Raw genomic sequence first — 72089 nt, 5'->3', positions numbered from 1 at the left:
CTAATTTTATTACTTTTTGTTAATAAATAATTTTAATTTTGTTTTTACAATAAATCGATATTTTTGATGACGATAATCAGTACATTGATATTTGTCCTCCGATAACATAATATTTAGTCTATTAGTTGTGTATTTTTAGACTATGAAACCACAAACACATTATATCTTTGACTTATCGCATTTTTATCTACGAGCCATATCCAAATAGTATTTCATAATAAATTGAAAAAGTGATTAATAGAACATAATATTAAATTGCCATTATCCGTCAAACTGTCGGTTTGTTTAGACGTCCAGTGTTCACAATTGTGTCATAAGTTAGTGCGACTTTTCTACACAAAGTGTTATACGTTTCTTTTTTTTCTTTTTTACGTTTGATTTAAAAATGCCTCATCAGTATATTTTCCTTTTAGGTAATATGGTTAATCAAATTACTGGAAATAAATTACCATCCAATGGAGACTGCCTTCGGGTATTATTTCATAACATGCGTGTTGTAAATTTAAATTTAAATGATAGTTCGGGCCTTGTTGCTGATGAATGCTTATTGTTTTGGAAAAAGGCAAGAATACCTACTCAACATCATTGTGATGTAGTTCGAAAAATAAAAAATGTATATGAAAGTTGGCGAAGCTTAGATAAAAATAAAACAAGAAAGTCTGCAACACAACAGTACAATGAAAAAAAATTTCAAAACTCATTAAATAATTTGTTTGATATTGCCCACAAAGATGCTTTCAATATAATTAAAATTGAAGAAGACAGGCAGTTTCTAACTTTACAAAGACAAGAAGGTCGTGTTGGGTATATGATAGGTGTGGACAAAAAATTATGTGCAGTTGAAGAACGAAGATCTGAGCGAGAGCAAAGGAGAGAATTGTTCAAGCAAACAAACATCGATTATGGAACCGGGTAAATTAATTTTGTCATTAAAAAAAAAAAAAAAATTATCTAATGATTTTTAACAATAATTTACCTAATATACAATATAAAATTGACTATATCTATTATTTTTTTTTTCAGCCCAACTAACAGTGTTGATGTTGTGGAGAGTATATCAAGCGATGATGAACGTGATGTGCTTAACTCTAAAGATTCCGAAATTTGTGAAAGTATTACAATGCCAGTGAAAAATAAACGAGGTAGGAAAGAAATTATGAATAGTCGTTTAGCATCAGTTTTAGACAAATGTAAGGTTAGTGACAGGGATGCAGTTCACTTATTAATAGCATGTGCCGAGGTATTTAATGTAGATGTAAAAGACTATGCGATAAGTCGCTCTTCAATTAAGAGAGCTCGTGAAAGTTTTCGTTACCAAATATCTTCCGAAATTAAAACAGCGTTCCATCAATTAAACTTAAATTCTGTAGTTGTTCACTGGGACTCAAAAATACTTCCTAATTTGATTGGAACAGAAAATGTAGATAGATTACCAGTTATTATAACAGCACCAAACGTAGAACAACTTCTTGGAGTACCACATTTGTCATCTGGTACCGGAAAGGAAATTTCTTCTGCAGTGTATGACACATTAAAGGATTGAGATATGTTGGAAAAAGAGCAAGCGTTTGCATCACATATTTGAAATTATTTTGCAATCAATTTTCTCATACTCAAAACTTACAATAATGTCCGGTCCCGATATTCCAATTTTTAAACGTTTTAAAAATAACTGGAATCAAATAGATACAACTAAATTTAGTACTTGGGTAAGTGATATTGGGGTCAAAAAAATATTGCATAAAGTAGTCAATGATGTTATAATATTTTGTAAAGATACCTTAAGCCAAAATCTACCAAGGGATGATTACAAAGAATTTTTGGAATTGGTAATAATTTTTTTGGGTGGGGTACCACCTAAAGGTATTCATTTTAGACGTCCAGGAGCTTATCGTCTAGCTAGATGGATGTGCAAGGGAATATATTGTTTGAAAATATACATTTTTCAAGAACAATTTAAAATTACGAAAGCAGAAATTTCTTCGTTAACAACTATTTGTTGTTTTATTGTAAAATGCTATATCGAGTTTTGGTTTAGGTCTCCTAATGCTATTGAAGCCCCTTATAACGATGTACTTTTTTTAAAAAAACTTGAAGACTATAAATCTGATGATAAGCAAGTGGCTGAGATCGCTATGAAAAAATTTATTAATCACTTATGGTATTTTGGAGAAGAAACCGCTTGTTTTTCGTTATTTGATGACAGGATTGATAATCAAATAAAAAAACAAATGGCTAAAAAACTACTAGAAAATGACGAGCTTGAGGACGATGAATTTACCACAGATATACAAAAAAAAATATGTATTAAAAATTGGCGATGTATCACAATTTCTAAAACAGGACTTACCACTTGAATTGTTGACGCATAAATCGAAAAATATATTCCAAAGTTTCAAATTAAGCATGGATTTCTTGCAACAAAATCCGGAAAATTGGCCAAATATTGATAGTTATAAAAAGGCCAAGAATATTTTACACCATTTGAGCGTCATAAATGATGCAGCCGAACGTGGAGTCAAATTGATGGAAGATTTTAATACCAAATTTACGAAAAATGAAAATCAAAAGCAGTATGTATTGAAGGTAAGTTATATGTTAATAATTTACTAAAATAACTAGTGTCACTTAAGATTTATTTTTTTAGGTAGTACAAGAATACCGTAAAAAATATCCAAGCCATAGTAAAAATATGTTGACCAAAGATGCAATAAAATAGTAAAGTTACTATATTTCTATCCTTTTTTTCTTCTTTTTTTAATGTAAAATGTTAAAAATTAAATAATAATAGTATAAAAATGTTATTTTTCTATTTTATATAAAAAATGATTATGTTTCAAAAATCGTCAAGAAACCTTATTAATATAGCATAGTACGTTCTATAACAAAATGTATGAACGATTTTTGAATAACTTTAAAATTTAAGAGATAAGAGAAAAAAATAAAAATTATGAAATTTCCTAAGACATTAACTTTGACCAGTTTTTTTTTTAAATTAACGGATAACCATCAACTTCACAACATATTTATGAGAAACTTTTATTTAGTAAATACATATAGTTACAATAATAGTACTTATAATTTTTTGCGTAACATCAATATTTAAGAAAGTAAATGCAAAAAATGGTAATTCATCCCCAATTAATAAAAATTCAACCCCTTTGAGGCACGGGAAGGGGTAAACATATCACGCCCAAACTTTGTCACAATTATTGTTTTAATACATAGAACAAAATTTGGGGTACTCGTCATCAATTTTCAAAAAAAAAAAATTGACCTCTATAGTTAAGGACCACCCTAGTATCCATTGATGAAACAATCAACAAATTTGCCAAAATGAAAAAATGGAAATTTGAAATTTGTTATTTGACTACTTACCAACCTTATGTTTTCTACTTGGATATTTGTTAAATTAAGTTACCTATCTTAATTGTTTTTAAAATTTTTAAAAAATAATTAAAAGGTACTATTACTAATATAATTTTTTGTTGTTTTTTTTGTACAGGATTCAGACTGAAAGTATAATTTTAATACCTATAAGAACTATTTGTGTTGTTATTATTAATACTATTTTCATATGCAGTAGGTTTTAAATATATTTATTAAACAAATATTTAATTCAATTTGGCACTTGTATTTTTATTTATTTACTCAAATGAAAAACAGGAACATGAGCTGTAGGTAATGAACCAGGAGCGTACCCAGGAATTTTTCATGGGGGAGGGTCCCAAATTTTTATTTTATCTGTTCTCTAATTATAATTATAGTTTAATTCAATAGCAACAAATTATTGTTAATAATTATAGTAATAGTCACAAAAGTTATACACACATCACACATATTTTTCACAAAGGTTTACTTTAATTTGAAATCAATTATTATTTGGTAGTAAAATGTTTTAAAAGAATACATTATTTAATTAACAATAATAAATAATATTTAAAAAGCAGTATAAATTAAACACGGTTTATACATTATAGATTTATTATATAATCTATAAACTTTTTATATTGAAGATAATGGAAAATTAAAATACACTATGAACTATTTACTATTAAACCATTGAGTATGTAGAAATTTCAATAGGGAAGTCCGGACTCGAAACCCTCTCTCCCCTTGGATACGCCCCTGTAGTGAACTGTGAATTATTTTTAATTTTGTATTGAAGAAAAATTTTGCGGTAAAATTTTCATGTTTTATTTTCCTTCTTAAAACCGCTATATCATTTACGCATGTTATGTTTTATTAGAATATTTTATTTCGATTTTATAATACGTAAAGCGGAAAACCATTTGTAGTCTTAAATTTAATAACGGTACAACAAAAATAAACAAACAATTAATTAATTACAACGTGGCGGTGGAAGAACGTTAGGATTAATTTATGGACGTGGTAAGTGTATTTTGCGGTCCGGCCAGAAAGTTTATATATTTTTCAAACAAACTTACTTAATCGTATTTTGAATTAATCAATGAGACACAAACTTTTAAACCCATCACACAGTAATATTATTTTAATAATAATACGTTAACCGTGCTGCGACGAAATGAACATATTCACCGGAAATGTGCACAATTGAAATAAAAATGTTCGACGTTAGATCAATTAAAACATGAACCTATTATCTCACGGACGCCGCTTTCCTCATCCCCAGTCCATAGAACCAAATAAGATATTGAATACGAGAGACAAACATATGGTCGAACATATCATGGGTAAAAAAAAAACAATAACACTGTTAATTACTCCATGTACTTGAAATTTCCCATCATAAGAATCACGGTCCTAGAAGTCTTACCTTCCAAGACTGTGTTTAGAATCATAAACCTATTATTTATTATCTATTATCCATAACAGTTCTATGAACGCAATGCGAGTTTTTTTTTCGTTGATAATATTATATCCTCGAGTGTCGGTCTAACTCTCTCACTCAACGTTGAATTGAGTTTATTTATCTTTCTCGTCCATGAGATAATATGTCTATGAATTAAAATATCCTTATCTCGACCATAAATAACAAATTATTAATAGTGATTTATTTCACTCTTCGATTTTCCTCTCGCCTGCGGAGCAACAACGAAGGTGCACAAATTATAAAATCATGCACGAGTCGGAAGCGACAATAGCGTTGCATTGTTTTCACCAGATCATTTACGCGAAAACTTGCGTTTTCGATCGGTCAAAATCGGTTTTTACTTTACAACACGTGTTTATAAGACTGCAAGCATTGATGTGTGTACGTTATGTTTGCTCATCGACCGTTCCGTACGAAGTGATTTTCATACTGTCATAGACCACGGTAGACCTTATATCGAAACACTATTTTTCAATATAATTTACCCTGAAGCCCAATGGTCAAATTTTTCGAGAGGACGGAGGAGAGAAGATGTTGGACGAGTAACAACTATTCTTTTGAACTTTTTACTGATTGCAGATTTGTCGACCAATTAACCGCCGTCGTACAATGCAATCTGAACGATTTTAATTACCTTTCCGTGGAACGTTAGACAGTTAATTATTCTCATTAATATTCGTTGATCGTGTCTACAAAAAAAAAAAAAATAATATTTACATATCGCCTTACGTGCTGTTATGATTTTATTTTCCAACGGTAATATTTACTAGCTTAAATTTTCGAGCAGAATTATATATATACAATATCTCCCAATATATATACAATATATAATTTTCAAAATCACCTGAGTAAGTACCCGTATAATCTTATAATCTTATAATCATTGAAATGTGAAAATAATAATTTAACGGTAATATATTGAAAAGGATAAAACTTCAATTATTTTCTTTCTCAATTTTACAGGCTTAGGACTGCCAAGGCATATTTAAAAATGTATGTTAGTGTGTGTTAAAAAAAATATGATAAAATACCTACAATTTTAAATCGTTGATTTGAAAGTCAACTTTTCATCACTTTAAATACAAATAATAAAACATAATAAATACAATTTAAAACAATTGATTTGTAAATTTGAAGCTAATTTTCTTTAAATATTCAATTCTTGTAATATTTTTATTAATATAGTTATTCATACAATAATTGTATGAAAATTATTTTACAAACATTTGTTACTTCTTTCATGTTTGCTAATAAGTTTCCTTCGAAATTTAATATAATTTAATGTCCGAATGCTGTTTAAAGTTTCAATCAATGTATTAATATCGATAATTTGCTAGTCTCTAGTAATCTATAGTGTATTATATTTCTATACTTTATCTTATCGATATAATAATTGTGTTTATATGTCATACATATAGATTTTAAAATTTTGTTTTTTCTCTCTATGCACTGGCCAGCTGGATTTTGATATTTAATAGTGTAGATAAATTGTGTTAAAAATTTAAATTGTCACTATTTTACCTATACACAAACGAGAATTAATTCGGCTATACCTAATAAAATACCTTTTTCAAACGGGAACCAATTCGAATACTCCCAAAACTCCTAGGTTAGGTAAAACTCCGTGGTAAAAGTACTATAACCTTACAAAATGTCCTTTTAAAAACCTCCCGTGATTACAGCAATACTTATGGTTGAAATCGTGTACACAGTGAATGAAAATAAAAAATCTGATACGTTCAACTAAAAATGTAAAATATATGATAAAAATACGTCTATTGGTCCTATTGGTTGTTGTGTTCACGTTGCTCGTCCTCGCGTAGAAGATCCTTAATAGACTGGTGCTTATAAAACGAACAAATGAGCCGAACATTTGATCTAATACAAACTAATAGAAAACTAATAGTGTCCTATCTGGTGTCTTATTACATAACGTCTGTACATCGTGTTACGATTGAAATACCGAATTTGTGTGGAATGACTTCAAACAGTAAACGTTTCTCGTACGTGATGGAATTAACGTTTTTATTGGTTGCTTTGTATAATACCATGCATTACAAATGTGAACTCAAAACACTGAATCTTATTCAACAGTTCTGTAAAAATAATATAAAAATATTTCTGTTCAGGTTCTTTGCAAATAATGACGTTATTGAAGTATATTATACGTAGTATTTATTCAGTGCGATTACCATATTTCAATTATACTCATAATTATATATATACAGTCCTTCTTAAAAGTTTTTTCTTTTGAAATAAAATAAAATTGTTTTCTTAACTTTTACAACTCTATTAGTAAATGAATCTTTAGATGGTAATAAAAATAGCAACATACATGGATTTTGTAGTCGATAAATTTGTATTCTTACGCGATCAAATCTTAACACATAACCGTGCGTATATTTTAAATAATTTCCTTACTTATATAATATTACAATACGAAGTGTATGATAACGGAATTACATTAAATGTAAATTATTTACAAATTTAATGATCCAACGAACTATTAATTTATCATTCTGAAAAGTGACAAAAAGAGTAAGTACAAAGAACATCGATTTTAATTGGAAATGAAGTTTTGTTAAATTAGAATGTGTAATTAACGTGAATAATTTTGCGTAAAGGGAGTGGAAGTTAAATGGACTTTAAAATGTTGTATTAACCCTAAAATATCTCATGCTTTATAGCAATAATATAGTATTGTAATGGGTTAGGGTTTGAGAATATATTTAAATAATTAAACAGTAGATTTTCATGTAGGAAACTACATATTATGATAAACAATATACTTATAACTAAAATTAAAAATTACTAAAACAGACGCTTTGAATCAAATAATACTTTTAGAAGAATCACTTACGAAAAGCGTTCAATAATTTCAAAATGGTTTAAATTAATTTAATTTAAAAATGTTTAAAAAAAAAAATGCTTTTGAAGATACCTAACTAGTTATTCGGTCAGTTGAGTATTAATATAATTGAATTCTTACAGTAAATATTTGTACGTAATTACAATTGTTGTTACTGCTAAAATAATATTTATAGAAAGTTAAATTAATTGAAGAAACTTTCAATCAATTTGTTTTTTTCACTTAAGGTACTTACTTCTATTTTTTTAATAGTCATACTTTATAGTACCTAATTTGTGCACACAAAAATTATATGATTGTAACACAGATGAAATTGGGATTTCTTTTTCTATATTTTTATAATTTTTAAAACCATAATTATAAATTAATTAAAAAATATATATTTATGGTATTAAAAATGTTTTATTTTTTGTTTTATGCTTGTTGTGTTTAGAAATAATTTTTATATATATAATTATTTATAATATCTTAAAGAAAAAAGTAATAGACTATACATTTTAAAATCATGTAAACTAAAGTATAGCTTTTTTTTTATGGTTTTTTCGTTTAAATACGGTTCTAAATTATAAATTATAAGCCACAAACAGGACAGGGGTGCGAGAGGTTCGTGTGCATCGGGTCCCACAACCATTGAGGCACCTAAAGTTTTTTCAAAAAGTAATATTACTGCAATTTAACCATATTATTTAACACGTTCAAAGCCATGGTTTCGACGCGAAGCCAACACCATTACCCTATTTAGTCCAAATAATATTAGGAACGAATTAACACTTATTGCCTCCAAAACATTAGAACAATTAATTGGATTAATTAATATTTTATAAACAAATGAAACATCAATAGACATTCTTCTAGAAGTCAGGGTATATGTAAATCTAATTTGAGCTAGTTCGTCAGTTGTACAGCTAGTCACAAGTTGATCTTAATCGTTATCGGCGTCAATCTATGCAAATCATCGATGGACCACCAATAGCAACACACGTGATTCGGCCGATTCTGCACACGATTTCGTCCTCGTTGTGTACGCGATCCGCGGTGCGGACTCCGAGCGGATCGAGTTCTGAAACCCGTTCGTTCAAGTGTCGCATGTGTTCGTAACCTCGAGGGCGGCGGTTTTCGGTTTTATTGCAGCGAGATGACCGATCGAACCCATAGAGTCGGAGCACCACCATGGCGGGGATAGAGTTGGTCGTTCGAACGTTTACGGCGCCATAGGTATAGTTATCGCGGTGATATATGCAAGTGCACACCACTGATGATTTCAATAATTAATATTAAAATAGTAATATTATCGCTCGAAACGGACCGAGAACCGCGTGCAAGTGTCTATCGGAGAAACGGTTGGCGCGGACAGACCTAACGTTAACGATAACATTTTAATCGATCCGATTTGGGTTGGTTCCTGAGTTAGCTAACAGTTCAACGTTGGTTAAATTACTATGACGTGCCGTATTTAGCGGGGATCGAAAAAGCCTCTAAAATTGAGAATTGTTTATTTTGTTATTTTTTTTTTACTTTTTCGGAATATTTTTTGATTTTATGCTGTTGCTTTTGAATCAAACTACACTCTCGGGAAAGAACTTTTCCTATTTTTAAACAAATCGTTCATGCATTGTTTACTTTAAACGCTTCTTTAAATTAATTGTGAATTATTTTAAAACAATTAAAATTCTATTGTATCAATTATATTTTCTTTAATTATATTAAAAAATATTAAAATGTTAAATAATAAATCGAATTATATTTTGTCCGTAAAAATCAATAATATTAATTATTAAAATATAGTAAAGTTGATTGCATTGACTAAATACTTGTATTAAAAAAATAGATTGAATTTACATTGTTCTAATTAAATTTAATGTAACAGGCATACATGTGTATGTATTATTGAGAACATTTGGTTTAAGAGACATCCAATTGGTATTTGCACCCCGTCCTCCTGACATATAGATTCGGTCCTGATAACGTTTCCGGTACTAGACGACTGTTTTTCACCGGTCCCTTCGGTGTTCGTAACAGACGGAAACGTTACGGTACGGGATGCGCTTAAAGTAGTGATACCCATAAGTCGAGGAACGAACCGGTACACAGTGGTCCGAAAATGAAAATAATTGGCCAAAAATGATTTTTTTGAATTTCAAAAAACTAAAATTTTTCTTTTGTATATCATTTCTACAGAACTTAAGGTATACAACGGTACAATAATAATGGCATAATGTTTATATTCATGGAAAAATAAAACATTTAAGTAGAGAAAATAAATTATTTTAACAAATACTGTGATTTTTGGTTCGGTAATCATTTCTTAATTAAATTGTCCTCGCCAAATAAAATAAAACTCAACCAATATGTTTTCATTTGATATATATAATATATGAATTACTGATATTATTTAATGACCCAATTATTATATAGGTAACGATTATTATCGATCCGTAATAGTAGTAAAAATGTATATGTTTCTAAATATTACAAAGATAAATCCATACGTATTTAAAATCTATAAAATTAATAATATTTTTCACCAAGCTTCACAGACATATTGGTATTATCTAATAAGCCATTATCTACAGGGGCGGATAGGGCCACCGGGACACCTGGATTTTCCCGGTGGGCCGCTGTTTATATTGTCGAAAATGGGCCGATGAAAAATATTACTATTAACGCTATTAAACAGGTACATTATACATACATACAAATAAAAGTATATAAATTCTATAATACTGATATTTTTATTTAAATCTAGCATAAGTATAATTATTATTGTATGACTGAACAGTGGGGAAGTCCACTTAATTCTCACATCATCGCGCTAACCACCGCCAAATGGTGTTTATCTTGGAATTCGGGTTTCGGGTATTATTGTTGTGCGTATTGACCCGCTGCTGCAGCTGTCATCAACTAATATAAATAATAATTATTATTATTTAACAAAGGACGTTACAGTAAGATATTTACAACTAGGCAATAGACTACTAGACACTAGTTTCTATACGTCATTCAGTTTTTGGCTTTCTGTTGTCACTAGTAAATTGTACACTAGTAAAAATATATAACAATAACGTACCAATCTATTTGGATTCTGGAGTTTAGACAAGTAGGCACATTTTGGTATTATAATTTACACTATAAACACTATAAACTGATACACATCATAATCATAATTATTTATGTAAATTATGTGATATTTTGACTATACGCAAGACGCAACGCGTTTATTGACCAACGCCATGTTACGCATATTAACACGGCTGCCGCATATATAATAATATATGATAAGCAGGGCTCGGGACTTAAAGCATTTGCTTATTTTTATAGATTGACTTAAAATGTAGCAGAGTGCTATAGAAGTGTATGTCATGTTACAACACATTCAATTATGAAATTTGAAAGTGTTTTTTTTTGCTTTTTTCAGTGATTTTTCAAAAAAAAATGCTAATTTCAAGTTTGTCTGATAATTATTGCTTTTTTGACCAGTTTTTATACTTTTTATGATTTTCTATTGTAGTTGTTTTTGACAGAAATAAAATTAAAATTAATTCTTATCTTATCTACGTTGTCGCGTAGTCCGTCGCCGTCCGCGGCATCGCGTCGTTGCAAATATTCCAATGCTTAAAATAGAATTGGATTTCGGGGAAACAAATTAATATACCTCAATTATCTGTATATCACTAATTTCTTGGTAAATAATATTATTTGACCGTGGTTTTATAGGTGTGATAAAAACAAAATAAATAATGTTTTGATTTAAAAGTTTAGTAGTCGATTGTCGTTCGCGTTCGTCGTGTTGCTTTCGTTTCCGTATTTATTTCATCATCGTATGTGTGCGAATCTTCAACATTCATCGTATTGTTTGTTTTTTTCGTCATCGTTTGTATCCGAGTATTTAAATTAATTTGGAATGGGAAAAGAAAAATCATCCACATGTGCTACTTTAAAAAGATACGTTTCTGAATTTGGATCTGACATTTTTTCCACAGACGGGCATGTTTTATATTGTAAAATGTGTGAAATAAAAATTAATTTTGAAAAAAAAATATAATATATCCCAACATATGAAAACCGATAAACATCAAAAGAGTGTCAAACGTCAGAATGATCAAGGACAGAGAAAATTACAACAACTACTAACCAATCAAAGTTCAGCAAAATCCGATTTCAACAAGGATTTATGTCAAGCAATGGTATCTGCTAACATTCCGTTAAATAAGCTTTCTAACAATACATTTCGAGAATTTTTAAAGAAATATACTGGTAAAAATATTCCTACGGAAGCAACATTACGGAAGGGTTATATTGATGATATTTTTAATACTACTATGGATAAAATGAAAATGGAAATAAGGCAAAATAAAATTTGGTTGTCGATTGACGAGACATGTGACGTAGAAGGACGGTTTATTGCCAATGTTATAGTTGGAATTCTAAAACCCGATTGTCCAGGACGCATGTTTTTACTTCATTCAGAAGAACTAGACAAAGCAAATCATTCAACTATCTGCAAGCTGTTTGAAAAAGCTATGGGAATAATATGGCCTGGTGATATACAGTATAATAATGTCTTGTTATTTTTATCTGACACCGCTCCCTATATGGTGAAGGCAAGTACTGTTCTGAAAAATATTTATACAAAAATGATACACGTAACTTGTTGTGCTCATGGACTTCATAGAATCGCTGAAGAAATCCGTGGACAATTTGGAACAGTAGACGAACTAATATCTAATATTAAAAAAATATTTCGAAAATCACCTTATCGTGTTGAAATCTTTAAATCTGAAGCTCCTGGTATAAAACTACCCCCTGAACCAGTTATTACCTGTTGGGGCTCTTGGATAGAGGCTGCAATTTACTATTGCGAGCATTTTAGAACAATTCGTCACGTAGTACGTTGTCTAGATGAAAACGACGCAGACAGCATTAAAAAAGCAAAACTGTGTATTGTAAAATCGGGTTTAGAAGCCGATTTGGCATATATAAAAAGTAATTTTGAAGTTCTTACTAAATCCATTATAGAACTGCAAACAAAAAATGTTTCATTGTCTGGTTTACTTGCTGTGGTTGAAAATGTGAAACAGAAATTTTCTTTGTTAAAAAGCAATCGTGGAAAACTAGTTCCAACAAAACTGTAAAAAATTTTTGAAAAAAATAATGGCTTAAGGATTTTAGAAAAAATATCAAAAATACTTGACGGTGAAAATGATAGTAATTTAGATGACTTCAGTGAATTTCCAGATGACTACTCCAGCGATGATATAGTATACTTTAAATATGCGCCTATTACATTAGTAGATGTCGAACGGTCATTTTCGGCATATAAAACCATATTATCTAACAACAGGAAGTCATTTGTATTTGAAAACCTCAGAAAACATTTGATCATTCAATGAAATAATGACGGTAAGATTTAATTAATTTTTTTTTCAACTATTTGTGAATATTGTTTACATTTTATTTTTCAGAAAATCCCTTGGAAAATCCATAAAATCCTCAGTCTTGAAAATGAAGTCTATTTTTTTTTATAATATAAAGATACAGTTTTATTTTTTATTTTATTGCTTTTTTTAATAAATTTTTTTGCTTAAATTTAAGTTTTTTAAATGCTTATTTGAGAGCTTATAATGATGTTTTTAAGTGCTTATTTAAGCGCTTATTTTAATGATTTTAAGTGCTTTAAGTCCCGAGCCCTGATGATAAGTGTTTGAAAATTGTATGAAATATTTTAGAATTTTAATAAAATTTGATTTATTTTTTAAGAGGTTCTAAAGCGATTAGATTTTTCATACATTTAGATTTTAAACTAATAAGGCTGGCGAAAAATAAACTTCTATTAGTCCAATTTTAATTTTGAAAAATAGTTTTAACTCGTCAGCTTATTTTCTATGTTTTGTAGGAAAAACTTTTTCATTGTTTGTCTTGTTGGCACTTTAAAGTGCATGTGAATTTTGAGAAATTAAGTAAAGTGATTGGGAACCGTATTACATACATTATCCAATATGTCCAAAATCTGTTTCCAACCAAACATAGAATAAAGGTATAGCTAAGGCCAATATATAGGTCAGAGTTCCATGTTTTTGTGAAATATTTCAAACATTAAACGCTATATATGATTATATATATTCTAGATAACTATGCTTCAAAACAAATTAAAAAGAAAAGGAGGAGCAGAAAAGAACAGAGATAAAAAACGAAAAGAGTTATTAGAAGAGAGCGAAGCATGTTTAAGATTGGATAGTATGTTTAAGAACGTCGAAAAAAAGGATAATGTAGTTCTAGTAAATCAATCTTCGGTTACTGAAATTAAAAGTTATAAATCTCGACCTGAATTACTAATTAACACTATCCCCAATAACTGCATAATTAACTATGAAGAAAATTATTTGGCTAAAGGAAATAAGAAACAAGATAATATTTTAGATGAAGACGAAATAAGAAAAGATAATTTTGACATTGATTTTAAACATACTATAAATAAACCTGATGCCTTTGATTATTTTAAAAAGCCAAAGTATCAAAATATTGAGGACTTCTTCGAATTTCATCCTTGTCAACCAAAATACAATATTCCCTTCAATCCCCAAAAAGCTTATTATTCAGCAAATAATTAACGTATATGGTTATCTTATTCTACAGAATTAAAAAAAATATTTTGCACGATTTGCATTGTTTATGGGAAAAAAGGAGAGCAAAATACTTTTGTTGAAGGTTCTTCTGATTGGCAACATATTTATTTGAGAATCGGAGAGCACGAAAACTCCGCTCACCATAGTGATTGTGTCAATAGTCATTTTATGACTAAAGAAGGTAAAGATATTAGGAAAATGATTATTTACGATTGCACAGATGTCAAAGGGCAACAAATAAAAAGACGTAGAAGTATTATTGAAAGAATTGTTGATGTTGTAAAACTCATTGGAAAATGTGGTTTGGCATATAGAGGAAAAAGAAACGAGGCTGCATACACATTAAATAATCCAAACATCGATCATGGTAACTTTTTAGAGATAATTTTGTTTTTAAGTAAGTATGACTTCCTTTTAAAATCATATCTTCATGAAATAATAGTTAAGAGTGAAAAGATCAAAGACAAAGGCAGTAAACAAGGTGGTGGATTAATAACATTTTTATCCAAAAATACTTTTAACAACATCTTAAAAGTATGTTCCGATCTTATAACTGAAACAATTGTGTCAGAAATAAAAAAATCAAGAATGTATTCTATACAAATAGACACGGCGCAGGATATCAGTGTGTCAGACCAGTGTTCTATAATCATAAGATACATAAATGATAAAATTTATAAACGTATTATAAGATTTAAAAAATGTACAACAACAACTGGTCAAGCATTTGAAGATTTAGTGGTTCAAACATTGCAATCAAAAGGTATTTCACTAAATAATTGTATTGGGAATTCAACCGATGGGGCCAGTAATATGCAGAGACAATACTCAGGATTCGCTAAAAAGATGGAAGATTTAGCTCCTAATCAAGTGCACGTATAGTGTGTGGGACACATTCTAAATTTAGTATTGCAAGATATCACTAGTAACGAAATTCATGCTGCAAACTTATTTGAACTACTCAAGCTAGTTTCATTCGACAATCACATGTACGTATGGATCGTTGGAATGATATAGTTACTAAAATGAAACTCAATTTAATTAGAGAAACGAGATGGTGGGCGAAGGAAGTAGCACTCAAAAAAATTTTTGGACTATTCGACACTAAAAATTTTAATGGCATACTATTTAAAAACTTAATCCAAGTAATGAAAACAATTAAAGATTCCGTACAAAATGACTCGGAATCTAGAACTAAAGCGTCAGGATTCATAGAAAACTTCATAATTTTAACAACAATGGTGTTCCTCAAAATATTTAGTATTACAGGACCTTTATCTAAATATCTCCAGGGTAATAATTGTGACATATTACAAGCATACAATATGATTAAAAAATCTAAAGTTCAATTACAGCAAGTAGAATTTTCTGAAATTCATGAAAAAACCAATATATTTATAGAACATATGAATGATGAACTTGATGAAATTGATATTGTTATTGAAAGTGAATTTCCAAATAAAAGACGTCGAGTTCCCAAAAAAATGTTTAACTATGAGGCTGATGATTCTTTCAAAAACATTTCAGCGATTGATGAATATAGAATAGGCACATTTCAAATTACCATGGACACAATTATCAATAAAATAAAAGTAAGTTATGGAAGTTTATCCCGAGAAATTTGTGTAGATATTTCTTGTTTAGTTCCAAAAAACTTTGAAGATATAAAAAATGAGGGACTTCCAGAAAATGCAATGAAAAAAATAAGTGAAAAATTGAATTTTATAAATCCAAATGTAACTCAAGCTTCACTAAAAGAGGAGTTTCTTGACTTTATACACAAATTTGACTCTTTAAAACAAAATATAAGTTTTAGTTATGTAAACGAGGATGAAGATATAGATGACTTAGATGACTATAATTTAGACGAAAAAGAATATCCAATTAGTGAAAATGCCTGTAACAAGTGTTCAAATTGTATTCATTGCTGTTATATTATTTTGTTGAGATATTCTTTGTATTGTTCAGCCTATCCTTCATTATTCTTGGCTTATAAGTATATACTAACTTTGTCTATATCACAAGTTTCTTGCGAACGATCATTTTCTAAGCTCGAATACATCAAAAACAGGTTGCGTAGTACACTATCATCTTCACACATGGAACAACTTATGATTATATGCACAGAAAAAGATATATTAAACCAACTTGAAAATAAAAGAATTATTGACAAATTTGCATCTTAAAATAAATTACTCATGACACTGTTAATCTTATAATGTATTATATTTATCTTATAAATACAAAATAAATATTAATATTATATTACATACTTGTTTATTTATATTATTCATTAAAAGTTTTAAAATATTATACATCCCTACTGGTATTTATTGATAAATGTATACATGTTTAAAGAGTTAGTTACTTTTTTTTTTCACCAGCACAACCAGAATAATATAAGTGAATTTGTCAAGTTACCTTGTACAGCTATACATTTATAATTATTGCATTAAGAATTACTATAAAATAATCTAATATAATATAGTATAAAAGTGGTATGGTAAAAAAATATAATATTACCACATTAATACAGTGATGTAGTAAAGAAACAAAAATTTAGTTGTAACTTTTAATAGTGTAATATTAAATTCATGTTATTCCTACCAAAAAAAATGGGGGGGGGGGGGGGGGGGGTCCCTCAAAGTTGAGTAAATTATTTTTTTAGATCTTGGATATGATCATATGGGCCGCTAAATTCTATTTTCCCCGGGCCGGTCAGATCATGCCTATCCGCCCCTGATTATCTACAGAACAAAAGTATGTTATATTTAGCTGCGCATATTTGTGCAACTCATTGTAGTAAGCAGTTGAATGTTGGTAAATCAATCATTTTATTGTGAAAAATTGTTATTTACAAAATAAAAAAAATTTAAAAATATGGCTTTAATTTCTAAAATTACACGAATGATAGTGATGATAAATATTCAGAATAATATAATTTACACAAAATAACTATTTTTAAATATATTGTTATAACAAATATTTAAAAAGGAATAATATTATGTTATTTTATGATTATCATTAAAAATATTTTGTTCCCCATAAAACAGAATTATATTGTATACTTTTTATTACTTCATAATTAAAAATAATCAATTAAAAATGAAAATATTGTTTAATTAATTTATATTATATTATTTTCAACTAGTTTTGAAAAAATTAGATTTTTGGCCAACTATTTTCATTTTTGGACCACTGAGCGGTAATCGGTTCGCCACATTTAACCGATAGACGTACGAAAAAGAACAGCAAAAAATGCGAAAAAGTGCTTACGTAAAATGGATCTACGTACGTGTGCGATTCGACAAATCCGATCGTATGACGAATCCGTTCCGTTGAAATAATCGCGGTTATTGTTTACAACCCGGTTGGTTACCGATCGACGCACTTGTTCCGCAAGACGCGATTGCCAAAAACTATCGCATAACGAAAAACCTTTGCCGGACAACAAAAACACGCGCGCCTTTTTGTAAGCGCCTATTTCTTGCACCGCATTCACCCTGAACACTATCAACATTTCTAGCGGGTAATCTTGTTTATTGATCGTTGTCTGAAATATGTGCAACCCTAACAATATGTTTTTCTACGCGTATCGAACAACGTGACACCAACCGAACGACAACAGTTTTATTCCGACGGTGATGTTCAACCATATTGATTTTCTCGTCGAAAACGCGGTATAGTTCAATAAGTCAGAAGTATTTAATAAACGACGCAATGCATGTAACGTTTTGACGTCGTGTTATTAAAAATAATACGACGCATTTTTCATTTAGAATACCGAAGAATTCTATTCGGTTCTCCTACTACCCAGATGAATGCACAGAACGCTCTAGTAAGAAATAACAAAAAAAGATTGACGTGTACGATTCCCCCCCCCCCCAAACTCCATAGTCAACACAAATAATTAAATAATTATGTTTTAAAACCTTCAATCTACAACGGACAAACTTACCTTTTTTAAGTAGTCATTTTACTCAAACAATAGACCGTCGAAAATATAATCGTAATATAAATGTAAGACTTCTCGTAACGCGTTTAGGGTACGCACTTGCCGACAGAACATATTTACAATGTATATGAAGTTATCTTCATAAAACGTTGCGGGTATCGGTTCACCGAGTGTAAGATTTTCATTGACATTTTAATAAAAATAAAACATATGGTCTAACCGCAAAATGTCGATTGGTTCAGCATTTCAGCCAAGAACAAGACCGAAATCGATTGAACGTGTTGGACGTGTGCAATATACGTATAAAACTTATAAAACGATGTTTCCGTACACTCAGCTGCAGGCCGAAGAATTTAAATCTCTGAAAGAAAACGGCGTTGATGTTAATGTATAAAAAAGTAAAACGAAGTTTGTATAGCGCTGTCGTTTAAAATAGTGTTCCGGTAAAGCGTTCAAATCCATTCGGAGAATATTGTACACGCGATGTTAAGATATTAAACGCTCACTATCGGTTTTCGCGGACGACGTGATAAAATAAATAACAACCCCGAGAACCGTTAACCCAGGATCTGCCCGTGCGAAATAATTTAATATAGCTGTTGCACGCGCATTAAAATCAACCGGCCAAACGGTCCGCCGCGGCGTTACAATAATACCATGTACAAGTCGGTAACCCGCGTCGATCCCTGGGCACTCCCGTATAACGGTGCCATCCGGATAATACTCCTTTATCGGTTCGACAAGTCTCGTTGGATAATATACGCGACTCAGCCGATTGCCGACACATAACAATGCGGTACTGTTAATCGTTGTGTTCGTATTGCAATAACGGGGCGCTTTGAACCGCAGTATTTCATCGGTTCGGTTTGTTAACGAACGGCAATATCGCGGACGCGACCATTGCGTTATTAAATTGTGTATAATCCGAGAACTTTGCGGATGTAGTGATTTGCGAAGTTGTGACTACTATTCAACACGACGACGAGCCACGATGTATTCCGGGGGACGAGAAAAATAAACGAACATGGACCGAACGTTACAGGCTACAACCCCGTTGGTTGAACCGAATTCGGTTTCGCTTCAACGGCAAGAACAGGGGCGATTTGGACATTTAGACTTACTTCTGGGGGATGGGAGGGTAAACTCAATTTCTTTCTTTAATTCAGGTTCAAAATTTACAAGTAAAATTTTTGGTAATATTTAAATCAGGTGAACCCTTAATATTTGTGTTTTTTTTTCTTTAATCTAATGCCGGATCCATTTAGAATCGACTTTTGTGTAGTTCTTTTTAATACCTGTCTGTGAGTTTGAAAGTTACGCTTGTGTTTTATTTGATTTTTCACTAAGTATGGTCCCGAAAAAAAGCCCAATTCTGTATTCACAGCCACGCATAATTTGATTTTGTTATAAAATTATCCACATTAAAAGAATTTGAAACGTGTATCTTACATATAATAAATTCCTTAAATACAGAATCAGGGGGGATGATTTCCCCTTTTCTTTACTCTAAAATATGCCCCTGGGTAAGAGAACGGCAAACTATGGATAAGAATAAAGTAAATGAACAACCCGTTGACTTTGTGAGTGCACGTTCCAGTTCAACTTGAACGATGATCGTGTTAAATCGTACTTAATGTGTAAAAAATACCACTGTACAAAAGCGCTAATTACGTAACAAATTGCGGGGAAAACGAACTTCTTTATATATGTTATACACATTACAACTTGAGTGAACTCAGAAGACCATTTATTACTTTAAAGATGACCATTTTTTTCTTTTACGAAACAACTGCGGTTTGCATTAGGATCTCTGGGACAATATAATGAAAATAGTTATTTAACTTTAACGTTGAGTTGCTGACCAAATTCCCAGAGTATTTAAAATCAAGGTTTGAAAATAATTCCAAACCGCTGTCTTGGGTCGTAAACCGTATCATATCAGCAACAGCATTTCCTTCAAAATCCTTAGGATTTAATTCCGTGAACTGTTACTGCATGTAACATCAGTATGAGTGAAACACGCCGCGGGGTACGGATTTATTCAAACTGTATATAATTCGGTTAGTCAGATTTTATGTCAAGCTCATCTTATTATGCGCCTTAGATGCTGCAGTAAACGTTGGCCGAGCAACTCACCTTAACTGCCAACATAATATAACGTTAAAATATCATCACCACGCGTTGTTTTCAATAAACACGCAAGAATGTGGTAATGATGTGCGTCAGATGTTTTACGGTAAGAAAACGATTTAAAATAATAATAATAATGAGCGTTTAAAGGTTTAACGCGGCATCGAACACGGGTAACACAAAATATCAGATTTTCGATTCGAAAATTAAATAAAACCGATAACCTATCGAACGAACGCCCTTAACGAGGGGTGTCGGCAAAGAAGTTCGAGAAGTTCCTCGTGCACTTGATGCGATGTAGGCAGGGCCGGATTAACTTAGGTGCAAAAGGAGCATTTGCTCCGGGGCGGCAAATTTAGTGGGGCGGCATAAATAAAATAGCCTCATCAAAATTATTTAAAATCGTCATTAATACAAGAAAAAATCTCCAACTTATCAATTTTATGCACAGAATCTGATTTGATTGAGGAAATGAAGTGAGAAGAACTAATATGAAAACCATAAAAACTTGTAACTATTAAATATTATAATTGTATTTTGTCAATATTTTTTGTTTAAAAAAATTCTTAGCAAAACTATTCTGTGACATTAATCATATACCTAATTATACTTTTTAGTTTAAGTCAGGGGCGTATTTAGGGGAGTGATATGGGTGTTAGAACACCCACCCCCTAATTACTTACAGCGTAATTTAAAGAAACGTGTATACAACTTGTAGATTTTACTTATACAGTCTTAATATAATCGTTTTCATTTATATAATAATTTATATAAATACATGGTATTCATTAATGTAATACGGGAAGGGGAGAGCCCCCACTTATCATAAGTCTATTCAATTTTAAAACAACCCCGTTAAATGAATCCTGGGCACGCCACTGGTTTATGTAGATTAATTATTATATTTAACTTATATTTTATAATAGTATTTTATTTTTTTTAATTAATACATAAAAACCAGGATTTTTTTTTTTTTGGTTTCACTTAACCTTTTTTTTTTGAGGTGGAGAGGGCAACATTGTTTTCTCCAGGGCGGTATTGGCCCTTAATCCAGCACTGGATGTAGGTACGCAGTTTACGAGGACACGTACTTGATGCGCAGGTGTTTTCTTGCCGGTTTCCTTTCGATTTCTATCACGCTACTGCTCGACGTCACTGATACCCGCGTCGTATCATCAGACTTTATGGTTAGTGCCCAATCTCCTGGACTATTTGTTTCGTGTTCAAAATTCGGGTCTTATTGTTCTTTTGGTTGTATGATGTAAACATAGCTGAGTAAAGTTTGTAGCCCCACGAATGACGATTATCGTTTACCAAAAGTGCCCATGGGCTTTTTCTCAACACCTGATCACGTCTTGCTGCTGGATTGGTCCTTGGATGGTATACTGGGGTAGTCCATCTCTCCGCCTCTCATCGGTACAGTGCACTTTTTCACACGTCCGAGGTAAACTGACGGCCGCGGTCACTTAGTAGCACACGTGAGTGATCAAATTTCGCGAAAAATTACAGTTTCAACGTTAACAATGATGAAAATTATTATTATCACACGATCAGTAAAACTACGCGATTAACCCCAGAAATTTAAAAGAACAAAAACATAATACAAATCTGAAGTATTGGCGGGTCGGTGAAAATAATTAATTTCGCTTTCGTGTATAAATAACGATTGGAAAAAACATCTGGTAGCCTATTCTTAAGTTTTTTGGCCATTTCTGTTTGAGAATGTAAAGTACTATTGATTGTTTTGCAGCTGAAGATGGAAGAAAAATTCAATATTTTAACAAACATCAAATAATTGTACAAAACATTCGAAACATTGTGAATTTGAAGCGTGCTTATATAGTTATTTTAAAAAACCTATAGTTTTGAAAAATAAAAGCTTTCAAACGTATACATTTAAAACGATTAATGTACCGCTCACACACAGCTCCTAAACTGATCAAATCCGTGATTTCGAAAAATACCGAAATAACTGATCGAGGGGCTCCTCTGCCTGTTCAATCCGCACCAAGGATAATTTGTTCGAACCATTGAAGTTTCTTTAGCTTCCGGAAATGTAGCATTTAATAAGTTCTTAATTTTTCTTTTTATTTCTGCAAGTATTTCTAAAAAAAATTTGTCTCGGGCATTTTTTCGTTGTTAATCACGTTGCCGGTTGTTGACGGAACTCATTGTGCGTTCGACAGTGTCGATTCGAAATACGTGCCAGTTACAGGACCAGTTTCAACCGTAGAGCATTATGCGGGATTCGTTTACGTCCAGACGGTAGGACGTTCGTCGCACTAACGCAGTAACCTCGGTAATGTACCTGTTTTGGAACGCACAAGGAGGGTATTTCGTGAGAAAACACCACCGTTGCTCGAATGGTAACATGTGCAAGTGTAGCGAAATGTGTATTTTTAATTTTTGTTTTTTTCTGTAGTCCTGTACGCCAGTGGTTCTCAATCTTTTTTGTATGGCGACACCCTAATTTAGATCTATAAAAATGGCGACACACTTGAAACAATTAATGGATTTTATTATTATTGGAAATTTTATTTAAAAATTTAAAATTTAAAAAAGTCTTAATTTCTTGATTGAAATTAAAAAGTTTAAAGAAAGTTTTATGTAAAACCGTATTAGTTCATAAATATGCAGACCCAGTGTCGGCCTGGGCTATGAAAGGCCTAGGCAGGGTTTTTTTTAGGGCCTCAATTTTTTTATCAAAATTTATCTAAGATTGGGTTGAAATTTTGAAAGTCATGTTTTGTAATATCTTACATACATATAGACTTCATACATACACAACATATTATAGAAAATATATATTTAAAATAAAACTATTATTTTATTATTATAACAAATGTGTACATAATATTTCTTTTAACTAAAAAATAGATGAATTTTATACAAGTTTGAATTACATACTCTTTATTAGGTATTAAAATTTACTTATTCTTTTTTTAATAAAATTTCCTTAAATTCACTGATACACTATTTAAATAATTATATTCTACTAATTAACAGACTTGGTTAATTTTAAAACAACAACAAATAAATGATTTAACACATTATATTATTATTCTAATAGTATAATTTTTTTTTATTTATAACGTAAGTAATCTTTTTAATGCATCAGATGAACCAGCTATGCAATTAATAATATGTTCTTTATCAATCTCTATACCTTTCTCGACATTCATTAGCATTAATGGAGTTAAATGTTCTTGACTTATAGTAGATCTTAATTTTGATTTAACCAACTTAAGTTTAGAAAAAACTCTTTCACATGTTACCTGAGTTGATGGAAGAAGTAGTACATATTTATACAAAACAAATAAATTATGAAAAGTATTGGAATTAAATGCAAGTTCTCTAATTGTGATATAAGCACATGCAATGCATCTATTACATTTGTTGCAATCAATTGGTAAAACGTTTTCTTCATCAACATCATTATCACTGTCCATATTTTCAAATAATAAATCCTGTTGAACATTATGCTGATCAACAATTTTAGTTGTACATTCAGATAATTTAGGATGAAAGCTTTCAAACTGACAAGCAAATTGTTTCAATTCATAGCAAATTGATTTTCGTTCTACTCCAGCTAACTCACAAATTTTTGTTAAAACGTCGGCAGGAAAATTATTTAATGATTTAATTGATGGGAAAGCTTTAGGTTCCAACCAATGGCAATCTTTTAGAAGTCCTTCATTTGGTACAAATCTTGATTCTATACTATTAAGTATAGTTTCTAAAATAGAAAATGCATCCGATTTGAATTTCTCATATGGACTTTGATTTCTAGATTCATCTTGGCTTTTTTCTCCAGACAGCATTTTTTTTTTTGATACTCGTTTATCAGGAAAATCTTCTTCTATTTCTATGAAAGGTTCGTTAAGAAAATAAGAGTTTACATTATTTGCAAATTGTTTACATTTTTTAAATAAAAATAAAATATGAGACTCGTTTCTTAATTTTTTGATTAGGTTTTTCATTGTATTAATCATGGTCCAGGCTTGCAAATAATTAATTGATTTAGATTGTAAATATTTGGATACAGGACTAGTAATAGAATATATGTCAATCAATAAAGTTGCTATAAAGATAGTTTCAAATTTTGACCAATTACAAATAAGAGAACGTGCCATAAATTTTGATTTTGTATTAAAGTTTCCTTGGTTAACTGATAAAAGAAATTCTAAAAATGTTACAAATTTACTATTCTCTACTTTTTGATTATCTTCAACTAAGTTTATATCTAATATAGATGATAGAGCTTTATCTTTGCTCCACCAACGAGTAGCTCCAATTTTTTGCAAACGATAGAGCTTATTATGAGCAACATGTTTAACTTTGGTTATGGCCATCCAAGTTGACATTCTTTTATGAGAATCTGACAGAAAAACTGATGATGATTCTACAAGTCCAAATAAATCTTCAGCAAGTGTAAAATGTGTTGTACTTTCAGACATAATAAGGTTTAAAACATGTCCCATACAATGAGTATAAACTATTTTAGGGTTATAAGTTTTTAAATGTGCTTGTAATCCATTATAAATGCCCTTCATGTTTGAAGCACCATCAAATGAGCAAGCCACAATATCATTTAACGGAAGTCCTACCCTTTTTAATTCTTTTTTTAACAATTCAAAAAGAGCTAAACCACTGGAATCATGACATACAATTAAACTAAATAATCTTTCACTAACTTTTCCTCCATAAACATACCTCACACAAATAGCAAGTTGATCCATCACACTAACATCCTGTGTTGAATCAATCATTATGCTGAACTTTTGACATTCTTTGATTTCCTTCACAATAATGTTTTGAATTTCTTGTCCTATAGGTACTAGTATGTTATCATTAATGAAATGTTTGGATAAAAATGTAACCAACGATCCACGACCCTTCTTAGATTTATTTTTTTCACTGAGTTGTATAGATGTATTTAAATGTTGTTGGAGAACGTTATCATATTTTGAGATTAGCATCACAAGTTCCAAAAAATTTCCATGGTTTCGTTTATCATTATTTAGTGAATAAGCTCCTTCAAATTTTCCTCTATAAGGAATACCTTGTCGGCCAATGAATATAATAATATCAATTAACCTTTCTAAGACTTTTCTTCGATTTTCAACCTCCAATGCTCGTTTTGTCATGACATCTCGGTTGATAACATTTTCAATATCATTATTAAGTTTGAAACGGATAGCTGTCGAAATTGATTCCTCATGAGTTTTAGAATTTTCATGTCTTTCTATATCCTGGTATAAGCTTTTGTTTACTTTAATATTAGCTTCATATCCAATGATAAACTTTGATTCCATTGCACCAAGTATTTTTAGACTTCCATAAGCCATACAAGCAGAACAGTATAAGCAGCAAGTCTCAGTAGAGTATGATATCCATTTTCTTTGAATAGTTTCATTATTAGGTAATATTTTGAAATATATTCTTTTAAAATCAAGTTTTCCTTTACCTGACTGAATATACGGTTGAATGGGATGCTTATCAAAGTACTGATTTTTGACTACTACACTATCAGTTCTAGATGGGCGAATAAAATGTGAAATAGCTGAAGGTTGAGTAAAATTGTCACAATCGGTCATCATATTTTTTTCATTTTCAAAATAGTTATCGTCTTGCTCTATTTCACTTTCAAAATGTATTCCTACAGAATTCTGACAATCAGTTGTAATGAAATTACTTTTTCCTATAAATATAATTAAAATTGTCAATACTAAGTAAAAAAGTAGCTTACTAAAAAAAAAAATAATAATAATATATATTATATATATTGTATAACTAGTATAAACTATACAACTTGGTTTAAAAAATGATCCAAAAATATATTAACTGTGAGAGTGTATTTTAGACAAAAAATAATTATTTTGGCATAAAATAAGATTAATTTTTATATTAAAAGAGCATTTATTTAATTCTCTATAAAAATTGAATTTATTCAATACTTTTTTCAACAACTAGATAAAAATTAAATCAATAGATATATTTGTTTTAATATAAGCAATAATAAATAAGGTTAAGTAAGTTGAGTTATAATTAATAGTTAGTAGTTACATAATATATTTATATAATATGTATCACCACTTACCAGTATTATTAGTTATGTTTCTTTCTGTATTTGCTATATTACTTTCAGTTGTACTTAAAACTATATCACAACCTGTGCTAGAATTATCTGAAAAAGACAATTTTGATTATTTATTGAATAAATTAACATTCACATTGCATAGCTTTTAATTTTTACTATTATTACCATTGGCATGTATCAAATCATTTTCAAAATCTGATGAATTATTTTCAGTTATATTTAAAACTGGATCACTTGTAACACTAGAATTACCTGAAATTACTGAAATTAGCAGAAGCAGTGTATACCATGTGAGATAAAACATAATTTTGAATTTTATTCTTACCTTGTCTAATAGTTGGGAAGAAGCAAATTTTTTTTTGACTTTTGTCGTTTCCACAAGCAATTAAGGCTTCCTTTTGTTTCGCTTTTCTTTTGGCGTGTCCACTTTGAAACCTCTGTTTATTCATTTTTGTTAATTTTAATAAAGATACACAAAACACAAAACGAAACTGGTCACTAATACCGGAACACGCGTTACACACTCGAATGCCCGTGCCCCGTATGTATACAAATATTAATTTAACTATTATAGAAGTGATAAAAATCCAACTGGTATAAAAAGAAATATAAATATATTTATACATCGTATTATCGTTATCTTATATTGCACGAGCGTTAACATATTATGAAAAACATGTAGTATCCAAAAATAGAACAAAAATAATTTACGAAAAATAATAAATACTCGTATTTTTAAACTTAAACCATTATGATGCGATAAGAGAATTTAATGTTGCATGACAACAAAACACCTAGAGAATACTTGTATTTTAAAAACAAAATTATTCCAATAAACCGAAAGTATTCAAATATTCAATGTTAATAAGTTTTTATCCTTTAAACTCTTTTTGCTCATTAATTGTATATATTTGTGCGAGACCCAATTACCAAAATTTAATCGCACATGTATGTAATGACCTAAAGAGCCTTTAACAATACTTAGCACCCTGGGCTATTAAGTCCCCGTCCATCACTATTTGAGGTGCCTATACTAGAATAAAAAAAAAAAAAAAAGGATGAGGGCCTCGGCAGCGTTCGCTGCCTCGCTGCCCTGGCCAGGCCGACACTGTGCAGACCTGCATAGATCTTCGATTTATGGGCAAATGGTTAACAAACTTTCGCGTAATTTACAGTCAATATCATTTTTGCTTTTTGTTATTTCCAATATCGAATATTTAGTCATGTACGATGTTGAAAAGAAAACGAAATTTTCAATTCTTATTATTCCTGTGTATTGAATTTACAGAGAAATTCGAAATGAATCATTTTGAGACATACAAAATGTAGATTTTAATGTTATTTCTAAAAAATAAGAATTAATAAGAATATCATTATAATTTTTTTTTATATGTGGCTTTTATTATTTCATCATAATTCCGTAATAATATACGTTCATACTTTGAAAGCTTATAATTTTAATTAATAATATTTTGGCGACACACTCCAAAGTAATACGTGACACACTAGTATGTCGCGACACACCGGTTGAGAACCACGGCTGTACGCGACGAAACGGAACAACGAGCGCGCACGACAATCACCACGTGTTATAGTGTTCGCCATAACACTCGGTGTAATACGCGCTCGCGGGGATCAACGTCGACGACCATAAATCACGCATATGGAAGGTGGATGATTTTTGTTTTGATTTTTTATTATTTTTTTATTATCGTTATTTCCTCTCACCCCCACAATGCGGTTTATGTACGCCCGTATTAATCCTTAGTTGTGTATTCATTGCCGTAGTAGACGGGGCCCACCTGGTTTTCTCGTATTCCGCGTGCTTATGACGTGTCCTACGAAGAGAACGCGCGGGCACGCAGCCGCGGATACAAAAAGGAAGCTATGGGCGCGCTGAAGTTCTCCTCCCCCTCAGACGTTGAGTAGAACCATGTCGAAGGTACTTGACAATCGAAACGAATAAATGTTTAAACGCGAGAAAGACTTCGTAGCACTTGTACGGAAACCCACGAATTACGTATTTCGAATATCACTTTATGTAGAAAAAAAAAAAAAAACGTGAATCGCAACCCGTAGTAGTCGTGTGGAAACGGGTTGTTATCGACGATAATTAAGACTTTACCAATTACGCATAGCTTTCAAGTGTTGTATGCGCATGCACTTGTATAATATTTATCGTCGACAACAGTTCGAAGTATAATTTTTGTATATATTTAGTTATATAATAACATGAACGAACATAGATTTCCATAAACAATTATGTAATAAATTTATATATATATATGTTACGTACAACACAGTCCGGCCCAGAGACCACCGGAAAGTAGGTCGCATTCACTGTGATAATCAAAATGCCCACAATGTAAAGTGACTTATTGATAAATAAAATTAAAATAATAATAGTTTACGGTCGGTGTAGTAAAAATAAAAAGGGCACAATAATATATAATCAGTAGGGCGCCCTCGTGTGCTAATAATAATAATAAAACAAAAAAATGATATAATAAATTGTGTATATATATGTATATATAAAAAATCAGGTGCTAAACCTCGTTCCTCGACGGCCACGATGATAGTGATGCTCCCGCCAGTGGACACGACCGCAACGTCGACAGGCAGCCACAACACGGTTGACGACGAAAACACCGTCGACCTCACCGCTAATGAAATCAACGCACAGCGGTAGACGAAATAATACGCCCGGCGGTGATACGCACGACGGTAACACGCACGACGGTAAAAGAAAAATCACACGCCCGGCGGTAATACGCACCAACAGCTCGCTCGGTTGCAAGTGCCGCCCCGGAGCGTGATGCCAGCGCGACGAAGCGCGCCAACCGAAAGTTCGCGAACATTCCATAATCGGCACGCTATCGGGGGGAACCGGTTGTCGTGGCCAGACACAAACACAATAGCTTGTTCGAACAATATCAGACTTGGGTAAGTAGTATTCCGAATACTGTATTCAGAATACTTTTTAAATATTTTTTTTGAAAATATTCAATAAAGTATTTTGAATATTTATAACGAGTATTCTGAATACTATATTTCGAATACCGTTAAATCATCTCTTTTTTAAATTATTATTACTTCTCCGTCGTATCTTGTATAAGCTAATATCAGGTATTTATTATTATTGTAAACCATAAACTATAACAGTTATGTAATACAAAAATACAATAAAATAACATATATTTAGTCTACAATTTCAAATATTTCTGTTGAGTGGATATCTATTATTTTTATAGTATGAAAACTAGAAGTATTTTAAAAGTATTCGGAATACTATTTTTTGTAAGTATTCGAGTATTTATTCAAAATACTTTTAAAAAGTATTTTACCCAAGTCTGATATATATATATATATGTATGGGGCTCCGAAAACCGTCGGGCCGGCACTGCTACTACTACTAGCTTCGCAAGCTCAGTCGTTAAATTCGCTTGGATGATGTAATTGTTGGCAGCAGGTCCGCGGTCTTAACACAAGGCGAGCTCTTAATTTCTAACCAGAAACGGTTTCGTTTGTATTATTCGGGTTCTGTAATAAGTATTAATTAAACATGGTATTTTTGTGCCACGATTATTCGGCTGAACAGTAATACTTGATAGCCAACGACACATTTCGGTCACTTTGAACTTGCGGCTCGGGACTATAGTTAGACCTTAGTTTCACTCAATCCAGCCCCAGTTAAACGTATCGATCGAAAATAAATAATAAAGATGATTCGGTTGCCAAGTGTAACCTGCACTGTAGACAATTGTATCCAAAGTCCACCGAGAGATTAGAGATTAGTCGTTTGAAACGCAGAAAATGGGCACGTAACTCCTGCGTTACTCAACGACGAAGCGTATAAAAATAGTTTCAATTGATTCTCATCGTGTTTCATAATCATGTATACATATATATCTAATATAATATTTAATAACTATGTTTCAATATTTTAATACGTTTAATAAGCGAAACCCCAATCACCCCGGAATCAGATTTCTGCTCTATTAAGCGCGATGACGATCGACCGAGCCGAGTAAAATGAACGAAAAAGACGAGGGGACGCGACTGACTGTTGAAACGTCACAAACGTTTCTCATTCGTACGGTATTTTTATTCCTATTTTTAACACTCATTTAGTCGCAGTTCGAGATGGCAATTTTAAAACGTAGCGCTGGATCAATAGATCATACGGATGACATAAATTAAACAGCGCTTCTGAATAGAATGTGTAGCAGCAACTGTCGTGTTTACGTTGCCAATAAAATAATGGAAAACATTCAGAATTACATAGGATTAGTAGATGGAGAAATTTAATACGAGTCACGAATCTCGCGATAACTCGATATGATTATAATTGATTATACTTTGGGCGCATTAATCTATTTATCGGTCACGAAAAATAGACCGAATATGATCTATAAAATAACTCGTGACAAAGAACGAATCGGAACGAGTGTTTATGAGATTGTTTTTCAACACGTCCGTCGGAAAGTGATAACTTTTATTGGTTTTATGCCGGCGAAATAAAAACTCTTAGGAATTATACGAACGCGTTCGATTCAGGTTCAAAGCAGCTGTTATCGTCGACACGTCAAGAGCCTTGATGTATTATCATATCGAACGAAGTGCATAATATTATATAATCGAGAAAAACAGAATTCGGTAATACGAAACGCATTTAATTATTATAATACATTGTATACGTTCTACGCGTGAACATTAACGCAGTTGTCAAAAATTTAACGTTATAATTTAAAATTAATTCAGATAGATGAATACTGGTTTCTCGTCTGAAACCAGGATGATATCCATACCATGTACAGTAATCCGTTATCTCGGTAGTAGTTAGATTTATAGCTGACGACTGTAAAATAAAATGGTATGTAGTAAAATATTATGCCGACGACTGCATTTGGATTTCGATCAACTTCCGACGGTGATGTCATTATTTCACGTGAGATACACGAAACAAAAACACAAAACATTAGTAGGATAATCGTCGTAACGCGTACCTATTCGATCTACCATTATTTTTTTTCCGACTTACGAATCGTTCGAAATGTAGGGATAATTAATAAATACTGCGGATTTCATTATTGTATCACGCACGTACCGTAATTATACATAACTCGTAAGGCTCTTCGAAAAATGTAAGACGAGTCAGTGAATCTTGTTTAAAACGGAACTAATGCAAACAGGAACTTACGAAAACGATTTGATATCCTTGATCGGCTGATCTCGAATAACCGTTTAAACATCTGAAAAAAGGAACGATGTCATTGGTACCGCGATATAGTATACGTTTTACTCAATTTTTTTCTGTATAAAACAACGCTGTGCAAAACCGTACCAATTTCTAGCTTAACCCGGTTGTTCCTATCGCATAATTGAATCCATTTGTCTTTAAATTTCCGCTTTATCGATTGAGTTACGGTGTATGCGCTATAATATATTTTCGTCGCCCTGTTCAAAATAACTCGCAAGGGAAATCCAATTGACAAAGAAGCGTGGATGAAATGTAATAACGAATGCGAGCACACGATAATAATTACGTTGCCGCAAAATCAGTGTATTATTGTGCGTTGTCAATACGTAAAATAACATTAAAATCCTATAAACAGTGCACCCTATTTGGAAATGAATTCTATGAGTACCAAATAGTTTAATACACAAAGGTTGAAAAAATAATAAATTGAGTAAAAATTTACCAGATTAAAACAGATTAGATATTTAATTTAGTTCGACAATAATTAAGTATAAAAATTAAACCAACGAATCTCTTTTTAAAAATTAAAATTCAATTCAATGCTAGTTTTTAATATTTCGTATAACAGATGAATATACGAGTATAATTGATCAAGACCATTTTATATAATTTTATAATTATCAGTAACGTTACAAGAGAAAAACGAAAAAATAATTAAATTAACAAAATCAATTAATGATAAACAAAAATAATTGAATACCAGTCAAACACAATTGGAACCGCGTGTGGCCGTTTGGCACGCATTTGTTTTCATTGGCTTTTATTGAAGTGGACCAACAGTGTTGGTCCAACACTTGAGCGATCTTTTGGCATGCCGCTTGGGACGGATTTGACAGTTGATCAGTTAGATCACGTCTAAATCATTTTTCGATTTTGCCAATTGGACGTTAGTGGCATGGTATTGTTACAAGCTCAATAGTTGTGAACAAATCAAAGTTGACTGGCGTTGACAATAATTTCTATTTTCCGAAATATTTTATCGTCGTATTTTTATTTATAAATATTTAATTAATTAACGTGTTAGTTTATTTCTGTAATCCAACTGATTGCTTGTTTATGGCCATATTTTCAATTTATTTGATGTAAAAGTGTATTTAATTTCTTTATTATTTTATATTGATAAATATAATAAATATGTATTCATTCGTTTGTTAGGTGGTATAACGAAATTCATACTTATTACTTTTTTTTATTATTATTATTATTATTATTATTTATATATACCTATTCAGTTTGTATAAAGTATAGATATAAACTGTATATTATTTTGACATAAATTATTACATAATTTCCATGTTTTGAATGATAATTTCACAGATGAGTGTTGTAACAGGCAGAAGTAACGTTATTAGGTTGTTTAAATTTGACACGAAACAGATGTTTTAAACAACCAATATTATAGATATTATTATTAAACATCTCATAGATGTGTCGTGATGTCGTCACATAAACGTTAGTATCTAATTGCCTATAGATGATTTTATTAAAAGTCGCCCAACTGGGCATTAACATTCCCATAAACAGCTTAATAATATCAATATTTTTTAGTTAATTACATCGCTTATTCTCAATACACATCGTCCGGATGTCTCTAAGACTGCATTTGGCACAGTGGACAGCGGTGCCACCATGCGGGTTTTATAAAAGCAGCTGATTCACGGCTAAAATTGGGTAAGGGTTGTGCAACGGAAAAGTTTGATACATAATTTGCACGTTTGAAATAAAATATTAATGTTATGTATTATTTTGTTTGAAATTGTTGGTTTTAATATTTGTTCTGAATCTAAAACTTTGACTTGAAAAGAGTACTCGATACACATAGCTGCTTCGCTGGAGAATAAACTTCGCGCCGCCACCGATAGGCACGTACGTTATCAACCCAAATTGAATCTGACCAGTGGCGTATACAAGGGGGGTGTTTGGTAGATATGACACCCCCCTTGAGTCGTATCATATATTACATCAGCGGTTACCAACCTTTTTAGTAGTGCGGACCACCAATTTCGTAGAAAATGTTATGGCCCACCAATAGTTATATATGTATAATATGCACATACGTCAGTTATTACAATTTATTTATTAAAAAACAATTGTTTATCAAAAAATACTTCATTGAAGTAGATTATTCAAGAGTTAAACAATTTAATATAATTTTGGATTGTTCCCAATGAGAGAATCAATATTTGGACTAAAAATGAAAAGTTTTAGCCTTAAATCACTCAAAATTCAATTTATTCCTACATTTATTTTTTAAAAATTAGAAAAAGCTCGTTCACAAAGACACACAGGTTGTCGAAATATAGCCCGCCAAATTTCTAAGTGAAATTTTAGAAATTGCTAGAAAGTCTCGCCGAATATTTAAGTATAATGGTAATAATGGTGAAGTTTTAAAAAACGAGTTTAGAGTCTTATCACATTAGAGTTCAATCAACGAATCTTCTTCACTTGCTGATATTTAATATTTTAAAAATATATGTAAGTAATGTTAATAAAATATGGTTCACGGCCCAGTACCACCTGCTCGCGGCTCACTTGTGAGCCGCGGCCCATGGGTTGGGAACCACTGTATTACATTATTATAGGAATATAGGTAAATCGATAATACAATATGAAATATAAAATAATGCACAATACTAATTACATATATACAGGTTAATATTATCGCGATTGCGACAATACGTAACGAAAATTATTCGTTTACGTTTTCGTGCAACACAAAACGTTTAATAATAATAGGTATTGTAGCATCGAATACTGATATTCGAATAGTCAAATATTCGAATAATTTATGGTAATGCTATCCGAATTCGAGTATACATTACATCTCTATTACAGACATTATGTATACATATTAATTAATTAAAATAAAAGTTTTAGTTTGTACGTATTACATATAATATTTAATAATTACAATTAACACCCCCCTTCAAAAAATCCTAGCTACGCCACTGAATTTGACCGATAACTGAATGTCATTATTGATAACCGTTGAACATCGCTATACGAAACGTCCGATATTTACCACAAAAGTACAACACGTAAAAATGTATTCAGTTTTTAATTTAATTTTTAATTCACATTGGATACACATCGCAACGCTAAAATAAAATAAAGATCGGTACGATCCATATGAATTATTATTTTATTTAAATAAACTAACAATACTTCATAAAAATTTATTTTGTTATGGCGTGAAATGTGAATTACCATTACCAATTTTGGTTCAATTCATAGTGGCACAGGTTGTAAGGAGCATAACATAACATATCATCATTTAACTAAAATATCCAATGGACAATAAATTCAATTTCGCGTTCCGTGAAAGGTATTATTGCACGACCTTTACGAATTATGGGCTACACACGATGACAAATTATTCGGTTTGGTAGGGTCATCATCAGACATCTGACATGTACTGTGTTGCTCAAAATTTGTAGTATTTACCGTAAAGGTACCGTATGAAAGTCACCATTATTATTGATGTGCACAAACGCGTGCCTGTTACGATAGGTATCGATTTTCTGTTAAAATATTACATGTTACGCGCTTTTTTCTGTTTTAAAAACACTGACTTGTTGTACATTTATTATTAATTAAAAATGCCTCACATCCCGGTTAACTAACTAATGCAAATCTTCGAAGATACCAACTATCCGTAGAAGTTAGACGACACAACAATCGTAAACGAATGAATGACAATTGTGATTAAATTATGAAACAATAGATAAAATTATGTAAAAACATTTAAAAATAATAATCAATACAGTAATGATATTCTTATAACAAAAATATAAAAAAAACAAAATATATATATATAAATGGAGCCAAAAATGTATCATTTCATCAATTGAGAACGGCTGGGCCGATTTGGCTCAAATTTTTTTTAATTATTCGTAATTGCCAGGAGAAGGTTTGTACAAAAAACAATTTTGGAAAAGTGCTTTTGTTTAATAAATCGTAGATTAATTTAATAATTTTTGACCCGGTCAATTACTGCACAATTGAAAATAAATTGTTAAATGAAACTATTAAAAAACTATTCATTTTATTTTTGGTATTAAATGACAAGTATTGCATAAATATTAAACAACAAGATCCTGCAACAGAAGCCAAAACAAACAAGAATGTTAATTCGAAGGATTATTATGCATATTGGTTGATGATTATACGAGATAGGACAACGTTATTCTAAGATGTCGTGAGCTTTGTCAACAATTCATGGTTGACATGTATGTAAAGATAGAGAGCGAACGATTTCGATACTTGCGATTCAATCAAAATTATGTTTTTCACACGGACAATTATACGTAGCGTGCACTCGAACCATCCAGTTTGTATTGGCGAAATATGGGATAATAAAAAATATTGTACACTCTGTTACATTAAGGGATTGATATTTTTTTTTAATAATATTGTCATAATTAGCGATATATATAATTTTAAAGGATCGATTTTAATAAATTATTAAAAAAATAAATATTTGAAATTTTTTCATTTTTATATTCCGTCACCGTTCATATCACTCCATATATTTCCCACTTATATACCACATCCTTACACATTTATATTAAATTAGTTATTTTTTTCTAGCAACATATTCTCTAGAAATAATTTATATGACAAAACAATATTTGTCGGGTTAGTTAGTTGAGTAATAAAATATTTTCTTAATATTTCTTAAACGGGATATTCCAATACGATAAATATTCTTTATTTTCTTCAGTTAAGAAGAATTAATTAAGAATTCTTAAGTTAAGAACAGTTAATGTTAAGAATCTCATTAAGAAATTAATTAAGACTTATGTAGGTAAAACTGTTTATTCAAATTTATTAAAAATTCGTGGTTTTTATATTTTTTTACAAACCGCATAATATAAAAATACATATAACAATACTCATTAAAATTTATAAAATTGATTTAGAATATTCAATTTCAATGAAATTATATAATTTAAACTGTACATTTAATTTTGGTATAATTACGAGATATAATATATAATTACGTAAATTAATTTGATTCGTTGTTGGAACCACATTTGTGGTTGATTTATTAATAATTTATATAATATTCTAATCAGAGCTGTATTTAAACAGTTGGCGTCCCCCGATATATAATTTATGGTGACTTTCTTTCACCACAAATTCACAATATTAGTGTAAATATTTCACTAATTATTTCATCAATGATCGAGATTCTTTAATATTTTCTAAACATGTTCATGACTCTTTTAGGTGAACCGAATGAGTTGAATCAGTGTGTCATAATTCAATGACTCGATAATTCAGGGTCACCTCCTAGTTCTTATCAGTCCCTGATTTAATGTTATCATTATGTTAGCTCACGAAGTGTGTGTTAGTTCACCGAATTGGTAATTCATAACTTTAACAGATGTATAAATATAAACAGTTAAGTAAGCGTAGTATAATATAGTACGATAAGAGTATACGTACGTAGAAGATTCGCATAGGCACTTTAAGATATTGATTAAATGTACTAAGTATATAACTTTTATAAACCCATACCGAAATTAATCCTTTAAATACGCCACTGATTATATCGCACTGTTTATAACCTACTGCGTAGGCGATCTCAAACCGAATATATTTAAACTGTTTTAAACTGTGCTTTCAAAAACCTATCGAGAAAGTTTTTATTTAGAGAAAATTAAAATAAAATAATATGTATATTTCCATTTGTATGTTGCGACCGTGTTTTAAATATATTCTACGCACGTAACTCTCGCGAGATCTGTTGCAACCACACCGAATCCAATTATTATTATTTTCTGTTTTTCGACATAATGACTTCGTTATTCTACTCGTATATATGTGTCTATGATATATTATATTATGTAATATGTTCGGAAGAAACAAAAAATAAAAAATGTTCCCTATGCAGTGCAATATAAACTGAAAAAAAACTGATTTATACAGAGTTCTGTCGTTTCTTCGCAGTTTTCCGTCGCATGTAACGTATGCAGACGAATAAACTGTAACGCGACGGCGTTAAAAACAAGTTTAACTTTATAATAGATATAACATATTAAACCACGTGTGTACCACGGACGCACATCATCGTTCCCGGACGATGGAATCCGGCGAAAATGATTAACCACCGTTGTGTACAATATTCAGTGGCATAACCAGAATTGGTTTTTGAGAGGGTGTTGTGAATTTGGAAAAAAATAAGCATTTTCTGCAGGTGATTGGTGGGGATAAGGAAGTAAGATTAAGTTAGGTTTATGAGTAAAATTACGTTATACATTAATACGTTATTTATGATAAAACAAAGCGAACGGTTTTCCGTAAGGCGTGTCTGTAGGACGATAACGAGTTGTATGGGCAAATGTTAAGTAAACTAAACTTGTTAACTTATATTCTTCTATACAGAGTTGAAATTAATGTATTATTTTCCCGGCTAAGTTTATTTTGGATTTTATGAAAGAAAAATATATTTGTATCTAATACCGAATATGATTCAAGTTTATAGGACGTAGAAAGTTATTAGAAATAAAAGAAGAAAAAGGATGAAACTCCTGGATTGGGTAAGAACCCACGGTCAGGTGTATGTGAATGATATTGCTGTATCGGTTTTTTAAACTTAAAAAAACGATTCTGAGTGAAAGAGGTCAGATGGATCTGTTTATATAAAGAAAAACTTTTTAATCATTTCGTATAAAAATTGAAAGTTTTATACATTTTTAACAAAATAAATTTAATTTGTTTTTGATATTTTTATCGTTTTGTTAAAACGTAAAATTTAACATTCATATATTTTTATTCTTTAATTAAATTCAACTTTTTTTTTAATTAGTAAGATATCATATCTCTTAGTGGAACAACAAGACCATGTACACAGACACAAAAAAACACAACATGGTAAAACTAATCTTCGTTTCATTTAGAATCAAAAAGATTACATAATTACGAAAAATTGCGCATTGATACTTAATTAGAACTTTTTTTTTTAATAACTTTATCTTTTCTGAATTTTATTTTAAACTTAATTGATGTGATTAACGTGCAAATGAATGTACTTGTTGTAACTTAATTGAAAAATGAATAAATAGCATATTATCATAAATATATATAATTAATATATAAATATATATATTATATGTATGTATAAATAATATCACAAACTTGCTCAGCATTTATTTTTTTCGTAATATTACGACGAAGTTTGATTTTCTACCGTTAAATAGTCACGCCTAAATACGATTTCATTGCATATATGTTATTAATAAACGCAGTTTTATGAGTATCAAGGTAACGTGAAATTTATTGGCATCGTACACCATCATAAAACTTCTAAACGTTTTTCTTGTGGTTCTATCCCGTATTGTTTATTGATCTTTTAGACGATATTTTAGCAATCGTAATTCAATGTGAACGTAATATAGTACGTGCGTATTAAATGCGTTCACTCCGCATCATACACGATTATACACTACAGAGAACCAAAATAAAAAAAGTATCTAATGTGTTGCGCCAAGTCGTTAAAAAAAAAATAACAACTCCTATGATAGTTTACATTTCAAACAACTTATCATTCGTCCTACATGATGTTTAACATAATATGAACAAATAAACTATCAAACGAATTTTCTTGCCCGCCCGTTAACTGCACAAATCACGATTATTAATCACGTGAAAACCGCATTCATATTTAGCAATATTATTCGATACCTATGAATGTTATATAATGTCAAATGTTACATTATTAGTAATTTAACGTTTTTGTTTTGTTAATGATTTCGTAGCATAATACGTTTAAACATTCCTTTACCAAAATCTCAATATCGCATTATCGTAAAACGTGCTCCTGATTTAAAAACTATATATTTATTTATTATTCAAAGACGTTTATTGTGTTGTTCAGGAAATCAAGTCAACGAGTTGTAACGTTTCGTTTCAAATTAAAATTACGTCTGATGGGAAATAAGTGCCGAATAAGGTGTTTTTAGTGTTAGTGTAGTGATCGTCTTACAAGACACTGCGTAGCTCACGGTAATTATTTAAACGACGTAGTACGTTTAATACGAACTCGAAACACTTGTCGAAAAGATAGGTAGTTTGATAAGCACAACATTTGTATTTTGAAATAATTACAAATCGCAATAATTTAATTACATTTTAAATAATTATTCATATAAAAATAGTTAACTGCTGTGTAAGAGTTATTAGTACTAGTCATGATTAATTACTCGTGGCTATGTGGTTGTGAAAAAGTCCACGTCTAACAGTAGTCTTACAAGAAGTGAGTGGCCAGTCTAGTGCTGTTACTATATTCTGATTAATTCTAAGTGCTCTCTAATCGAATTTATATGAGATCTAACAATGACGTGTTATGGTAGTACTAGTAATATGCTTATTATGAAAATTAATGTTTAATTGTTTTTAATTGTTTTTTTTTTTTTATATTTGGTTTTATGATTTTATAGGGTTAAATTATAAGGACATTAAAATTAAAAGTGCTGGTATGTTTATGTTTTATTATTTTGACTTTTTTCGTATTTTTTTTTTTTTTTTTTTTTAAGGTAAAACTAGTAGTTTTAATTTTACGTGAATATTTGACGTAATGGAATCTTTCCATTCCATTCTAACCTTTCATCAGTCAATCGGTTTCTGATTGAGTTTTTCAGCAATTTCATGGTCAAAAAAGTCTGTTCGCACACATATGACAACACAAACATTGCCATCATTTTCTGGGCGTGAGCAATTATTTTTGGGAATTCAGCTTTCTGCAATGCTCTTTAAAAATCTAGTTTTGCGGAATTCAAGAACGATTGCTTTAAATGGGTACTGCACTGCATTTCAATAATTTCAATAATATGAAAAATATAGATATTTGTTCAAAAAAAATTCATATTTTCCTGAGAGAAAAATAAAATTATTAAAAATAATATGTAATAAACTTTATTATGATGTTTCTACTTTTATGGCATTGTTTGCTAGCACCAGCGATTTATTATTACAATTAAAATTTAATCATAATGAAACTAAACTTTATTGTTTGGGTCTCCTTTAACAAAGAATACAACATCGTTAATAATTAACGATGTTGCAAAATCAATCAATTATTGGTTGATTTTGGTCCTGTAAACTTTCCAACTTAATATGTTTTAATAAGTTTCATAAATTGAATATGTTTCAATATATTTTTATAATGTTACATGTTTTAATAAACGAACCCGATTACTGGTGTGTATTTTCAATATTTAATTTACTTAAATATTATATTGTTTCATTTACCTGTATGTAAGTCTTAATTTTGTTAATATTTACTAAAATGTTAATTACCAATATTATCATTATGATACATGTAGACTTTGAAAGAAGACAATATAAGAAATGTTATATAAAAAAAAATATAATACAAAAAAATGCAAAAAATTTTCCTCCCCGGCGGGGAATCGAACCCCGGTCTCCCGCGTGACAGGCGGGGATACTTACCACTATACTACCGAGGATTACGTGTAGACTGAAGAAATTTAAATTATTTAATACAGTTAAAATCCACTTAAATATATGTTATTATTTATTCATTTTTTGTTATATTTCATTAATTAATAATATATTAATTACATAACAATAACGAAATAATACATAACATAATACAGGTCATATAATTCTCTCATAATGTTTCCAATTAAACACTTCACTAATGGAAAATTACATAGGCGTGCGCAGATTCCTATATTCGGTGTGCTTTTATTTTTTTTTTTTTATCACCCAACTCCTTATAAAATCCCGCCTTAAAAAAAAAAATTAATATATAAAAAAAAGTAAGTAGAAATAAAATTTATTAGAAAAATTGATGTACAATCTGATTGTCAATGAACGCCAGTCCCGGCAATTTTTATTTTTTTGTAATTTAATAAAATTGATAAAAAAAACTTTCGATTTTCCAAAAAAAAAGAGTTATTAGCCCTTTTTACCTAAGTACCTAATACCCACCTAAAAAACCTCTTAGGTGTGGCTATAGCCCTATAAGCCACACCCGTGCACACGCCTATGAAAAATTAGATTACATTTAATTTTAATGACAATTTTAACTGTCATTCCGTGTTCTCGTAAAAATATGTTTTTAGAGATTATTTCAAAGTCTAATGTGCAAGATATATATTATGTTTCAGACAACAGTACAGTTATTGTTACAGATTTTACTAAAAATTAATAAAGATAAATTGTTTTAATTTTTTTTTCTGAAGTTGCTCAAAAAAAATTGTAGGAATACATTCGATTATCCATAATGTAATAATAATTTATTTAATTTAAATTAGGTAGCATACATACCTAATAATAATAAAAATTAATGATAATATGAGCTGATTACCTGACTAATCTGATATTAAAAAAGCTAATTCTAATGTTGGAAAATTAGAATTCGGTGTGACGCACACCGCGCATGTGCTGGACAACGATAACAAATCAGCTGGCCAAGGTGATTTCAAAACGCACTATGACTATGTTAAATTTAGCTATAAATATTTCTACGGAAAATTAATTTATGCAATTTATATGTTAAATCTATATTATAATTGTCATTTAATATTCAAAATATCAAGAAAATGTTGTAATAAAAGTCAATATCTTTGAGTAAAAAAATATTAAAGATATTTTTTCTAAATAATTTACTGTATTTTTATAGTTTATAACTATTCCATTATATACATATATATTAGCAATATCAAAATTAATTAAATTGTAAATGTATACGAAATTATTTATAAATATACATACATATGTATATTATAACTAGTTTTAACTATAAAAACTGGTTCTAAATGTTATAAGAATAAAATGAACTAAAATCCATTATAGTACATTATTTTATATGCATATTTCCAATCATATATTTATGCGTCGGAAAGATTGAATCAACTAAATTATTACAATTTCAAAACATTTAAATTTATTAATTTTGTGATGGCCATCTCGTATACAATGTACCTACATACTGAGTTTTATTTTTCTATATTAAATATAAGGATTATCAATGACTATACCGAACAGAATGCTTGAAATGTTTTTCAAAAGTGTTGAGCTAAAATAATTGTAAACGTATTGGTCTACACATAAAATAATATGTCATTTTTTACAAATCGACATATCTAAGGTTTTAAGTTGTTTTACTTTCATAAAAAGACTTTTAGTTTCATTGTAATGAAATTATATAAAATACACCAAATAAGACGTTTAAAATTAGACGAAATCAATAAACTATTTTTTTCTGTGTTCTAAGATTACACGATTTTAAGCCGGGTACACACCAGAGCATTTAAGTGTAATGAAACAGAGTTCGTGCTCGCTTGAATGTTACATGATAGAAACGACCGGTGTGTACGTTTATGGCCGAGCACTACTCTAAATCGGTTGTTCGCCGGTCTATCCATCAGTTATTGACATTTTGTGTTCGTGCAACAATTTTTTTTTGCATTCATCCAGTGTTATTTTTATTTCCTTGGCCAACTCTTCCCACGCATCGAATTTTGCAAATTTGTTATAATATTTTGGATCCTTTGGGAACCATAGTACCAGTTTATTTTTATTACCATTCTATTAAGTCTAACACTTACTCATTATTCCACTCCATTTTTAAATTAAAATTAAATAATACAAATTTATTAATTTATATTGTAATAAATTTCATTAATTGTATATTAATAATAATAATAATATTTTATTCATTAATTTTAATTAATTTTATAATACAATAACATACGAATATAATCCGGGCGATTATATCCGCTGATATCATCGGGCGATTCACTGCGAGCAACTGGTTTACCGACCACGCTCATCGTGTCGTAATGTAACATTCCTTTGATGTTCATCAAAAAACCGACACTTGGATGAATCGACGGTGTCGCGAGTCGAACACGCGCGAATGATACAGTAACATCGTACACACCTGAGCATTACAGTTACATTGCGGTGTTACATTACACCTAAATGCTCCGGTGTGCACCCGGCTTTATAATTTTGTTTCGGATATTGGGTTCTTTTGTTCGGCTGTATTCAAATAAACTAATTTTTTTCTAGATCTAGCATTAAAAATGTAAATGTATTTGATTGTCAGCCGATGTCTAACAAGTTGACGGTGTACCTCATCATTGTTCTCTTGCACTTCAGCACTTGTGTTTAGCTTCCATTGGGCGGGTCGAATACTAACGGAAGGCACTTAACATTTTCTGCGAAACTCGTTTATGTTCAAGCCTGTGTGAATTCTTTGCACGCTTCTTTTTTTCTCAAGCTATCTTAATTTTAAACTCGATGAACGGATGTAACGGTGACACATCACTGATATCGTTCACTCCTGGTCGAATCATAGAAACATAAGTAATTTTCTTTTACCAGTATTTTCTTATGTATGTGCAATCTGTGTATTAAATAATCATTATCCGTACATTATCTTGCGTTATTGGCTCAAATGGTAAAACCAAATCCATGGCTATGATCATAGTCATTATACTATAATGCGGTTATTTAGACGCAATTTTGTTTTTACGCAAATGTAATAAACTTGATATTTTTTCGAAAACTAAATTCTAATGAGGTACGTTTGAACTTACCTAAGAAACACCTGCACACATATCAACACCTGCGGCATGTTTGAATATACACTGTCTAGTGTTATATACGTACTACATATTCATCTGTATAAATTGTTATAATTTATATATGACCAAACGAATGAAAATTATATTGATTCGGAAAGTTCTGAGATTCGTTTTCATTACGGCAACGATTGATTCGAAATATTTATGAAACATGATCAGTAAATGCTCTCATTATTTTCCAGTTACGTTACTTTAACTTTGTGTTCGCATCAAATAAGCTTTAAATCGATGGTAATTATATAGTGGTTGCACTATTATTACACGTAATATTTTACTATAACGCCCTAGGAAGGTAGAACAAAACGGAAGCATAATAATATTATCATAATAACATTGCGGAACGATAATAATTACAAAGTTTGATAGCATGATGAACCAATATCGTAACAAATTAATGCGAATCATCATTGATCGGTTGTAAACTCGAATCGGCGAATTAAAACAAAACTGTTGCGATAATTTACATATAAATACGATTCGTAAATAACCTAAAAATGTTGAATCCAGTCGTTGAACAGTAAACAACGTAATGTTTCACTTGCGATCCCACTTTGTAATCCCACTTGTGCAGCCCACGTCATTCTACCAATCGATTTCACTGCAAAGGGTATTTTCGTCTTGAAACAATTATTATTACACTTCACGCCAAGTTTCGGGGGTTGGGGAGGGGAGAGGTTATAATTTCATCTGTATTTAATATATGAACACTAAAATCAATAACAACGATTTCCATACAAAATACATAGTAATACGTTGTAACTGTTAATAATCTTTTGAACCAGTGTTTCTATTATTAAAAAATACATTTGATTACATCGCCAGTTCACAGAACAGCCGATTTACAAGCAGAAAATCAGTTTATACAATTTAACAATATATTTAAGCTTATCCTAGATTATAATAGACATTTGTTTACAATGCACTATGTTTACTGTTCACGGTCAAGCACGAAATAGTTTTAATGAAGGATATTGTTAAATGTTGCATTGTGTTGAATCCACGCTGGTCGTTGGGAAAGCACACACACACACACACACACACACACACACACACAGTAATTAAGTGAATATGATACATGAACACAGAAAAATAGTATACAGAGTATAACAGTAGCTTTTGAGAATGAGAAAATAAACACAGTTGTTATTAAAAAACAGAGGGTTCTGAGAAGGGGGAAACAAATGGCAAGACAGTATCGTGGGAGAGCGCGACGCGAGCGCTGCTCTGCTAGTTGTGTAGTCGTATTATTAAAGAGTTTTATGCTTTATATCTTGTTGAAATTATTACTTCGAATTAGTGGCATTCTTACTAAAGTTATCAATTCAGAAGTGGGATTCGTACACATTCTTGCGGGACGTTGTGCGTGAGTGTGTTTGGTGTTTCGGGAATTGGTTCAACGTGGTTTAGTATTAGTATTGGTGATTTTGTCCGTGGTTCATAACCTATAAAAAAAAAAAAAATCTTTTTGTCGATTGTGAGTGCGATAACGACCATGGTCGTCAGTTGATACCAGTATGGTCACACTGGGTGGAAATCGTTGTTAAAAAAGAAAAACAAACAGTTCGTGTGTCCGTACTTTCATAGTTATTTTTTTTTTTGTATTCGTGGTATTCGATTAAAAACATTCAGTCCAACCGATCAAGATGAATACATCGGGTGCTCCGCAGTTAACGGTCGACGTTAATGAATTGATTAAAACTATGCTAGAACAAAATAGATTACGAGAAGAACAAATGCGGAACTTAGTGGACAAGATAATGGAGAAGGGGGAGAACCGCCAAACAACTAAATCGTTCGTATCAAATCACTTACAATTCATACAGAACTTTGATGGAGAAACGGGTGACACGGGTGTAGCAGATGAATGGTTGAGTGCATTATGTACGGCTGCTCAACTCAACAATTGGCCGGATACATATACTATGGAGGCAGCTAGGTCAAATTTGAAAGGCCCTGCAAAACAATGGTATCTAAGCCACATGGCGGATCTCAGAAGTTTTTTAGATTTCAAAAAAATATTTAAGGTCACATTCACCAGTGAAGAAAGTATAACGAATATATGGAAGAAAATGAATGACCGTGTTCAAGGTGAAAGGGAAAGTGTATTTAGTTATAACCACGAGAAAGTGCGTCTTTGTCGTAAATTGAAATTAAATGATGACGAAACCAAAAAAATGGTGTGTGTGGGACTACGTTCGCGTGAGCTGGTAACGGCATTGTTAAGCAGCTCTCGAAATACAGAACCGGAACTTTTGGCCGACTTACGGATGTTTTTAGAGGTTCAAGCAGAACGTTCTGGAAGAGTTCATCATATGCGTCCGAAAGGAACTGTTAAGCTAAGTACTGTATCAACGGCAAGTAACAGGTGGCCTAAGACTAAACCAAATGAGCATGGTAATTCTAGTTCTCCTATGGTGTTTACTAAAAATAGCAATTTCAAATCTAAAGAGTATTCGCCCAAATGTTATAATTGCCAATTGTATGGACATATTGCTCGTGATTGTACCCGTACTAAACAGCCATTTAAGTGTTCGAAATGTTCATTAGGACATACTGCTAAGTATTGTACAATAACAAAGTCTGAAGTAACCTTAGTCAATCAATGACAATCCGTATCAAAAACCTATCAATTGTTATATTAAGCAGGTATTTATAAATAATAGTGAAAAACCAGTTTCAGGTTTAGTACATACGGGAAGTTCATTTTCTATTATCAGAAAATCGGTGGCAGAAAAAATTCAATTTAGTGGTGACACCAAAAAGAGATTAAAATGTGGGTATATGGAAATGTTCAGCCTGTGACCAGTTATGGAGAAACACAAGCTATGTAATGTATTGATACTGTTAAAGAATTAGTTAATTGTGTTATTGTGGATGATGAACTTCAAAAGTACGATGTTATTGTTGGACGTACGTTCGTGGATAAGGAAAACGTGACATTCATTAAAAAAAATGAACAGTTACACTTTGCCTATGGGATGAAGCTCCCTTTTGAAGACTCTGATGTACCCCATAGTGAAGGAAAACTATATACTGCGATAACAACCAAGAATCTTAAAGAGATACCTCCAAGGAGTGTGAAGATTTCAAATGTTACAGCATAGGGCGAGGATATAGAGATGCTTATGGTAAACGACAGCGATGAATCTGTTACTTTGTCTACGGGAAAATTAGTAGGCAAGGTTAAAGAAAAAAATGATCCAGTTCAGTACAGTTACAATAGTCCTGGAATAATTACTGCTGTTATGGTTAATTATAATCGAGAGTTTTTTGAAGAACAAGTAAACAAATTATTAAGTTTAATCAATAATTACAGAAATTGTTTTGCTTTCAGTGCACAAGAGTTGGGGTGTACCAATATTATCGAGATGGACATTGTAGACAGTGGTATTCCGGTTGTGTGTAAACTGTACCGAGCAAGTGCAGCTGAAAGAAAAACCATTGCAGGGATAGCCAAGGAGTAGAAGGAAGCGGGAATTGTGTCAGACACCGTATCACCTTATGCTTCCCCACTACTGTACTCCTAGTGCAAAAAAAGATGGGGATTCCAGACTGGTGGTGGACTACCGAAAGCTTAATGCGCAGACGGTGCGAAAGGTGTTCCCTACACCACAGCTTGATGATCATCTGGAGACCTTGTATGGGGCAAAACTGTTTTGCACTCTTGATTTGGCTTCAGGGTATTTACAAGTTCCTCTTACGGAAACAGCCAAGGAGAAAACCGCATTCATTACCCCCGATGACACAGGTCAGTTTGAACGAATGGTCTTTGGTTTAATCAACGCTCCATTTGAATTCTCTAGACTGATGCAACGGGTACTCAATCCGTTGAAGGGGAAGGTTGCTATGTGGTATCTGGATGATGTATTGGTACCTGCTGTATTGTATGAGGAAATGTTGGACAGATTAAAGTTGGTATTTGAAGCACTTCAGGCAGCCCGTCTAACACTTAAGTTAAGTAAGTGCCATTTTGGTTATTATGAAGTGTCTTACCTTGGTTTTCTGTTATCCTCAAATGGGGTACGTTCTGTACAACAGAAAGCTTTATCGATAAAAGAGTTTTCAACACCTACTAACAAGCATGAAGTGAGGAGATTTCTTGGGCTCAGTGGATTCTTTCGACGTTTCATCCCTCGGTATGCCCAACTAGCTGAACCAATTACTGAGTTGCTTAAGGATTCTAAGGCGTTCAAATGGGGGGGGGGGGAAGAGCAGGACAATGCATTTAGGGAGTTGAAGGAAAAATTGAGCTCCGATTCTGTACTTCAACTATACAACCCTAGTGCCTATACTGAATTACACTGCGACGCGAGCAGAGTTGGACTTAGTGGTATTTTATTAGAACGTGGGGCTGAAAATCGCTTACATTTAGTGCATGCTGTGTCAAAAAAAAATACTGCGGCGGAAAGGCTTTACCACTCGAGTAAGCAAGAACTGATGGCGATTGTTTGGAGTGTAACCCGAATGAGACACTACATAATTGGACTACATTTTGTTATTGTGACGGATTGCTAGGCGTTGGTCCATTTAAATACACAAAAGACAATAAATCCGCAAGCAGCCAGATGGGCTACATTGTTAACCGAATATGACTACGAAATCAAACATAGATCCGGTAGTAAGATGTCACATGTCGATGCGCTTAGCAGAGCACCTGTTGAAGTTGCTGGTGACACGGAGATGGAAGTCATTAATGACAAGATGGAAGTTTTTACATTAATTACCGAAGAGGAGCAGGTGATGGCGGTGCAGCGCACCGATACGAGGTTAAAAACAATTGTGGGGATTTTACACCGTGAAGAATCGGGACGCTCCGTCAGTGAATCTGCGTTGGTAAAAGGATATGTAATGAAATCTGGACTACTGTTCAAAGAAGTAGAAGTGAACAAAGTGAGCCGTAAATTGTGGGTTGTTCCTAACTCTATGCGTAAAGGTCTAGTTGTACGGTTTCATGATCTTTCAGGTCACTTTTCAGTGGACCGGACTGTTGATAAAATAATGGAATGTTATTATTTTCCTAGGATGCGCCGATATGTACGTTTACATATTCAGTGTTGTCCCGAATGTGTTCTGACAAAGGTACCCCGTGGACGTCAACCTGGATCATTACATCCAATCACACTAGGAAGACGCCAATTTGAGATATTAAACCTAGATCATCTAGGATCTTTCATCAAGTCTACCAGAGGAAACCAATACGTTTTGGTAATGATAGATAACTTAACCAAATACGTAAAACTGTATGCTGTGAGGAGCTGTGGTACAGAAGGTGTTATCACTAGCTTAGGTAAGTTTATATTACAATTTGGTATTCCAAGAAGAATCATAAGCGATAGAGGTACAGCCTACACATCCAAAGCGTTTGGGGAATATTGCACCCGTAATGGTATCAAACATACTTTAAATTCAGTCCGACACCCCCAAGCAAATGGCCAAGTCGAAAGGGTAAATGGAACTTTACTTCCTGTTATACAAAATACTATGGAGACGGATCATATATGGGATAAGCACATTGATAAGGTGGAGTGCAACCTAAACAATGCATATAATAAAACTATAGGAAACACGCCATTCCATGTTTTGTATGGATATTTTCCCAGTTTTAAAGATGGTGTATTGCGACACGTGGTGCAAGATGACGCATGGGAAGACTCTACAAGACTTCAGGAGAGGGTACGTGAGCGTATAGCAAAAGAACATGAATTGTGGAAACTCAGGTACGATACAAAACATTCCAAGCCAATTGTATATAAGGAGGGAGACATTGTCTACATAAAGAGACCTCCCAAAGCGACGGATGAGTCACCTAAGTTACAACCAAAATATCGAGGACCACTCTTTGTAACTCAAGTACTACCTAATGATGAATACGGTGTATCAGCTTTGCGGGCAAAAGAAGGTAGACAATACGCGACTACAGTCCACGTATCGCAAATGAAATCTTATCATTTGCCTGATTCAGATTAGGAAGAGGATGACAAGCATTCATGTACAACTATAGAGGATTCATGTGAAGCAGGGGAAGCTGATTCAGACAGATCTCAAGAAGAAATTGAAGAACAGTTATCAGAGCCCATTACCAAACCCTCATCAGTTGAAGCAAGAAAAGCTAGGATAAGGCGACCACCGAGATGGCATTGCGATTATAAATTATGATTACTTTATGCTATGTTGGTCCCTTGTTTTTTGTGTTTACATTAATCTGTATAACCTGTGAGACAATATTATTTAGCCTTAAGTTATGTGTATTTACATATGAAATTAATTTTTGTACCTAATATTCAACATTTCTTTATTTTTTTTAATTATATCTAATAATAATATCTAGTCCCTCGACAAAGCAAGATTGAAAGAAACAAGTTGTTCCTAATATAATTTTGATTATATAGTTTTTTTTATTATTTATATTTATAGTTAGGATTCATTATCTAATATGTAATCTAATATATAAATGTTATTTAAATGTGTAAAATGTAAAGATAGTGAATGAAGTTTGGAATTATTTACTTTACTACTAACTAATTATTATCTACTAAGATGTTTATATTTTTTTTGTATATCTTTTCATATTGTTTCAATATACATTTAGTGAGGGCACTAAACCACATCAGGATGCCCGATTGTTATCAAAAAAACAGAGGGTTCTGAGAAGGGGGAAACAAATGGCAAGACAGTATCGTGGGAGAGCGCGACGTGAGCGCTGCTCCGCTAGTTGTGTAGTCGTATTATTAAAGAGTTTATGCTTTATATCTTGTTGAAATTATTACCTCGAATTAGTGGTATTCTTACTAAAGTTATCACAGTGAAAATGTATGAAAAGGAAAATGCTCGTAATGTTGTACAATACGAGTATTATCATATATAGTATCATATATAGCAGCCATACTCAATCTTTTTTTCATTTGGGCCACATAAAATATTTTAAAATATTACGCGGGCCGCAAGTCTAAATGAAAGGAATGGAAAAAAAACTAAAAATACATTTTTATATTGTGTACAACATTTGAAAATTTATTGTAAAAAAATTAAATATTTATCTTAAATTAGTGTGAATTTTGATATTGAGATAATTCTTTAACTATTTTGGATAAATCTGGTTTGTACTTGCTGCATGCTACTCTTAACAAGTCGTCAAGATGTGAATCAGTAAGCCGATTTCTGTAGACATTCTTTGCATATTTCATTTTTGAATATGAAGTTTCACATAAAAATGTTGATGTGAACATTGTTAGCAAAAAGTGGGCACATTTTTGTATGGTTTTGTATTTTCCTGGCACTAAATTCCAAAATTCAAAGTATTCTTTTTGTTCTCGCTTTTCTTTGAAAATAACTTCCAAATGTGTATCATTTTTTAATTCAATAAACTCATCAAATACTTTTGAATAATCAGATACAATCAATTCAGCTAATTTTTTTATACTTATTACTTCTAAGTGCCAAGGATTTTCTATAAGTAAAAAGCAATTCTTTACACCTCTTAAATCCTGAAATCTTTTTTTAAATTCGTTAGATAAGGCAGCTAAATGATTTAAAATTATTATATTGTTTGTTTGAGAAATTATAATGTCATCTTGTTTAGCTTTTGTAAGGGTTGGGAAATTATGTAGAATTTGGTTCTGTATTTCCTTGTAATAGATCTCCAACTTCTCTTCAAAAGCAAAAACTTTATTTGCCATCTGCGAAATAATTTTATTTTCACCCTGTAAGCCACAGTTGAGCTCATTAAGTTTTTCTGTGATATCACACATATAAGCTAAAAGGCACCACCAATTATTGTTTTTATCAATTTCATCAAATTTATTATTTTGTTGTAAAAATGCAATAATTTCTAATCGTAAAGTAAAAAACCTTTGAAGAACTTTTCCTCTACTTAGCCAACGCACCGAAGTATGTAAAAGAACGTCACTGTAATCACTGTTCATTTCTTCTAAAAGACTTTTAAATTTTCTATGATTGAGTTCATTTGCTCGAATATAATTAACTATTTTTATCACGCTTTTCATCACTAAATCTACTTCTGGAATAGAAACGCGTGCTGCCAAGTTTTCTTGATGAATAATACAATGAAATGACAAGATATTTGTTAAATTATATTGTTTTTTTCAACAGAGAAATAAATCCTTTGTCACATCCGGTCATCGATGGACATCCATCGGTACACACACAAACCAATTTTTTGATATCAATATCATTGTTGTCAAGAAAATTAGTAATCACATTGAGATAATCGATGCCTCTCGTTTGACCTTTCATTGGAATGAATTTCAATAAATCTTCATTAATAGAATTTTGTTCAGTACAGTATCTAACAAAAATAGAACATTGTGATGTGCCTGAAATATCAGTGCTAGAATCAAAAGCCAAGCTAAAAAATTTACAATTTTTTAAGTCTTCGATGGTACGATTATAAATATGTTTTGCAATATTTTCTATACGCCTAATGCAGGTAGAATCAGAAAGCTGCATTTTTTTTAATTTCCGATATTATTTGATTTTTATTGCTAAACTTATCAAATAGTAAGGAGGAAGCACTTATAAAACATTCCTTCACAATTTCGGCGTCAGTAAATGGTTTCATATGCTTACCGAGTATGTAACAAATTTCGTATGATGCAGTTGTGACAGCTGCATCTTGTGATACCGCCACTGACATAACACTTTGTTGTTGTTGCAATGACTTCTTGAAAGAATTTAATTTTTCTTTTCTCATCAAAGACCCGGGACTATAAATACTATCAAATGATTCGTGTTTGTTAGTGTAATGACGAATAATATTATATTTTTTAAGTATAAAACTTTCTCTACAGATCAAACAAGTAGCAGAACCCTTTTTATTTGGTACGACAAAATATTCTTCTTCCCAATTTTCTTGAAACATTCGATTTTCTTCAGATAGTTTTCGTTTATTTTTTGAAGATACGCCTGCCATAATGTCAAAAAAAGTATTAAAAAATAAAACCCCAAATTTATGTCACAACTGACGGTTGAAATATTTAATATATAAATGTGCCTGACACCAACGCTATTACACATTTACAATGCGACTAATAATTCGTTTCGTATAATAATAATGCGTACCTACAAACGAGCTACGGCCAGTTTAGCGATAAGATAAAATACATTAAAATCATTATAAAATATTAATAGTGGAAATACCAAAAACATAATCATTCTTATCGCAATCGCGTAGGACACACTTTAATTGTTCTGTTATACCTATTTTTACTTATATTAGTTTTAACATTTTTTTATTAATTCAATGAGTTCTGTTTGGGCCACATATAAACCATTGGCGGGCCGCAGGTTGAGTATGGCTGATATATAGTATACCATGCCATTGGATATGAATCAGGTGTCAACTGAACGATCAAAATTATATTTTAATTTCGTTTTCGAAAACCGTGTTTATGCAAACCCAAAACTTCTCCGTTTGTTGCCGAATCAACTCAAATGTCGAATATGCACAATATTGTACAACAATGGAATATCTCACCACGTAAAATGGTCAACCGTGAGACGCATAATGTCTATTGACATAGTACAATCTTAATAATATCAAGTACGCTCGTGTATTTAACAATGTCATTGTTCAACGCTACGGTCCGAAATCGGTGTACACATTTAATTTGCTAAATTTTATACTTAAACTCGTGAAAATCATTGCGTCGCGCGTTTGATGAATATAATTATATATTTTGCGAGATTTGCGAGCCCTGGGAATCTCGTAACAGGACTGTAAAAATTGCATCTCGTGAGAGCGTCTCGTGCAGAGACGATGTATTCTATAATTTGTATTGTAGGCATTCCACTAGATAACTCTACGATATCGTATACGATACGTATACGTAACTCGCGAGCGCCGAGTCCTTTGGTCGCAACAGGGGTTGCGCCAAAGGGGGAGAACATTTTTAATCGTAATCGTGATTCAACCGAAACGTTCAAAAACTGATCGAAAAAAAACCGTATAATGTTGGTTTTGTATAGTTAACACTACGGTATTAGGTTTTCGCTAAAGGTCGAAAACGGTTTCGGCCCTGCCAACCGAATCGTACGAGCGTACGAGCGTACGAACAGTCGCAGCACACGCGGCTAGTACTTCGTGGGTACACTCACATCACTCGGGGAAGGGTTAAATGAGAAGCACCGAATTTCCGAGTACCGCGCGTACAAACAGTCGCCGTCGCTCGCACGGTCGTATGCGCGCGTTACGTATATCGATCGACTTCGCGGTAGCAACGTTTCGCGCGCGCGCGCGTGTGCATGAGAACTGCAACCTGTACCGTTCGACCCGCGAGCAAGCACTCGTCCGAAAACCCTGGCGGGATGAGAGGGGGGGGAGATTCGGAACAGAAATATTAGAAAAAAATAAATAAACCGTTGACATGAGGGACAAAATAACAATAACAATACGGACGAATTGAAAACGACGTCTGCAGTCGTACGAAGGATCCGTCGAACCGTCGTAAGCGCGACGTCAAAAATTAAGTCTGAAGGAGAAATACAAGAAATGATTAGTTTCAAAATAAAAGAATATAAAGAATTAATATAAATTCAGTCACTTGAAAGGGTAAAATTATACAATGAAGTAAATATGTCTAAATTGAAAAAATCTTTTGGCTTTAGCGAGGATGAATATCCAAAAGATTTTTCAAAAGATATCCAAAAGGGATAGAACAATGTGATGAATAAAACATAAAAACAATGTTAAGGCAGAACAAAGCACTACGAATGGAATCGTTGAGGAAACAACACTGTCATCTACTATTTCTATCCAAGTCAGTGATACTAAAAAAATTAAAATCGATATTTCACAGATAATGTTCTCAATTATATTGTATATAAATTTGGAGACTTAACTATCACTACAGCCTGAGTGGTTCTATCCCGTGTGAAACGGTTTTTACGGACGAATTTATACATGTGTAGCGTCCTCTTAAGTTATAAATAATTATCTTCGTATAATGTGTACTGGAGTATTGACGTATAATATTTTGTTTTATACATAGATTTTTTTTCTTTTGCTCTCAGTTTACAATTTTTATGGAAATGACAGGATTGAAACGGGACCCTATTCTAAAAACGGGATATATATTTTATATTACCGATAAGAAATATATTTATAAATAGGACTAAATTATAATTTTCAGTATTATTGAAAGCTGTTTTTTCTTAATACCCTAAATTCCACTTAATATAGTAACATTGGATCCATTTACTCACATTAATCATTTACCCATAAAAACCAAAACGAGAAATATAAGCACTTTCATTTTTATTTTAAAAAATAGTATATTTCATGTGACATGCATACCTTAAAGTTTAAATAATAATGCTAAATAAAGTAATAAAATACATAAAATAAATGTCTACCATATGCTTGTTTCAATTTGACATTGTGTCTATTCTCTCACCTACTTAACCAAAAATCAGTAACAATAAATTGTTCGTATAACCATTTTTTTTGTATGAACTTTTCAGCTTTGAATTAGCCCAAAAATTCAAAAATCATGTTTTTTTTTTCAATGAAAACCATTTACTTAAAGCCTCATAAATTCTGGGATTTTTTCTTTCCTTTAAGATTTTCGACCATATGTCTGACTGGAATTGAAAGTCTGATAAAAAATATGTGTTTAAGAAATTTTCTAATGATTGACTTTGGAACACATTGTTTAATATTTTTACTTAATGTAAAATGTCATATTAAATGTCTAAAATCACGGTTTCTTTTCACTTACAGATTTTTTTGAGGAATATGTAGTTTATATTAAATATTATGTAATAAGCCTTTTAATAGTATTTTAAAATACTTTTTAAAAAGTTACGATTTTTTATTTTTTATTATTTTTTTTATCATAATTTACCTGATGATGAATTTTTCATTTGAAACCGATCATTCAATACAGATATCTTAATTAAAGTATTAACTTTAAGCTACGATTTATTTATATGTATATTAAATATTTATGTTTTAGAATATTTTAATGATACACCAATGGATGGTAAGAAATTTACCTGTATCTTTTAAGTGCACAGTCTGTGATGAAACTTGTGGATCTGTTTTAAGGTTTGTATTAATTTGTGTTTTATTGAATATTTATTAACTTATCGGGTTTAGAAATACCAATATGGTTTATTTATTAATTTTTTTTTTTTTATTTATTAATATTTATTTTAATTTTAGACTCCAAGACTGGAGATGCTATGGTGTAGAGCTACATATTGCATGCCGCCCCAAGCATTCTATTAAATGCCCATTGGGATCTAATAGACTAAGTGTGGTGCCACCAACGGCCATACATTCTGTTGGTAAGATATAGTTAGTTTTTAATTAACTAATATTTAATATTAATACATAACTACTAACTTATTTTATATTTTTAGGTAGTGATGATTCATTAGAAGCAATTCAACCACATGGATGTTCACCATTATTAGTGTTTGTTAATTCTAAGTCAGGTGACAATCAAGGTGTACAATTTCTCAGGCGATTTAAACAAATTTTAAATCCAGCCCAAGTGTTTGATCTCATTGGCAATGACCCTGAACCTGGGTAATTAAATTTTGAAATTTTAATTCATAGACATATTACATATTTATTATTATTATTATTATTATTTTTAATAGTCAGGTTAAGATTATTTAGGCATTTCAATCAATTTAGAGTATTAGTTTGTAGTGGTGATGGTTCTGTTGGATGGGTACTTTCTGAAATTGACAGACTAAATATGCAGGTAAAATTGATCTATTAACAAATTTTAAATTATTAATGTACTAATTATTATTGTATTTGTATACCAGATGCAATGTTGTCATGTTGTTGTAATACCATTGGGTACTGGAAATGATTTGGCCAGATTATTAGGTTGGGGTGCATCTTGTGATGATGATGCTCATTTGCCACAAATACTAGACAAATATGAACGAGCCAGTACAAAAATCCTTGACAGTTTAATAAATACATGATAAAATTATATACTTTTCATCACCTTAATTGCACATTCTAGATGGAGTATAATAGTGTATGAACGTAGCATTGATATAGGAAGTGGCACTAAACTCACAACGATTTCTGGGGTACAAGAGGGTATTAGTTTAGAATCAGCCATATCTACTAACTACAATTATATTATGTCAAATTTGAATTTTATTTTACAATCCAATAAACACGAAGCAATTGTTAATATGGCTAAGTTAGTACATTTTGTAATATTATGAATCTATTAGTATCTGCTTAAATTTACCATGTATTTTTAGAGTTTTATGTGGTACCGTCATAGATTTTATTGTATGCATATCAGAAATTAGTAATAGTATTGATGATTCTGATTGTAATGATATGCGGCAAGATTTAAAGTATAAATTAGATACGCTTTTACAACTTCTCCAAAAAGAAGAGTTCAAAACTACATATCAACCAAAAAATGTAATTTTTTTTAATAATTTATTTAAACTGTTTGTGTACTCAGGATTTTGATTTAATATGATTTTTCATTGACATTTAGGAAACAAATCAAAATAATTTGACTAATAGTAATGAAGAAAATGCTCACATTGATACTAATGAGATAAGTAATAATAATGTAAAATATAATGAAATCTCAGTCATTAAAAAAATTAGACTTTTAATCTTTTTCTATATATTTGTATTAATATAAATTTATAAATTACTTATTTTTAAGGTGTATAAGAAAAAATTACTCGAAAGAGCTAATAGTCTTAAAAAATCAGTTACAAAATTAATTTAACATTTCGTTCGGCGATAATGCTCCAACCACATACCCGAATTTCGTGCTGTCAGCTGTGACTCCCGCGCTGACGAAACTACCTTCGACCATAGCAAACCAAAGTTCGGGATCTGACGAAATGAAATCCGGTATTTTGACGGTCACTCGAGCAATCGTTGCGTCTGTCTCTGCCATCACGTCGAGGTCACCAATTTGTGGGATTTAAGTAATAAAAATCACTCACAATTTAATTTAATTAAAATAGACACTATATTATATAAATATGTATGTATAAATATCGGGTCGCTGTAAATTGCGTCCCATTTCAAATTTTTTATGTAAATTGCGGCCCGGGTATATTTTATACATACGTAAATTGCGGTCCTGGTATATTATATACATACGTAAATTGCAGCCCCTTTATATATATTTTAATATATTTAATATATTAATATTTAATATATTCGCCTATTTAAATATTTGTCATTGTTATGTAAATTACATTAACGGTTACGAAATCAATATTTTCCTTCCCATTTTTCTGACTTAGGACTGGCAATATAATTGTATTCATATTGGTATGGTTAAAAATATTGGTTTTGCTGTTTTGTTTACAATTAAAAAATATAATATTAAAAATAAGTAAAAATATGTATAGTGAAAAAAATAGTATTATAAAAATTCGAATTAATATACTGGTAAAAACTTATAAGACAATTCCCTCACATAGTCTAACTGAGTAATTATTTTTGCTTGCAATTCATACATTTTGTCAAGTATAAATGTTTCTTCATCAGTCATTTTTTTGCTTTTTGTTCCCTGACTTCTTAATATAATATACGTATCACATTGCATGTTTTTTAAAATTTCAATAAAATTAAATATGTTAGGGTGTGACAAATTGAATGAACTATTTAATTTTTTATGAAATGATTCACAATTATTTGTAGTGCGCATCGTTGAGGATACAAATTCAGCCCATATCTATGGTGGAAACTCCGCGTCGTCGGTTATATATGTTTCTAATATGTAGTCGGTAAATTGTACTATCCTATTATCTTGTGGTTGCAATGCCATTATATCAAACGCAAAACAATCTTCAACCATATCACCACTTAAAAAAGAAAGCCCAAAAAATAATTTTAAAAAATTACTTATATCGGTATTATTTCTTTTGTAATCATTACTTAATCCTAGCTGCTGTATTTTCCTGTACCAACTTTAACCAAGGTGAAATCTACACCCTTTTACTTCAATAGAAGGCCAAACATGTCTTGCAGCATTGTGAATAGCCTTTTCAAAATCGGCATACAACCGAATAGGATTAAATTGTAAGTCATTTTTTTCGCACTCTATAACTAAATGATGAAACGCTTGTAAATAACACTGTGTAGTCTTCGAAGGTAATAAAATATAAACGAGTGGAACATAAGACTGATTTATTGCACAATGAACAGTAAATAATTGATGGTACAATTTTGGGCAACTTTTGAATGTACCATCTACAAATATAGTATCCGAATCACATAGCACTTTTAAATTGCTTAATGTAGAGAAACCTACTATATTTGTTTCTTTACTATTTACTAACAAAAAATTTTCATTTTTATTTGTGTTAAATTCCATTTTGTCAAAAATATTATGTAATTCCAAAAAAGTGGCTGGTAATTTTGGTAGTATAGAAGCTCGAGCATTGTGTAAATTTCTTTTAATCAATTTTACGTCTTGTGTAGTTAAAGATTCGACATCAGCGTTTTTTAACTCAGAATGAATAATTTTAGATGGCCTAGTAAAAATATCATCAACGGCTTTTCTTTTTAAATTATTATTAAGTTTTTGACGATTTATAATTTGTTCCGAAAGAACATATACTATTATTATTAAATTTTAAAAAACACTTACAAGTTTTGACTGTACAACACCAACGTTGAATATCATTGTTTAGAAGTTTTTGAAAACGAAATTTGAAACCATCAACTATTTTCAACGTTTTATTTTTTTTCACTTTTCATAACTTCCATTGTTATTAAATTTAAAAAAAAATACAAATACTAATTTACCAAATACTGTAAATACTGTAGACTAGTGTAGACCAATGCAAAAATTCGTGTAAAATATTTTGATCAAATGCACACAAATGCGGCTAGTAATATTATATAAATGAGCATCAAGTGATATCCTTATCGATCAATATTAAAGATAATATAACCAGCCGACCGGAAATCGGAAAATCCCGGGTCGCAATTTACGTACATTACAAATATACCCGGGCCGCAATTTACGTATGTTTAAAATATACTCGGGCCGCAATTTACACAGTATATACAGTCGTTGCCAGATAAATTGAGACGGCGGCGGCGGCGCGATAACGGAAAACCAGTGGTCCTCCGTATTTCAATATTATTACTGAAAATATATCAATAAACCAACTATTGTTACAAAAAATATTTTACGATATTAATTTCAAATCATATATTCCGATAATAATTTTTTATTTAAGAACAAAAAGTAGAAATTGTAAAATAATATAATTAATATAATAATAACACATAATATTAATAATATGATGAAATAATAACAACATCTATATGCATTATTATAAACAAATATTATTGATACGACTGAAGTGCTTGCGCGGTCAAAACACACCGGGTTAGGTTAGTTGTTTTTAGCAGTGTAGGGCAACCAGAACGGGAGAGAGAACAGAAAATTCTGCAGACAATTTTTGCACTAAGCCGGGTTCGAACTGGTAACTGCGCGCGTCGTAGCTAACTGTGAGACCTTTGCACCACACTATCAGCGACTAGTTTGGGCTACACTTAATGAAAAGCGCCGCCGCCGCCGTCTCAATTTATCTGGCAACGACTGTAACTATGACCTTTTTTGGGGGACGCAATTTACCAACTCCGCAAATATCGATAAGCGTTACAATTGCGGAGGAATTGCCGAATATATCGCGGAGTGTAATTCACGGTGTGTCGCGGATTATACTCACGGACTGATTGAATGAGCGTCTGACCAGCCGGTATATATATATCGGCGTCAATTATCTAGAACATTCTCGAAATTACCTTAACGAGATAATCATCGCATATTCTAAAACATGGGATTTCCCCTTATCCACTGACAATATTGTAAACAACTTGGACGATTCGCGGTGCGTTGTTTACGTCACCACAGTTTATTATTTATTATTAATTATTAATTAATTTTCGAGTGTTAAAATTTCATAAATGTATTTTAATTATTTAACTTGTTAGTATAGCCAAGAAGGCAATTTTTATTATAAATGTATTAAAAAAATATGTTATGTGTTTCTAATTGTACCTAAATGGAGGGCCCCTTTTTTATTTAGCCGACCAAGTAATGTGTGCCCAGGCCGCCACTGTATGTAACCACACGAGAGCTCGTCAGTACAATATAGTGACTCAGAACTTTCTATAGTGTATAGATTGGGTTAGGTAGATTTGTCTCGTTTTTACTCGGTGATGTGTGGAAAAGTACTTCTTTCTAAAAGCTGATTTATTTTAGAATAACTGACTAATAAAACTTGAACACATTAGTTATCAAGTGACATTTTAACATTTTAAAAACATTCTCAAACTATGAATACTTATTAACCAAGCGCCACTACGACGGTGATGATGCAAAATAAATTTGTTCAACGCATAAATATTTTTAAGACCTCAATATTCGGAATAATATTTATTTATATTTATAAATCTTTATTTATGTTGATATCTATATTTATGAGAGTTTATGTATTTTATCGTGTTATCGAGATTGATGTAGAAACTGAAAAGGTTTTTATAAACTGTGACACAGGGCTTTATTGATTTTTAATGCTCATAAAAATAATTTTAGGAGCATATTTTAGTGCATTATTTTTTATTGTAAAACAATTTTCTAAATAAATATTTTTTCGCATTTTATAATTTTATTCACTCTCAGCTTATTCATTATAGTACTAATATTGACACATGATTTCATTCATTTATACCTTTATTATAATACTATATCCTCATTTTTATTAATAACATTAAATGTTGTGTATTTTCCTCAAAAAATTTTTTTGCATCATCAGGACATCGCATCTTTTTTGTCATTGTCGTTTTCAGTTTATTTGTATTGCATAACTTGTCTAACAGTATACATAAAAAATATAAACCCGTTTTATATACAGACGAATATTGAGCATATACATGTGCCCAAAGGAAAACAAAACTACAGTAACCAATATTATTATATAAGTATGATTTATGCATGTCAAAAAAAAAAATAACATATAATAGTATTACGTAAATGGTTATTGGCATTTGTACTCGGTTTAGAAAAATACGTAACATTATTCGCCTAATCAAACATTTTTCATTCGGTCAATTTCACGTAGTGGTAATATTGACTTTAAGGTGCGTATTGAGCAGAGTTGTGTTGTACACCAAAGTTAATTAGTAATAATTAATTAAAAATATATTTAATAGGTATATAATTATGATTATAATCACTTTTTATTATATGTCATAGATAACTCATTATTTTGATTTAAATAATATAAACAAGACAATAACAAAATATTTTAAATATTTGATTTATATTTTAAGAAATACACTGTCAGTTTTATGAGAATTTTTTCTTTCTTGATTTGGCAATTTAAATTATTGATTAAATCTTTTTTTTTAGTAATTTGTCGAGTTGTTTCTTGTTCGATTGACAGTAATGTCGAGTCTCTTAAACGATCTTATATATGAATCGATAACAAATCGAATAATCGACAAATTGCAATTACGGTTTCTTAGAGTAGAGATTACACCACTCTAAATGTGGAGTGCGTTTCATTGTTATTTTCTTTCCAAAATGAATATTATATTTATATAATCGTATACTAATATTACAAACTATGCGCGCCAACAAGCAAACGCTGCACTTAAAATATTCTATAAGCGTTAGTAATTTTTTTAAATGATAAATTAAGTTGAGCATATTTTTTTCTGAAGACCATGGTGTTTTTGAATTTCGTAATAGTGATTATCTGTTATTTGGATTCTCAACTTTCTTCAACTGTCTCTCTAAAGTCATTTGCTCATAGCTTATATCCCGTCATGCCACCTTATCGGTATTCCACTAATACAAATCTAATTTAAATGATCAATGTATTATGTCAAGCCTATAATTTTAGGAATTGTTTTAAATGTTCGATGAAGTCATTTCGGCGACCTACCAATTCGACGATTCGACAAATGGTTGTGTATACAATTGTATTGAAATAAATTTTGAACTATTGAATATTATCGATTATTATAATATGATTATCATATGTTTGAACTTTTAAAAATTTTATTTCAACATTTTGTTTAAAATTAATCTTAGGACAAATAAAGATACAGACATTTTTTCAAACCATGGTTTCATATAATATATGAAACATATTATGGTTTTGGATAAAGTTAGTGCTGGCGATATTAAACGATTTTGACGATGCCAACCTAAAAATGGGTGTTCAATTCATTTACACATGGGTATTGATGATTTCGAGATAAAATTTTAAATTATAATAGTAAGTCGCTGAAATGGTTTATCGCCAAAATATCCTAGCCCACTTAATTGTACATATATTGACTTCAGAATAATCAACGTTGGTAGCTGAAAACTATACAGATTTCTTATTAAAAATCAAGAATGTGGGTGGATTTACAATGAGTTTATTTTAAATGAATTGAGAATAAATGTTATTATATAGCTGGTTTCAATATGATAAAGTCATATATGAATTTATCATGTGCGTAAAATAATTACAATAGAAACCGTTTATGATAACACCGGTTGTAGTGTCATATTGGGAGAAATGACCTTAGTAGGTTTGGGCAAAACTTATACTGCAAATACTAATTTATATCAATTATTATGATTATCATGATAGATTATACCAGTGGTTCTCAATCTTTTTAAGACCGCGACCTAAATTTTCTTCCAAAAATCTATCACGACCCTAGTTTTACATTTACAGAATCAATAAAAATAATTTCAAAAAACAAATTTTTTCTATTTTATTACTTATTTACTACTTTATAATAATAATAATAATAATACTAATAATAATAATAATAATAATAATAATAATAATTATAATAATTATAATAATATATTTATAATAATAATAATAATATAATATAATATAATATATATACTATAATACTTAATTAATAATTAGATGTATGTGATGAATGTGCTTGTTTCTTACAATCTGTATAATTAAAAAAACTTTTAGCGACCCCCCAAAAATTGACTCGCGACCCCCTAGGGGTTCGCGACCCACAGTTTGAGAAACGCTGGATTATACGGATATTATGACGGTTATTTTTGATTATATTGAAAAAATATTTTATCTATAATGACTTTACTAAATTGATCTAAGTTACTATAGCAATAAATAATTTTAACGAATGACCCAGAATAACATAAATTCAAAAACAAATTTTTAAAAACTAAAAAAAGTTACTATGATAAATTTTTACTAGTTCCTTGAATGTCATAATAAACGGTTTAAATTTATATTAGCTTATCATAATATGAAATTACTTTCATCGTTGATAAAAATGTATTTTTCAATAAATATACGTCAAAACTACGAAAATCAAAAGTATAATAACAAGTCTATATTAAATGTGTATTTAGTAATTCAACATTTGTCTTTCGATTTGTTGTACCTATTGTTGTGCTGTTCTAAAACAATAATAATAAACTTATAATAAATGCTTCTCGTTGTTTTTTACACTACTTTCGACAACAATCATTATATAATGTTTTATAATTTACTCGATTAAAATATGGCACTGTAAATTATATATAGTGACATCCGTACGTAGGTTAGGTTAGATTGAAACTTGGTGGAAACGATGGAAACTTTACTAGACGTTAACATTAACTAATCATTAAGTTTCCGTCATAATTTATTTTTAGAATTCGTAACAGTTAAGTTGATGAAAACTCGTTTGATAACATCTTCTCAATCCCGTTACGTGTATGATTACGTCTCGGAAACTTCACGGAATTGCGTATTGCCCATTATATTTAGAACACCTTTAACGATTACATCTAATGTAACTTAACCGTCCCGAACCTTGTACAGATCCGCAAGACCCGGCCGCCGTTGTCGTTGCACGGCCAATTGTTGTGGCGGGATTTCTTTTACTGCGCGTCCACCAACAATCCGAACTTCGATCGGATTGTAGGGAATCCAATTTGCTTACAAATACCGTGGGACAAAAATCCTCTGGCTCTGTCCAAGTGGGCCAACGTAAGTATTCCATTATGATTCCGCGTGATACGTGCGTCAGGGACGGGTTTTATCACTCATCAAGGGAGAGGATAATGGAGATTCAGGAATTTAGTTAGTTATTTTTTAAATCTATATACAATTTTAAATTACAGAATATGTTTTTGAGTCCTTCATAAGTAAATTTTTTCACAACAGTGACAAATTTTAAATAGTTACATTATTGGTATCAATTTTAATCTGAAAACATTTTAAAAATACAGGTATACACCTTAATTATATATACCTTAATATAAATTAACAAAAAAAATGAGCTATTTATTTATAAAAAAATATATAAAATAGGTACCATATTCATCAATGATATTTTATTACAATTATTAATATATCAGTATATCATAATACTTGACTTTGTAAAATAGTTAGCATAGTCCCAAGAGGGGAGTTAATTCCCCCTTAGCCATCTCCTTCAACCCGCTCTTGACGTGCGTTGTGAATGAAATACGCGTGGAGTGTATCGACGGGAATCGTTTGACACAGGGTCAGACTGGTTATCCGTTGATCGACGCGATCATGATCCAGCTGAGGCACGAGGGATGGATACACAGCATAGCGAGATACGTGACCGCGTGCTTTCTCACGTGGGGTGACTTGTGGCTGTCCTGGGAGGAAGGAATGAAGGTAGGTGTTATCAGTACGGAAGCAACAGAGGAGGACACCGCGCAGACATCTCCGTCATAGTTACATTGACTGTATACATGGAACATGTCATCACGTGATTGTATTGAACGAAATGTACTTAAAGTTTGTTACACGTATAAATATAGGTGTTCGACGAACTGCTGTTAGACGCCGATTGGTCGGTGAACGCGGGGTCATGGATGCGGTAATCTTGTTCGTCGTTTTCCAAGAGTTTATCCACAGCTATAACTGTCCAGTGAAATTCGATCGCAAAATCGACCCGAACGGCGATTTTATAAGGTATATTTTATTACGGTTTGTTTGTTAGTCAATACAATAGTATTATTATTAATATTATTATTTATAAATTACGTATTTAAATTACTGTTTTGAATATTTTATCAAAGTAGTAGGTACATTTTTTTTTATTACTTAAAAAAAATTTTAGTCAAAATCAAGTTCAGGAACTAGTTAACTGCCCAAGTACAAATCATAAACTCAATATATTGGTGTAAAGACGCTTATCTATATGCTGATACGGCTAATTTGATCGAAATCCCTTGAACGTAAAATAAAATACAAATGCATACCTATGTATTTGCGTAAACGATTGAACGATGAATCCTAATATTGTATTAAACATTCATGGAGGGATGTTGTTAATTATAAATAATTTTTTTAAAAAAAAAAAGTTATAAGTATAAATGACGGGAAATACGTAATTCATTCGCATTGTATCAATGAGTGTGAAGTAAAAATTCGAACTTTTGAGACCAATTATAAAAAACACAAATAAGACAACAGTTCGACATTTTCTTTTGATAACATATGTATGCTGTTGGCTTGGAAGATAAACCATTTATCTTTAATTGTAATTCATTAATGAATATTTTTTCCTCACATATGAACACGTGAGTAAAGATTATGATAAATAATAGCTATAATATTTTAGTTTCATTTTCATAAACTATTATTTAATTGGTCTAAAATCATATATTTTTGAACCATAATATACTTTGACTAAATACAATTTTGAATAGGTTCTTAAGTTTTCTAAAATATATTTTACGATAAATATAGTCTTCGATCAAATAATATCATTGTGATCACTTTTTATTTTCGAATGATTGACTTTCGACCTCATTATTTTCGATTAGATCACTTCCATCTTTTCATTACCTACCATCTGATTATAAATAGCAGTCTTGTATTGTGTAGATATCTTTCGTGGTGTAATCGGACAACTTATAAAACACCTAGATTTTATTATGTTGGTATGAACGAAAAATCTCCGATTTTTGTGTATTATATTTTAAAATTTAGTTTAAGGAAATTTAACTGTATGCGTTTCGTCCGTCGGTGGCCGAAAAAGAGACTATAGTAAATAAAAAACCTTAATCAGGTGTCATATAAGTTTCGCCGAGCCTAACCTCATTATTAATAATATATGATTTATAGAAAAAAAAAATTTGGAGATTATGTATAAAATCTTTACTCCGAATGCCACACTTGTCGTTGTCGATTACCCAAACCGTACACTGATATATTCGCTCATGGATAAGTCTTACTTAAGACACTAACTGTAATGTGCACCGTTTCCCTAACAACAATTTTGCTGCTACAATAAAACATATAAGATTTTGTGTAAACATTTTAATAAAAGCAGAATCGATTGATATTATAAAAATGATAATATCAATAAATAATAATAATAATAGTAGTGATTATTACTACAAAAACCAAATAGTTTTTTTGGGCAACTGTGCATTTTAAACGTTTGTAGTTTTCATCTGATTTGAGTGATATCTAATATCCAGCGTAACGTTTCGAACAAAGTTTTAGCATAACTCCCCAGCGATAAGACATAACCACGTAAAAAGAATACTTTCACCGTCATATGATTCGAAAAGGGTTTATGACATTATTATATTTAATCCGCGATATTAATTTGTTTTTTCGTCCCACAGGAGATATATTCTGGTGTTAAAAAATATGCCTACTCAATACACCCACGAACCATGGTTGGCACCAGAATCGGTACAGCTAGCTGCTAATTGCATAATCGGTATCGATTACCCGTTGCCGATTATCAATCATGAGTTGGCTTCTAAGATCAATTTCAAGCGAATGAAACTGGCTTATTAGGAACTGTCCTTCGGTCAGCCGTGATTGGAAAACAGGAAAATGATTATACTCGGCTCACCGCGGAGATCAACACCACGAATGCCATGCCTTGCACCGCAAAAATAGCACAAAGACATAATTGTGTTTTGCGTTATGCACATAATTTGACTATTATTAATCCGAAGCACTAAATTGACACGACCCGGTAGTAGAGCCTGCAGGAAAATTATTATTGTAAGGTAGGGTGGCCAGATTTAATTTTTAGAAATCCGGGACACCAAAATTCATAAAAAATAGGTAATTATCTAGTAAGTATATAATTACATAGGTATTTGTGTATAACTTTTAGGTATAAATAATATTCAAATTAATCAATTAGATAGGCCATCTTTATTTAATTAACACTCAAAATTCAAATAAAAATAATAATACAATTTCCAGTCGTTGAGATAAATATACTAATCTAGGTAAAATTTACTGATTTATTATTTTTGTCGTCCAAGGAGACTTTATATTTATCAGTGCTGTGTATTTTCTTCAGAAATGTAGGATTTTACACATTTTAGGACATTTTAGGACATTACTATGCAAAAGTCCAAAACCGGTACAAATCGATGTCCCGAGAACATTGTTAGGGACGCCGGGACATGGGTTCCTAAACCGGTAATGTCCCGGGAAATCCGGGACGAATGGCCGCCCTATTGTAAGGCGACCGATCGATAGTTTCAATGAATTTAAAACCCGTTTCTACGTTGTAATTTTATTTTAATTGCGCGTAAAATTGTACAAGGAGAGGACATGTAGTATAACAAAAAAGTATACGAGTATAATGTTTCTTCACTTCACTTGAGTTATACATAAAAACGTAATCATTTAATGCTACGATGAATTAATACATCTGTGATTTAACTTTTATTTTTATAAATATGCCGTATTCATTTTTATTAGGTATATATTGTATAACTTATAAATTGGTGTATGATAATATTAATTTTACAATGGTGTTCAAATTTAGTAAGAAAACTAATACAGATCTAAAATTAGAAGATTCATCATAATGAACAAACTGGATAAAAACTTTCAAATCCAATTATTGTTTTGCCTGTGAGAGGGGTAACACCGAGAGTCTTGGTCCCTCTCTTCTAATGGTTATATTTTCGAGTTTTTTATTTTGTATAAATATATGTGTGTATTATTCATAAATTTAAAACCATTCTAAGTTTATCGGGACAACGGGACATAATGATAAAAAAGGGACAATCCCGTTTTAAACGGGAAGTATGATCACCCTACAGTATATAATATGTTATTACCAATCAATAGTGTCTGGCCCACCCTGTGTTGTGATGTTAAATCTAAAACACCAGCACGAGTCGAAAGGGAACATATCGTGCTCAATAGGGTTCGTTCAGTGCGTCGATGACGATCGGGATTCATTTGCTAGACAATGTGCACCATACGAAAAAAGAAACATAAAACGTCGAAAACTTTTAAACGTTTTATAATCCTATGAAGCCGTTTAATTATTTAAATTGAGTATTGAACTTCAACCAAGGGCTATGGCACGTACACGCACACGACCGGCCAACGTTACTCATGTAGAACTAAAATTGTATTTTTTCTCTTATTATTCAGATCAAATTAAACTATTATACACACATACTCGTATACAATAATGTTTATGTATATATACATCGTGTATTTTAAGTGATTGCTGTTTGTTTCACTCGCTGATTGGATACTTATCTTGTGCATAGACTGGGTCATTATAAACTTTTAATACTTGGCAGTTAAACAACGAAATCCGTCTAGAGTAATATGCTCTTATAAACATACAACCGCGTTTTATTATCATACTATATCTTGTTTCTTCGTTCAATTTGTTCAAACGTCAGTTTCGAAAAAAATTTAATATATTTTACCATCTGATAAAAATTTAATTAGGTATTAAAGTATGAATTTGTGTTGGATATCATGTTTTTGGTTCAAATAAAGAAGAAAAAAAACTTGATGAACAAAACGATTAGTATAATTTGATTTCTGGTCAAGATTCGTTCTATGATATTATGCAAGTCTTAATAATTCTTGTAACATTTATATTAGTTGTTTAATGTATTATTAATTTTCAAAAATAAAAAGTTCCATTTTTAAATGATATAATTAGATGTTTAAATTATAAAGATAAATACCAAGAACAATAATGACTAAATTATTATTGTTTAAATGAAATTGATTGCTTTTGAGTATTACGATTTTGAAAAAAATATTTACCATAATTTTTCTCTGTGAAAAAAAAAATATCACATGACGTGGTTTATGAATTTAAGTTAATATATTTATTCGTGTTATGGTTTTTTTTAATTTTTTTTATGAGCACAAATAAATTTCAATATTTATTCATTATTTCTTTCTAAATATCTGACCAAACAACTCCACAATCATAAATATATATTCCGTATGGAGTACCTAGCACCGTATATTTGACGAATTCATTCAAAACCGTGAACCGTATGTATAAAATGCTTATATTTTATCTGCATTGTGCACCCTACACTGATATATCTGTCAAACAACATAACTGTTTTACATTAACGCTATGTCCTACGCGAACGAATTCACTGCATTCGTCGCTCGCAATCGTGTCCTACGTGTACGCGACTTTGCGGTCGACCATATTCCGATATTGTTTGTTTGTTGACGTGCAATGTGTTTTGAAGTGAGTTATGAAACGGTTGTATGGTATACGTTGTGCGTTAGTGTTCAGTTCTTTTATAATATTTCATAATTTTCTTTCTTCTTAAAATATTTATCGTATGAATAATATTTAGAAAAAAAAAGAATCAGCAGTGAATTCAATTTTTTATAAGGATAGATTTGTTTTTGGTGAATTCTATTACCCATACCCACAGTTGCGAAAAAACGAAACATCACTTCGATCCTTTTCTAGAATGACTACCGATATATTTAAATTTTAAAATTAATATCACCGGGATTTGATCTTAAAACCACAAATTTCCAATCAGACTCCAATCTATCCCTATACTTCTTATTTAACTTATTCCGGAGAACATATATTTTTCGAACCTCGGATATAAGGAGATCTATTATAAATATAATATCCAATGTATAATATAATATAATATTATAGTAATGTTATAACTTAATAATTTATATAACCTGTTTATCTATTCTATTATCGGAAAATAATGAATCGCTTCGAACACGCTTTATATAATATACGTCTATTCGATAAAATGCGCGATCAAAAACAAAACGATTTGATTTTCAAATCGTGTGGCAAACGCAAAGGAAATAATTCGCTCGCACCGTACGTTAGACAATCTAATCTATGTTTGTGTGTTTGATAATTTCATTTACTGCACCTACACCTTTTTGCATTCGCCGCATTCATTTAGGACAAGGAATAAATATTTAATAATAGTAGATTAATTAGTAAGAATATTACTGTTATAAAAAATGTAAGTTTCCATTTGGCAAATAATATTACTTCAAATGTTTTAAGAATCATTCAAACAAAAAATATATTAAAATTTAATATTTTAATTTAATTTTTAAAATGATTATATATTAAAGTTTCATGATTTATGGCAGAATAGAATAAAATTGTAGTGTTCGAATTAAATCAAGGTTAACCGACTGCGGAAGCATTTAATATTGTAACATATACATACACTTAGTATAATTTTGTTATAACCCATTTTATCCATTATATCCATTTGACAATTATAATTAATATGTTAAAATATTTCTTTTTTTTTCACTAGATATTGAATTAATTTTTAAGTGAAAAATTAATAACAATTTTGATGTTTCGAGTTATTATAAAAAAAATAATTTGCTTAAAATTA

The 72089-nt window shown here is 30.9% G+C and overlaps 3 protein-coding genes, 1 non-coding gene and 1 pseudogene across 4 annotated transcripts; 2 read left to right on the top strand and 3 right to left on the bottom strand.

Moving 5' to 3' along the window:
• Positions 1-418: 418 nt before the first annotated feature.
• LOC112691121 lies at positions 419-1543 on the top strand. The gene is made up of 2 exons (XM_025565273.1): positions 419-912; positions 1024-1543. Exons 1-2 carry the CDS (start codon positions 419-421, stop codon positions 1541-1543), a joined length of 1014 nt encoding a protein of 337 aa, XP_025421058.1.
• Positions 1544-24275: 22732 nt separating this feature from the next.
• LOC112691118 lies at positions 24276-27571 on the bottom strand. The gene is made up of 5 exons (XM_025565271.1): positions 26858-27571; positions 26698-26784; positions 26533-26619; positions 24381-26133; positions 24276-24297 (listed from the first exon to the last, which is right to left on the bottom strand). Exons 1-5 carry the CDS (start codon positions 27156-27158, stop codon positions 24276-24278), a joined length of 2250 nt encoding a protein of 749 aa, XP_025421056.1. The 5' UTR covers positions 27159-27571.
• A 13622-nt stretch (positions 27572-41193) lies between these two features.
• Trnad-guc lies at positions 41194-41265 on the bottom strand. Its single transcript has one exon. It is a non-coding gene; the product is annotated as a tRNA-Asp (tRNA).
• Positions 41266-51461: 10196 nt separating this feature from the next.
• Positions 51462-53347, bottom strand: LOC112691116. The gene is made up of 3 exons (XM_025565270.1): positions 53224-53347; positions 53005-53075; positions 51462-51782 (listed from the first exon to the last, which is right to left on the bottom strand). The coding sequence occupies exons 1-3, from the start codon at positions 53345-53347 to the stop codon at positions 51462-51464; spliced, it is 516 nt and encodes a 171-aa protein (XP_025421055.1).
• Positions 53348-63631: 10284 nt separating this feature from the next.
• Positions 63632-68265, top strand: LOC112691115 (annotated as a pseudogene).
• The last annotated feature ends 3824 nt before the right edge of the window (positions 68266-72089 follow it).

The sequence above is a fragment of the Sipha flava genome, unplaced genomic scaffold (assembly GCF_003268045.1).
Source record: "Sipha flava isolate LNK unplaced genomic scaffold, YSA_version1 563_pilon_pilon, whole genome shotgun sequence".
NCBI lineage: Eukaryota > Metazoa > Arthropoda > Insecta > Hemiptera > Aphididae > Sipha > Sipha flava.
Note: the sequence above shows the minus strand (reverse complement) of the source record. Positions and strands in the feature narration are given on the sequence as shown.

Excerpts from the sequence above, each read along its gene's own strand:
- LOC112691118 (XM_025565271.1), bottom strand. The coding sequence starts at position 27,158 with ATGTATAAATATATTTATATTTCTTTTTATACCAGTTGGATTTTTATC. Across the intron at positions 26,620-26,697 it reads TGATTTGATACATGCCAATG|ATAATTCTAGCACAGGTTGT; the intron begins GTAATAATAGTA and ends TGTCTTTTTCAG. Across the intron at positions 24,298-24,380 it reads ATCAAAAAATTAAGAAACGA|AAATAGAAGAAGATTTTCCT; the intron begins GTCTCATATTTT and ends AACCTTTCATAG.
- LOC112691121 (XM_025565273.1), top strand. The coding sequence starts at position 419 with ATGGTTAATCAAATTACTGGAAATAAATTACCATCCAATGGAGACTGC. Across the intron at positions 913-1,023 it reads AACATCGATTATGGAACCGG|CCCAACTAACAGTGTTGATG; the intron begins GTAAATTAATTT and ends TTTTTTTTTCAG.
- LOC112691116 (XM_025565270.1), bottom strand. The coding sequence starts at position 53,347 with ATGGCAGGCGTATCTTCAAAAAATAAACGAAAACTATCTGAAGAAAAT. Across the intron at positions 53,076-53,223 it reads TTCTGCTACTTGTTTGATCT|TGTTATGTCAGTGGCGGTAT; the intron begins GTAGAGAAAGTT and ends ACAACAACAAAG. Across the intron at positions 51,783-53,004 it reads CGAAATTTGTTACATACTCG|TTTATTGAATTAAAAAATGA; the intron begins GTAAGCATATGA and ends GTATTTGATGAG.